General features: G+C 39.6%; 1 protein-coding gene and 1 long non-coding RNA gene across 7 annotated transcripts in view; one reads left to right on the top strand and one right to left on the bottom strand.

Annotated features, from left to right (window-relative positions):
* Positions 1-2,914, top strand: part of LOC109203094 (uncharacterized) — a 4,031-nt gene extending 1,117 nt beyond the window's left edge. The window contains exons 2-4 of the long non-coding RNA XR_002063028.2: positions 973-1,089; positions 1,206-1,309; positions 1,406-2,914. This is a non-coding gene — a long non-coding RNA (uncharacterized LOC109203094). The remainder of the gene's footprint in view (positions 1-972; positions 1,090-1,205; positions 1,310-1,405) is intronic.
* Positions 2,915-16,410: 13,496 nt separating this feature from the next.
* LOC100704400 (sodium channel protein type 4 subunit alpha B) lies at positions 16,411-57,215 on the bottom strand. Of its 6 annotated transcripts, none has more exons than XM_025909833.1 (29): positions 56,968-57,208; positions 53,729-53,906; positions 53,493-53,630; positions 48,896-49,014; positions 48,674-48,745; positions 47,936-48,064; positions 46,558-46,643; positions 46,145-46,345; positions 45,522-45,585; positions 45,304-45,445; positions 45,015-45,215; positions 43,892-43,988; positions 43,479-43,708; positions 42,759-42,830; positions 42,572-42,673; positions 42,157-42,504; positions 41,902-42,067; positions 33,301-33,473; positions 32,635-32,698; positions 31,668-31,822; positions 29,829-30,002; positions 25,980-26,081; positions 24,775-25,059; positions 24,555-24,608; positions 24,272-24,409; positions 24,010-24,114; positions 19,503-19,773; positions 16,892-17,507; positions 16,411-16,762 (listed from the first exon to the last, which is right to left on the bottom strand). In XM_025909833.1, exons 1-29 carry the CDS (start codon positions 57,054-57,056, stop codon positions 16,540-16,542), a joined length of 4,794 nt encoding a protein of 1,597 aa, XP_025765618.1. In that variant the 5' UTR covers positions 57,057-57,208; the 3' UTR covers positions 16,411-16,539. The 6 variants fall into 6 exon arrangements, with proteins under 6 accessions (XP_025765618.1, XP_025765619.1, XP_025765617.1 ...); XM_025909834.1 differs by having other exon boundaries at positions 16,412-16,762; positions 24,010-24,107; positions 24,268-24,409; positions 43,892-43,991; XM_025909832.1 differs by having other exon boundaries at positions 16,412-16,762; positions 43,892-43,991; positions 56,968-57,207.
* Between the last annotated feature and the right edge of the window lie 14,874 nt (positions 57,216-72,089).

A 72,089-nucleotide genomic window follows, 5' to 3' on the forward strand; every position in this document is an offset into this window, starting at 1 on the left:
GAGGGTGGACCAGAGGATTGCCCACACAGCAAATAAATGTTCAACAGCTTCTTCATTGTTTCTGAATAAACAACAATGACTAAAGGTTGCTTTTTAAAAAAAAAAAAAAAAAGAACAAGAAAAAAAAGAAAAAGAAAAACCTAATTACAGCAATAATGACAGTTAAGCCAGTTTATCTGTGCCTCTATTTTGAAATAATATTTACAAAAATGTTATTGATTTCAGTTTATTATAATCTTTAAACTTTTTCAAAAGTATATGATTATATTTTTGGACAAATCTTTCGATGAAACATACATTTTTATGAGCTTTTATCATGTTTCAGCCAGTGCATTTATCAGGGTGGGTCTGGGATGATAAATGCACTGGCTGATAACTGCACATTTCTGGCCAGAAATGTTTCAGCAGTGTTACATATGTACTACATATGTTTCACTTGCTTTTTGTTACCAGCTGATACCCTACATTTGTATAGACATTGGATGGTGTGAGGCTGGGGAGTTGAGTGGAGTGAGTAGGCGGGAGTTGAATGTGGGGGGGTACGGTGGGAGGTTGTTAGGTTTCTTTTCTTTCTTTTTTTTTTGTTAAGAGAGACACAGTCCTCCTGTGTCTTCTCCAAGCTTCACATGTAAAATCCAACAGTGTGAAGCACATAGCAGCCAGAAACTGTAATGCCACAGATCAGAGAGGCTTCATCATCACCATCTTCATCGCCGTACGATCAGAGCGTGAGACTTCACATCTGGAGCACAGGAGAGATTCTGTGATAAGTCCTCCTTCTAGCTTGTCCCACTAGCAGTCGGTGAGATTTACTCACAACAAAAAGGGTTAATGACATTATTTTCATGGAAACATGTATTAATTCTTTGTAAAGTGTTTAAATTGTGTTTTCACTTGACCTTATGAGTGCTATTTTGAGTGTATTTTAATATCTGTACTTAGGTGTTTCCCTCTGTGATCCATCCCCTTCAGAGCTGAGACACTCAGGACTGAACAGACTGCACAGCTTCTGTGACTGAGCCTCCAAAACACCTTCTTTGAAACCACACATGATAGAAGGGCTTTACGTTTGCAGCAGCACTACTAAAGGTATTCAGTTTATTACAGGATGTGTTTGTTTCTTAGGACCAGCTCTAAGTGCACACTACCTAACATATACACCTTTCTGTTTATTGCAAACCAACTACTCTGGATCATATGGCCAGTCGGCAGGAATGTTGCTGCAGGAAAACATCCCTGCAGATCACCATCATTGTCAGACTGACTGTGCCTCCTTTGTGCAGTGTCAAGATCCTCCCTAAATGAGTGTGTAAGTTCATTATTTTATTCCCTTTGACAAGACAAGTATCACTGATATTTACATTTACAACTACATATGTTCCTGTTTTCTGCTCTTCTTTTAAAGTCCTCAGCTATCCTGCTTCTGTGCTGCTTGCCACACATCAAACACTGGCCGGATGACAGGGAGGATCCACTCTGAAGTCACTGGACATGATGAGGATCATATGGGACTTTATAGTTTCACAGAAATGTTGTGCTCTTTGATTACAGGTTTTAAATGGACATAATGACTGCCTCTCTCTGATCAACAGGCTAAAGGATTGTTTTCATTGTTAGTGCTCTGTACAATGTATGCTTATTTAATATTTCATCACAGAGCAAACCTTTATTTATTTAACATATTTTTATTTTGTTTTAATGTTGAATTAACTGTGGGGATTTTTTTAAGTGGGCACTCAGGATGTCATATGACCAGAAATGTGGTAACTGGAATTCAACAGTATGTAAAGAAAGAATCTGCTAAGAACAAAACACACACAAAACCCCCCCAAGAGAACTCAAATTCATTCCATGTAATCCAGTCTAAAACATTTTAAACTGCTGAACAGCAACACAAACAGTGTTAAAGAAACAGTGTTAACAGAATAATTATGATGAGTTTGTACCAAAGTTTCAGGTCACATGGCACACCTAGTGTGTAGTGTGGGGTATCAGCTGGTAAGTATAGGTTTTTTCATATTTGTGTCCTTAGAGTTCAGATAGATTAAGCCTTGTGTATAATAATTAGTCATAACCACAACTCAAAGTCAGGGACTAACTAAATTTGTGACTTTGTGTCTGAGCCCAGGTTAAAACACTGTGTAAAAAAGCATTTAGTGGCATGGCTGAACAATGCTGTAAACTAATGATACTTATTTATCCACAAAAAGGACTAATGTGTTTATTTGATTATTTGTATGTGTTAAACTGTGTCACCACCTTAGGCTTTCGTTTGAGTTCACTCAAAAATCTCTATACAGTTCTCTTTTACCACTGTGTGGACACTGTTTACAATAAAACATAAAAAAGAATGAGTAATAAAACGATGTGTAGACAGATCAGTAGACCGATAGAAACAGCTGTTCAGCCATGTTCTAAGAAACCAACACAATTTAAAGGTTCAGGATTGTGGTTTTAAAAGTTGAATTTTCATGTATTTCATATGTTGCTTATTATTTTTATTTGGTTATTTAATTTAGTTATTTTTATTTATTCTCCTGTGAAGTGTTTAACAAAAAAAGCTACTTTAATTTCAATTTTATTTGTTTATTATTTGGTAATTTGTTCTTTAAGAATCGAGTCTGTGCCAAAAACTAAAGTTGAACAGACACATGACAGGATCAGATTATTAACACCTTAAAACATTGCAAACGTCTCTTTTTAAAATGATTTTTATTGTATTTCGAAAAAAACATTTGTTGAATTAATTTAAGTTCTTTTCAGAAAGAAGCTGTACAATATGACTTAAGATTTTTATGTTATTTTCTATGACATACAAAACAAATTGATGTATGTAATACCATTAAACATGATATACACATGTGTATATGTCTGAAAAACATTATCCTGGATATTAAAGCTTGTATTTTCTCCAGAATGTTTGTTCATCTTTTCAGTTCAATTCAACAAATTTGTTTTTACAATTATTTTTATTATTTTTTTATGAATTAGAGATTTATAATACATAATTCCACTCTTTAAGTGATTAGAAGAATATGAACTTTTGTTTTTCATTCAGAGGTTTTCTGACTAAATTTTCTTTTGTCATTACTCATCTTTTTCTAATTTATATTTTAAACATGTTCAGCTATTTTCCAACTTCTTCTGTGTGAAAATCAGCTTTCAAAAGTTCTGCACTTTTGTTTTCAGGTTACAAATTCTGTATTTTCCAGCTAATTCAGCATTTTTAGCTTAATATTCAGTATTTAATTCATTTCAGTGCATACATTCAGATTCAAGCATTCACACTGCAGTTTCTTCAGAAAATGCACTTTCTAGTTATTATTATTAGTGTGAATGCTTGTAAAAGCATTCACAGTATTGTTCTTCTAATCTTTATTATTATTATATATTCCGTACGTTTTTTGGCATCTAACTCCTTCAAAACCGTTCAACTTAGAAAAACCATTCAAACACCATTAGATTCCTCTTCTTTTGGACATGACTGCTTCTACTTTTCTCATTTATAACATTTATATTTTTAAAATTATTCAACTTTTTTCAACAAAAATTTCCCATGTATTTCAATGGGGAGACCCTTCAAATCCTCATTCAACTTACTCATTTTCAAACTGTATCTACTTCAACATACGTTGACATAGAGCCACCATTCAAACTTTAAAACGAAGACAAGACATTCAACTATTCAACTTGTATTTATCTTTTCAATATCTGTTATACTTTTTCTTCAGTTCCAGTTTAAGTTTCATGATGTTTTTTCAGCCGTTTCAGAGATTATAATGGGTGTGTATGGGACGGAATGTTGGGGCTAGAGTGAGACAGCTCAACTGCTAGAGTGAGAGGAGCAAAAAAATTAATCTTAAAATCTTTTTTAAAACTGCTGCTGTGTCCACAGCGTTTGCTCTACAGGTATGATTTTACCCTCAAAACGTAGCCATCGCTGTCCTCTTTCATCCAATGTGTTTACTATTGTCCTAGGTGTTATGGTTCTTTCATAAATGTCACCAAAGCACAGACTCCTCCCTCCAACTCCTCCATAGACTCTAATGTTAAAATGGCTCAGAAAGTTCCTTTGAAAATCAGAAGAGCAGGCTGTCTTTACACTGTCACCACGTCCATATAATAAACTCCACAGGCATGAAAACTGAGAATTAGGTAGACTAGACATTGCTGTCGCTCACGGTGAAAGAATTTTGTCAATACGACATGTACTTTTCATTTGGGAAGGATTTGTTTGGGGCTGACTTTTCTGTTCATTTTAAGCAGCAAAAGTGAGGTGCATGTCTGTGTGCGTGTGTATGGAGCCCCTGGCGCAGTCACTATAGCAACCAGGCTCACACCTGCCTGCCTAACGAGCTCTCTCTCACTCTGCCAAGATTCATCTTAAAGACTTCTCTTTCAACTGCTGCTGTGTCCACAGTGTTTGCTCTACAGCCATCATTTTACCCTCAAAACGAGGCCATCGTTCTTCTCTTTCCAACAGCGTGTCTTTCAAAGCTCAGAAATGTAAACCTTTAAAACTGTGTGGATCCAAGTGGAGGGATCATATTTTAGTCGTTCAGTGATTCAAAGAATATGAACTTTTAATATTCATTCAGATGTTTTCTGACTCTAAATAGTCTTTTCTCATTACTCAGGTTTTTCTAATTTACATTTAAAACATTTTCAGCTATTTTCCAACTTCTTCTCTGTGCTTGTCAGCTTTTAGCAGTTCAGCACTTTTGTTTTCAGGTGCAAATTTCTGTATTTTTCATCTCATTCAACATTTTTAACTAAAAATTCAGCAATTAATACATTTCAGTGCATACATTGAGATTCAAGCATTCACACTGCAGTTTCTTCAGAAAATGCACTTTCTAGTTATTATTATATTTTATTATATATTCCGTACGTTTTTTGTAGTCCTACTCCTTCAAAACCGTTCAACTTAGAAAAACCATTCAAACACCGTTAGATTCCTCTTCTTTTGGACACGACCGCTTCTATTTTTCTCATTTTTAACATTTATATTTTTAAAATTATTCAACTTTTTTCAACAAAAATTTCCCATGTATTTCAATGGGTAGACCCTTCAAATTCTCATTCAACTTACTCATTTTTAAACTCCTACTACTTCCACATACGTTGACATAGAGCCACCATTCAAACTTTAAAACGAAGACAAGACATTCAACTATTCAACTTGTATTTATCTTTTCAATATCTATTATACTTTTTCTTCACTTCCAGTTTAAGTTTCATGATGTTTTTTCAGCCGTTTCAGAGTTTATAATGGGTGTGTATGGGGCGGAATGTTGGGGCTAGAGTGAGACAGCTCAACTGCTAGAGTGAGAGGAGCAAAAAAATTAATCTTAAAATCTTTTTTAAAACTGCTGCTGTGTCCGCAGCGTTTGCTCTACAGGTATGATTTTACCCTCAAAACGTAGCCATCGCTGTCCTCTTTCATCCAATGTGTTTACTATTGTACTAGGTGTTATGGTTCTTTCATAAATGTCACCAATGCACAGCCTCCTCCCTCCAACTCTTCCATAGACTAATGTTAAAATGGCTTAGAAGGTTCGTTTGAAAATCAGAAGAGAATGGTGTCTTTCCACTGTCACCACGTCCATATAATAAACTCCACCGGCATGAAAACTGAGAATTCAGTAGACTAGACATTGCTGCCGCTCACGTTGAAAGAATTTTGTCAATACGACTTGTACTTTTGATTTGGGAATGATTTGTTTCGGCCTGACTTTTCTGTTCATTTTAAGCAGCAAAAGTGAGGTGCATGTCTGTGTGCGTGTGTATGGAGCCACTGGGTGCAGTCACTATAGCAACCAAGCTCACACCTGCCTGCTTAACGAGCTCTCTCACACTCTGCCAAGATTCATCTTAAACACTTCTCTTTCAACTGGTGCTGTGTCCACAGTGTCTACTCTACAGCCATCATTTTACCCTCAAAACGTCGCCATGGTTCTTCTCTTTCCAACACCATGTCTTTCAAAGCTCAGAGATTTAAATCTTTACAACTGTGTGGATCCAAGTGGAGGGATCACATTTTAGTCATTCAGTGATTCAAAGAATATGATCTTTTAATATTTATTCAGATGTTTTCTGACTCTTAAATTGTCTTTTCTCATTTCTTATGTTTTTCTAATTTACAATTAAAACATTTTCAGCTATTTTCCAACTTCTTCTCAGTGGATGTCAGCTATCAGCAGTTCAGCACTTTTGTTTTCAGGTGAAAATTTCTGTATTTTTCATCTCATTCAACATTTTTAACTTAAAATTCAGCAATTAATTTATTTCTGTGCATACATTCAGATTCAAGCATTCACACTGCAGTTTCTTCAGAAAATGCATTTTCTAGTTAGTGTGAATGCTTGTAAAAGCATTCACAGTATTGTTCTTCTATTCTTTATTGTGTGGATGCCCTAAAAGGGCTTCCACACTATTGAGTTCCTGTTTCTCTTTATTGTGTGGATGCCCTAAAAGGGCTTCCACACTATTGAGTTCCTGTTTCTCTTTATTGTGTGGATGCCCTCAAAGGGCTTCCACACTATTGAGTTCCTGTTTCTCTTTATTCTTTATTGTGTGGATGCCCTCAAAGGGCTTCCACACTATTGAGTTCCTGTTTCTCTTTATTCTTTATCTTTATACTTTATTCTTCTAGTTGCTCCGTATTTCGCCGTTTAACTACTGCTTCAGTTTTCAGCCGATTTTCACCGTTCAAACTCTAAACTGTTCTGCTCTTTCTGCTAATGACTGCTATGACTTTTGGTGTTTATTACTATTATACTTTTTAAAATATTACACTTTTTTCCTTTAATTTGTCCCATTGAAATGAATGGAAAACTTCCACAATTCTGCTAAAACTTGCTTGTTTTTGAAACTTGACTACTTCCTCATACTTTCACCTAGAAACTCCATTCAAACTTTAAAATGTTCTCAAATTATTGGGCTATTCCTGTCTGATTCAGCTTTTTCAGATCTTCTACCGTTTTAATCTTATCTCTCTTTAAATTTTGAGTTGCAAAATTGTGATTTTTCAGAAAATACATGCATTGTTATGGTTGCTATGCAATTAACTCAGAGTGTACACTCGTCCATTCTGAATTTTCTCTTCATGTCCGAACAACTTCTTGCTACTCGCTCAATTTCCACTTAACTCCCACAAATTATACATCAAAATGTAGGTATTTTTGCTGGCTTTCAGAAAATGTCACTATCATTGTTGTGGGATTTATAGAATTTTGGCAAATCTCCTCAGACCAACAGAAAGTCTCAAAACTCTCCATAGAAAGTCAATGGAGAGCTTGTTCAAAATCACCGCTGGAATTCTCTAATGAGAGGCATTTTCAAATCGTCATATCTCCTTAACAAAACAGAGTTGAGACATGAGGCTTGTGCCAATATATCTTCAGACAGTCCTGATGCTCACAATTCAAGAATTTTTTTCTCACCTATTACCGTTTGGCCATGAATTGCATATGTTTGAGAGTAGGAAATTTGTCCCTCGCTCAGATCTCTTCAGATTTCAAACTCTGGAAATGAGACACTTTTTTCTCTCGTCATATCTTTTTGATGGATTGCAACAGAGCCCTGAAAATTTCCATGACTGTTCACCAAAGCCTGCTGTTTCTTACGGTGAAAGAATGATTTTGATGCTCCATATAGATTTAGAGTTACAAAACATTGTTTGAGGCTAAGTCAAGGCAGTTTTGCTTCGCCTCTACTCAGTTACAGTGTGTTACAAGTCATATATCTTCAATAATCTATATTTTATCTTTGAATTATGAAGACCTGCAGATTCCCCCATCTCTTCTGAACAAAACAGTGTCAGAATGACTGTTCTAGCCCCTATGGTTAGAAAATTATGGCCATATGTGTCAAGGGGAATCCTGAATGTCAGAAATACACTGAAGAAAACTCATACCTCTCTCTGTGTCTGCGTGTGTAAGTGCTGATTACAGCAGGTGCAGCTAATTTAACTGACCTAGATATACCAGGCCCAGACTCTTAACAGCCCCTGTTCACTTTAGCCTCTGTGTATGTGTGTGTGTATCAATATTTCTCTTATGTTAAAGTATTGCTTCTCAATCATAGTACTTCAAAGTACTTCTACTACATCTTAGTACTTCTGCTCAATCATACTATTTGTGCCAAATCATGGTATTTGTGCCAACTCATGGCTTTTGTGCCAAATCAGAATATTTCTGTTATGTTATAGTATTACTACTAGGTGGAGGAATTTCTGTTATGTTATAGTATATCTGCCAAATAATAGTATTCATCCCAAATCAAAGTATTTATGCCAAATTACAGTATTTCTGCTAAAAAGCAGAAATAGTACCTTTTAGCAGAAATTTCTGCCAAACAATAGTATTTATTTTAAAACATAGTATTCCTGCTAAATCATAGTATTTGTACTGATTTGTACACTCTGTGTATATGTGTATCAATATTTCTCCTATGTTAAAGTATTACTCCTCAATTATAGTATTTCTGCTAAATCAAAGTACTTCTATTACATCTTAGTACTTCTGCTCAATCATAGTATTCCTGCCCAATCATAGCATTTGTACTAAATCATAGTATTTGTGTCAAAGCTTCGTATCTGTATGGAGTCATAGTATTTCTTCTAAATAATAGTATTTCAATCAAATCTCACAAGTTGTGGTAAAACGCAGTATTTCTCACAAATCATAGTATGTGTACCCAATCATAGTATTTCTGCCATATCATCGTATTTGTACCAAATCATGGGTTTTGCCAAATCATGGTATTTGTGCCAAATCATAGTATTTGTGCTAAAACATAGTATTTCTGCCATATTGTGGTATTTGTGCAAAAACAAAGAAATCATAGTATATCTGTTGTTATAGTATTACTACTAAGGCATAGTATTTCTGCCAAATCATAGTATTCCTTCAAAATCATAGTATTACTGCAATTTCATAGTATTTGAGCAAAATCGTACTATATTTGCAACAACGTACTATGTCTGCAAAATCACAGTATTTCTGTAATGTTTTAGTATTACTACTAAGGCACAGTATTTCTGCCAATTCGTAGTATTTGTACTAAATCACATTACTTGTGCCAAATCATAGTATTTGTTGCAAATCATAGTATTCAAACCAAAACAGTATTTGTACCAAAGCATCGTATTTGTACGAAGTCATAGTATTTCTTCTAAATCATAGTATTTCAATCAAATCTCAGTTTTTCTGCCAAATCATAGTATTTGTACCCAATCATAGTATTTCTGCCATATCATTGTATTTGTGCCAAACCATGGTATTTGTGACAAAACATGGTATTTGTTTCAAATTATAGTAGTGCCCAATTAATATTTCTGTTATGTTATAGCATAACTACTAAGTCGTAGACGTTCCGTTCTGTTATATTATATCTGCTGAATGTAGTATATGTGCCAAATCATAGTATTTATAGCAAATCATAGTATTTGTGCCAAACCATTGTATTTCTGCCATATCATCGTATTTGTGCCAAATCATGGTATTTTTGCCAAATCATGGTATTTGTGACAAAACATGGTATTTGTTCCAAATTATAGTATTTGTGCCCAGTTAACATTTCTGTTATGTTATAGCATAACTACTAAGTCGTAGACGTTCTGTTCTTTTATAGTATATCTGCTGAATATAGTATTTGTGCCAAATCATAGTATTTATAGCAAATCATAGTATTTGTGCCAAACCATTGTATTTGTATGGAGTCATAGTATTTCTTTTAAATCATTTGTTAAAGTATATGTGCTGAATATAGTATATGTGTATCAATATTTCTCCTATGTTAAAGTATTACTCCTCAATCACAGTATTTCTGCTAAATCAAAGTACTTCTACTACATCTTAGTAATTCTGCTAAATCATAGTATTTTTGCGAAATAATGGCATTTGTGCCAAATCATGGTTTTGGGGCCAAATCATAATTTTTCTGTTATGTTACAGTATTAAAACTAAGTGGAGGAATGTCTGTTATGTTATAGTATATATGCTGAATATAGTATATCTGACAAATCATAGTATTTACCCCAAATCATAGTATTTATGCCAAATTACAGTATTTTTGCCAAAAGGCAGAAATAGTACCCAAAAAATAGTACTTATGTGAAAACACAGTATTTCTGCTAAATCATAGTATTCCTGTCATTTGTACTGAAACATAGTATTTCTGCCCAATCATAGTATTTGTACTCAATCATAGTATTTCTGCCCAATCATAGTATTTTTACCCAATCATAGTATTTCTGCTATATCATAGTATTTGTTCCAAATCATGGGATTTTCCCAAAACATGGTATTTGTGCCAAATTATAGTATTTGTGCCCAATTAATATTTCTGTTATGTTATAGTATTACTAGTAAGTCGTAGAATTTCTGTTATGTTATAATACATCTGCTGAATATAGTATATGTGCCAAATCACAGTATTTATCCCAAATCATAGTATTTATGCCAAATTACAGTATTTCTGCTAAAAAGCAGAAATAGTACCTTTTATCAAAATTTTTTGCCAAAAGATAGAATTTATGAAGAAACATAGTATTTAAATCAGTACAAATCAGTACTATGTTTCAGTACAAATCAGCGTATTTGTACTGAAACATATGCCTGCTATGACTTTTGGTGACTTTTGGTGCTCATAACTTCTATACTTTTTGAGATATTGAATTTTTTTTGCAATATTTTTTGCCCATTTCTGCCATATCATCAGTGGCGTCACTGATTTTCCTTGCCGGGATGACCTGTGTTTTAGCTCAGTGAGATGAGCATCCGTTCTCAGACTGGGAGGCCTGTGTTCAAATCCCTCTTATGGCAACATTTCTTTCAGTTAACAGTTAAACTTCTTTAACTCAATTTCAGCTTTTTCACCCCTTTTCAGTAAAATATTTCAGTTTTTTCACCACTTTTCAGCACAAATCCCAGCTTTTTCTGCTGTTTTCAGCAAAAACCTCTTTTCAGCAGAATTCTGAAAAGAGTTCTGCAGAAAATCAGATTTCCACCCCTCAAACAAACGTAATTCATTGCTCAACGGTAAGATAATTGTAAAAACTGCTTCCACTGTGAGTGTCAGCAGTGTCTGAAGATATATTGGCACAAGCCTCATGTCCTAACTTTGCTTTGTTAAAGAGATATGGCGATTTGAAAATGCCTCCCGTTTCAGAATTTCAGCTCTGAATTTCAAAACCGCCCCATAGACTTTGAATGGGGAATATTGAGACCTTGTGTCACTCCGAGGCAAATTGCAAAAAAACGGTAAATCTCACAATAAAGATAGTGACATTGTCTGAAAGCCAGCAAAAATACCTACGTTTTGATGTATAATTTGTGGGGGTTGAGTGGAAATTGAGTGAGCAGCAAGAAGTAGTTTAGACATGAAGAGAAAATTCAGAACGGACCAGCACTCACTCTGACTTAATTGCATAGCAACCATAGCAACGCATGTATTTTCTGAAAAATCACGATTTTGCAACTGAAAACTTAAAGAGAGATAAGATTTAAACGGTAGAAGATCTGAAAAAGCTGAATCAGACAGGAATAGCCCAATAATCTGAGAACATTTTAAAGTTTGAATGGAGTTTCTAGGTGAAAGCATGAAGACATAGTTGAGTTTCAAAGACAAGCAAGTTTTAGCAGAATTGTGGAAGTTTCCCATTCATTTCAATGGGACAAATTAAAGGAAAAAAGTGTAATATTTTAAAAAGTATAATAGTAATAAACACCAAAAGTCATAGCTGGAATTAGCAGAAAGGGCAGAACAGTTTAGAGTTTGAACTGAGAAAATCAGCTGAAAACTGGAGGAGTAGTTAAGTGCCGAAAAACGTACGGAAGCAACAGGAATAATAAAGAATAAAGAGAAACAGGAAAACAATAGTGTGGAAGCCCTTTAGGGCATCCACACAATTCTCATTCAACTCACTCCTCTTTAAACTGTATCCACTTCCACATACATTGACATAGAGCCACCATTCAAACTTTAAAACGAAGACAAGACATTCAACTATTCAACTTGTATTTATCTTTTCAATATCTATTATACTTTTTCTTCAGTTCCAGTTTAAGTTTCATGATGTTTTTTCACCCGTTTCAGAGTTTATAATGGGTGTGTATGGGACGGAATGTTGGGGCTAGAGTGAGACAGCTCAACTGCTAGAGTGAGAGGAGCAAAAAAATTAATCTTAAAATCTTTTTTAAAACTGCTGCTGTGTCCGCGGCGTTTGCCCTACAGGTATGATTTTACCCTCAAAACGTAGCCATCGCTGTCCTCTTTCATCCAATGTGTTTACTATTGTACTAGGTGTTATGGTTCTCCCATGAATGTCACCAATGCACAGCCTCCTCCCTCCAACTCTTCCATAGACTCTAATGTTAAAATGGCTCAGAAGGTTCGTTTGAAAATCAGAAGAGCATGGTGTCTTTCCACTGTCACCACGTCCATATAATAAACTCCACAGGCATGAAAACTGAGAATTCAGTAGACTAGACATTGCTGCCGCTCACGGTGAAAGAATTTTGTCAATACGATGTGTACTTTTCATTTGGGAACGATTTGTTTCGGGCTGACTTTTCTGTTCATTTTAAGCAGCAAAAGTGAGGTGCATGTCTGTTTGCGTGTGTATGGAGCCATTGGGTGCAGTCACTATAGCAACCAGGCTCACACCTGCCTGCTTAACGAGCTCTCTCTCACTGTGCCAAGATTCATCTTAAACACTTCTCTTTCAACTGCTGCTGTGTCCACAGTGTTTGCTCTAAAGCCATCATTTTACGCTCAAAACGAAGCCATCGTTGTTCTCTTTCCAACAGCGTGTCTTTCAAAGCTCAGAGATGTAAACCTTTAAAAATGTGTGGATCCAAGTGGAAGGATCACATTTTAGGTATTCATTGATTCAAAGAATATGAACTTTTAATATTCATTCAGATGTTTTCTGACTCTAAATTTTCTTTTCTCATTTCTTCTGTCTTTCTAATTTACAATTAAAACATTTTCAGCTATTTTCCAACTTCTTCTCTGTGGTTGTCAGCTTTTAGCAGTTCAGCACTTCTGTTTTCAGGTGCAAATTTCTATATTTTTCATCTCATTCAACATTTTTAACTTAAAATTCAGCAATTAATTCATTTCAGTGCATACATTCAGATTCAAGCATTCACACTGCAGTTTCTTCAGAAAATGCACTTTCTAGTTTATCAATAGATTTCTAACACAAAGACAACGGAAGTATGATTCCTGTTTCATCCTTAGTTGAGGGTAAGAAGGCCTTTAAAGGTTTCTTTAGTAAAGGAAAACCAGAGACCAAAAATCTTCTTCATTCAGTGAAGAATAGAAATATGTTCTGGCTTTACGGAGGGCTTTCTTATAAAGCAGCGGCCGCTGGTCCGAGTGTCAGGTGAACTGAACTTCAGGTAAGAAGTTATGACCTGCAGTCTATCTGGGTCAGATATAAACCAAGTTTAGGTGGAGTTTATTTTCGTTGTGCTGACTTTTTACAGTCACTTACAATAACTTGTACTGCGTACTAGCTAGCATGATGCAGTTTCTATACAGCTGGGAGGTGCTATGATGTTACTTATAGTGAACTTTAATTTTATTCATAAGGTTAGTTAGTAGAGTTGCCAAAATTGAATCGTCTCGTATTCAGAGAAAATATTACGTGTTTCGTATTGAGGTGAAAAGGAACAGTTGGTCCCGTACTTCAGCTAGAATGAAAAAAAGACACAAAGCTGGAGTTATTCTGTGTTTACGCTGCACAGCTGCCTCTTCTTCTCTCATTCTCTCCCCTCCCTCTCCTGTTGCTACTTCAATCATGAAACTGATCAATGATCAGCTGATTGGCTTTTCTCTCTTGTTTGTTTATCGCCCACTTTGCGCCAGAAAGAGGAAACCAGCGGATGTCACGTTAAACAACAGCAGCACGTTTAAGCTTGATCAGCTGTTGTTAGAATTTATTTAATATTACTTTCTAGTATCAGCTGATGTTTGCTGGAGCCACAGCTGTAAAAGCTGCTGGCCATGATATCGGTTTGGATATGTGGTGAGAGGGAAACATGAAGATGAAACCAGGAGATGTCCTTACTGAATCATCAGAGCTGAACAATGATGGAGAAACAGGTTTACCTTTTAGGTGACATGGATGAGTTGAAGGGAAGTTATGAACTGTTTCTGAGAGACAAATAACACCAGGATCCTTTTCTATGTAGCTGACAGCTGGTAACTGTGCAGGGGCGGGTCTAGGAAAGTTTTGCCAGGGGGCCAGGTAGGGCATTAACAGAGAAAAGGGGGCACAAAGAAATACTTTTCTTTCTTATTCTCATTTAAAATGTCTCGCTTTTAACAAATAATTATCCAAATCTTACAACCAAAGTTTTTATCTGATGTAAAATGTATAGAAATCATACATATACCAACAAGACAGTGTACATCACTGTCACAACAGCGTTTGTTTTCATTGTTGTGAGGAGACCATAAATAGCATTTGCATTTTCTGTTGTACAGTTCATTTCCTGTTATGGATAAAAAGTGTGTTTTTTTTGTTTCAAAATAGCTGATAACTATTCGCTGCTAGCTGCCAACATCTGCGAACAAATATAATTCTGTACAGTTGTTCTATATAGTGTGTAACTGTTCATATAGAGCGTTATTAAATTTATTGCTAATGCATTCATATGGCACATTGACTTCTGAGGAAATTTTAGACGGCATTCATCATCAAAAAGGTTGCCGACCCCTGATTTAGACAGTTTGTAACTCTCAGTGATGCCGCAGTGTTCGTTTGACTTTGGGACCTGAAGCGGAGTTTGGACCCAGACATGGCTAATGGTGTCAGACTTAAAGACCGGATTATACCACAGAGTCAAGTACTTCTGATTTGAGGCCTTAGTTTTCACAGGAGCTACAGTATCCAGAGTCGTACGTAGTGAGGAGGTAAAGTTATTAACAAGATAATCGACCTCTGTTGGAGTAGCGTTCAGATAGCTGCTCTGCTCTGTGTTGGTACAGGGCATTGAAGATGATAACAGTGGGTGGATTATATTCTTAAACTTAGTTACAGCACTTTCAGAAAGACATCTACTGTGATAAAGTCTACTCTCCACTGCTGTGTAATCAATTATTGTAAATGTGAATGTTATCAGGAAATGATCAGACAGCAGAGGGTTTTCAGGAAACACTGTTAAATGTTCAGTTTCTATGCCATATGTTCAGTGTTGGGGAGTGACGGAATACATGTACCGCCGTTACGTATTTAGAATACAAAATATGAGTAACTGTATTCCGTTACAGTTACCGTTTTAAAAGGTGGTATTCAGAATACAGTTACTTTGTTGAAATAAATGGATTACACGGCGGTACTTTCCTGTTTCATATTATCGCGGGTCAGGACTGTTTGGGTTTGTTTGACAGCTATGTTCTGTTGTTCCAGGCGGCAGCGTTATGGTTGCCATGGTTATACGATGACGCTCTCTCTCTGCGTGTTTCCCGGGTGAGAGAGCGCTTTTTTGTTGTTGTTGTTGTGCTAAGCTAATAGGCAGAATGCTACATGTATAGCCCTAAAGAATGTAGCATGATGGGCAGTGTAGTCCGTGCTGCAGCGAGAATGGACTACCGTACCCGTTATGTGTCTGTGAGCGAGGGAGGGAGAAAAAGGAAAAGTCCGAGTTGTCACGGAGCAGAAACGGGAGCTGGAAGCATGTAAATATAATAATAACCACTGCAGCCAAGAAGAGTGCCTGACGAGCCCAGTTGTAAGTAAGCTATTAAGACTCGACTGTACGCGGTGTTCGTGTTTTCCTCCGGAAAAAAATAAGTTCCGTTGGAGCAGCCTTTCAACGCCTCTCTCTGTCTCTCAGAAGCAAAGTGACCCAGACAACAAAGTAAAGCTATTTTTCGGCTACCAGCCCGACACGGAACCCACCGTATTAGCCAGAGGTCCCTTTACTACGGTTCGGAGCCGCGGACCTTCAGTAACAGTAATAAATCAAAGCAATAGTACATTCAGGTAGTAGTTGTAAACAGCATGATAATATATTAAGTAATCTAAAGTATTCAGAATACGTTACTCTCATTGAGTAACATAACGGAATACGTTACAGAATACATTTTGGGGCATGTATTCGGTATTCTGTAGTGGAATACATTTTAAAAGTAACCTTCCCAACACTGCATATGTTAAAACAAGATCTAGAGTGTGATTAAAGTGGTGGGTGGGTTCTTTTACATTTTGAGAGAAGCCAATTGAGTCTAATAACAGATTAAATGCCATGTTGAGGCTGTCATTTTTAGCATCTACATGGATGTTAAAATCACCCACAATAATTATTTTATCTGAGCTGAGCACTAAATCAGATAAAAAGTCTGAGAAATCAGAGAGAAACTCTGTGTAAGGCCCAGGTGGATGATAGATGATCACAAATAACACTGGTTTCTGAGTTTTACAGCTGGGGTGGACGAGGCTGTATGGGTCTTTGGTTGATTAACAAGATGAAAATAAAGGGGAAACCTAAAATTCTTCAGTAAACATTTAAGGAGAAGACTTTAGAGTGGCTTTAGTTTAAGGAAACAGAGTTTAAGAAACATGTCAAAGTGTTTGCAGCCCGTCTCAGGTGACCTTACCTGTGTAGTAATTGTGCGCAGAACATCCAAACAGCTGATCTGGTCTCCAGGAAACAGAGGCAGATTCAAGTGGGTCAGTTTTATGGTGTTTGGTTTGGGAATCCTCAAAGGATCCTGGAGACCATCACAGAAGTCTGCCAGCTCACTGAGGAACACATTAGAGACTATTAAAGTCCATTAGAGACTATTAAGCTATTACAGTGGAGTCCATTATAGTGCAGAAACATTTTTGATTAGTGTTAAGGTTAGAAACCTTCACCGAGCTCAGTCTCACCTGTACAGTATGACCTGCGAGCCACTGGGGACAAATTTCCTCCAGGTTTCATAAAACATCTGGAGGTGATCATCACTCAGCATCTCAGCGTCCTCGGGGCTCGCTGTGTTGAAGAGCTCCAGGATGACAACGATGAACAGTTGAATCACCAGCAGGCAGAAGAGGAGGATGTAGGAGCTGAAGAAAACAATCCCGACCGTCGGGTTGGCGCAATTACCAGGGTCAGGTAATCGCAGGTCGCAGTCTGGAGATATGTTCATTATGGGACTCAATAGGCCGGCCCACCCCGAGGACGTGGTGATCATAGTCATGCTGATGATGCTGTTTCCAAATGTCTTGAAGTTAAACATGTCATCGATCATCATCTCATTCTTCACGTAGGCAAAGTTAAACATCCCGATGATGGAGAATGTGTACACAATGAGGAAGAAGAGCAGGCCGATGTTGAAAAGGGCAGGAAGTGACATCACAAAGCCCATAATCAGCATCCAGATCCTTCTGGCAAACCGAATGTGATGGAATGCTCCACATAAGGCAAACAAACGACCCAATCGCATAACAGAAAAGAGAGAGGGACTGCAGAAATATTTTTCCAAGATATCAGCTAAGAAGAGACCTGCAACAAGCAACAACAACAACAACAACTATTTGTATAGCACATTTAAGACCGAAGGTATACCAAAGTGCTTCACAAAAAGGTTAAAACATAACAGATACAAGACCATAATAGAGTACAAATAAGCTAACAATTGAGAAACTCTGGTTAAACAAAAAATACAGATAAAATAAGAAATAAAACATCAGAGCGTAATTTAGAAGATAAAATCACTGCGTATTCATAAATATAAGGTGGGGGTATATATACAGTGGTAAATCAATAGAAGATAAATAACATCTGGATAAAATATAGGGAATGTGCACTAACTAACCGAAAACGCTCGGTCAAACAGGTAAGTTTTTAACTGTGATTTAAATGAATGGATGGAATCAGAGGCATGAATAGCAGCAGGAAGATTGTTCCAGAGGCTAGGGCCTGCCAGGGCAAAAACACGGTCACCTCTGGTCTTTAGCCGGGATCTAGGCTGCACTAAAGAGTAATTGTCCTGATGATCTTAGGGCTCTCCTGGGGATATACGGATTAAGGAGTTCAGTGAGGTAGCACGGCGCAGTATTGTTTATGATTTTAAAGGTGAGCAACAGAATTTTGAACTCAATGTGGTATTTGACAGGGAGCCAATGCAGGTCAGCAAGGACTGGGGTAACAGAGGCAAACCTTCTGGTTCCAGTCAAAAGGGGTGGCGCAGCATTCTGGACAAGCTGCAATCTATGAAGAAGGGCGGAGCGGAGACCAAAGTAAAGGGAATTACAGTAGTCTAATCTAGAGGTCACAAATGCATGGATAAGTTTCTCAAGGTCCTATGTAGTGCTTGGCCTTGAAGATTTGATGTAGATGGTAAAAACTAGATTTAACTACCGAGGACACTTGTTTGTCAAACTTAAAGGAGCTGTCAAAGAGGACAACTAAGTTGTTTACAGTGCCAGAAAGAAAGGTGCCAAGGGGTACAAGAGTATCAGCAAATTGGCCCCATGAAATATGGTTGTCGAACAGCACGATTTCTGTTTTCTTCTTGTTCAATATAAGAGAGTTATCAGAGAGCCAATCTTTGGCCTCTCTCAAACACTCGAGCAGACAGTTGTACTGATGACGAAATGTCATCAGAGAGCCGAAAGTAAATTTGAATATCATCAGCATGAAAGTGATAGGAGATATTATACTTCTCTAAGACAGAGCCTAGAGGCAGCATGTACAATGAAAACAACATAGGGCCCAACACAGATCCCTGGGGCACACCACAGTAGAGGGGAGCAACAGAGGAAGAGCAGCCACCCATGGCGATGGAGTAAGACCTGTCCGACAGATACAATCTAAACCAGTTAAGGGCATTACCCCTTATACCTAATGTATGCTCAAGCCTCGATAGGAGGATATTATGGTCCACCATATCAAAGGCAGAAGTCAAGACCAATAAAACTAAGAATGTAGAGCACTCTGAGTCGGCAAATAAAAGAAGGCCATTAAGGACTCTCGGCAGCGCTGTTTTGGTGCTATGGCGTGGTTTAAACCAGACTGGAATTTATCACTGATATTATTTGCATCCAAGGAGGCCTGCATCTGCGAGAGGACTATCTTCTCCAATGCTTTAGACAAGAATGGAAGTTTGGAAATAACACAGACACGTCACACTCTTTCTTCTGCTTTTGATGCCATAAGTGGAGGTTTTCCACACAGGCTAGGTTTGGATTTGTAGGGTTTTCCCCTTAATAATAAACACATTCATTTAGAAACTCCAGTTTGCGTTTACATGTGTTATCTTTGTCAAATATTTTCATTTGTTTGATCTGAAACATGTAAGTGTGACAAACATCGGGAAATCAGGAAGAGGGCAAAGACTTAAAGTACATTTTAAACTGCAGAAACGATGACACGGACTGACTTTAGAGTAAAAACAGGGAACATTGTACTTCCTGTTACAGCCCTCAGACGTTTGCAGTAACTAACCAAACTGAGATCAGACAAGAAAAGAATATTGTTTCTGTGTGTAGGACTCACCTATAATGGACAAAGTGAGAACCACAAAGTCCACAATGTGCAAGCCATTTCTGAAGTAATGCTGTCTGAGTGCAATGATCTTCAGGATAAACTCAACAAGGAAGATGGCCACAAGGATGAGATAGATCCAGTACAGGACATGTGACTTCTCCACACTCTGATCATCAGTCTCCACCATCAGAACCACCATGTTGAAGAAGATCACCACCACCATGAAGATCTCAAAGTACAGACCAGTGACTAGGTCAAACAGCCAAGCCAGACAGCAATTCTGGAGACAAAGACGTAAGCTTTAAACACTCAGGCAGTCAGTCGGTTTGCTAACACTGCAAATAGTTTTCAGTAAAAACCCTCTTACAGGAGAAAGTTTGTGATTCAATGTTATCTTAATCACTGCTGAAACAGAATTTGTTTCTTCACCTCCACAGTAGGAGGCAACAGGCTAATATCTGAAGGCTGGTGTAAGAGTCTGATTGACAACTGATGACTCTCTCTAATGCACAAAATGAGACTTGTCCTTACAGTCATTAATCTGACAGCTCTAACATCCATTACCTTTATTACTGCAACGCCTCCATACGTGCCTTCATGTGGTACATATGAACATACATCAATAAGTATTTGGACTCTGATGCGTATTTTAGTGTCTGCACACCGTGAGTTTTAAATCAAACAGCTCAGGGTTTGTAAAAATATTGCATTAACTGTTGTTTCATGCAGTCCCCCGTTTTCAGAGGCTCAAAAGTGAAACAGTAAAGCCCATTCCCTCATTATTCAATGAAAATTTAATTCAATTCAATTCAATTCAGTTTCATTTATATAGCGTCAAATCACAACAACAGTCGCCTCAAGGCGCTTTATATTGTATAGTAGATTGTACAATAATAGATACAGAGAAAAACCCAACAATCATATGACCACCTATGAGCAAGCATTTTGGCAACAGTGGGAAGGAAAAACTCCCTTTTAACAGGAAGAAACCTCCGGCAGAACCAGGCTCAGGGAGGGGCGGGGCCATCTGCTGCGACCGGTTGGGGTGAGAAATTTAGGCAGGGTAAATTTAGTAAATTTAAGAAGTTACAAAACCTGGAACTGATTCAAGGTGTTGTATTTGGGATCAGAGCATCTAACTGAGTCAAGGGGATTCTTGAGGAGGTTGGTGAAACCCTTTGAAAGTCTACGATCAATACAGAGAGTTTACAACAAGGTGCAAACTACTGGTTACACTCAAGAAGTGCTAGAATAGATTTTACCACAAAACATCTAAAGGAGCGTGCACAGGTCTGAAAAACATCTCTGGGCCGATGGAAGCGAGATGAACTTGTACCTGAATGACGGGAAGATTTCATTTCATTCTTTTAGCACAAGTTCACTATGACGGTCTCCTCAGGGTAAGACCTACAATATGACTCCAACAATCAGGTGTATCCTGATGACCAAGCAATTAAAAAAATGGGAAGAAAAAACTCCAGCTGGTGACCTGAAGTATGCCACACTTAGACCTACTGAATCACTTCACATGTGGACAGAGGTTTAGAAATAGGGGGGTCAGAGGGACATTAGAGCCCCTGGTCCAGGTCGTGTTTGACTGAGGAAGAATAAAGTAGTCAAGGTAAGCCAATCACACGACCACTTCAAGATGCCAAAGCAACAAGGTGCTATATACCAGTTTTTAAATTGTGTTGATAGACCACGTAAAACCAGAGTCACGATAAATAATATGTAACCTGGTCTCAAATATCTATTTAAGACCCTACAGGTTAAAAGGATATAAATGTTGTTGTGTAAAGACTTTATTGTAAATATTTCATATGTGTTTAAAAGACAAAAAAAGAGTTCAAATGGTTAAAAACGTGTTTAAAATCACAATAAATAGAAGTCAATCATAATTTAAGTGTTCATGGAGTTATAAGTTACAAGAAAACCAAAGGGTTGTTATCTAATGTGAAACAAGGAAAACTTTGTATTTGCTGCAATTTCTTTTACAAGTTCATTTTGGGTTGTCAATCTTGTATTTTCTTTTATCCCATTGGTTGATGTAAACCTATTGTCCAATCAGACGTAAGGAAGGCGGGATCTAAGCGAGGTGGAAGGAAAAAACACTAACTAAGCTAGTGAGAGTCGGCAGCAGCACGCTACCGGAGGAGGTTGTGTACCAGAGCTAACAGGAGAAAAGTAAAATAATAGCCGTGGATGCAGAGTCTACGTGCCTGTTATGGACTGTTTTACCCTGTGATGAGTGAGTACTGAATATGGAGTTAGCATTGAGCTTAAACGGAAAGTATAAGTACTTAAAATGTATGATGCTAATCGCGAGTTAGCATGTTAGCATTTTAGCGCCTGTAATAGCTATGTATGCCGAGTATGTAAGCTACAGATTACTCTATGGAACTAAATAGTAATTTCTAATGCACAGTGGACCGAGAGGAATTCTCTGGACCCTTCTGCTGTGGATAGGATTTCCGTGTGTTTGTCCCAGTGTACTCAGCAGCCCGGGTATACCGCTAATTCCGAACACGTTGCCGAGTGGAGGCCGCATGGTCACCAACCGAGCCTGCCCCTCAGCTTGCCCTTGCACTTAGCCCAAAGGATTCGTGAGTAGACCTGAGCACGTGCGTTTTGTTTTCTGCTTGTTTATCAAGTGAAGCGGCCATTTGTGTGTTTTCTGGTCCAACGAGCCCGAGCAACGATCAGGCCTGCAACGGTTTCAGTGAATGAGTTCACAAAGGTTACAAAATTGAACTGAACTTAAAGGGGAATATTTTGGATAAATGTGTTGTTTCTGAGACATTGACTGTGAATTGTGAAGAGGGAAAAAAAACCTTCAATTGAATTGTAAGGAAACACTTCAATACTTGGAATATTGTATTTTTTTATTTATTTTATTCATATTTTATTTTGACTAAATCTTACAATTTGAATTTAAAATTTTGTGTGTGTCATAATTATTATTTACAGAGTTTATAAGTGATAAGGGTTACTAAAAGGTAAAAAAGAGGTTTAACATGTTAGATAAATTCATTATTCTTGGTGAAGATTAAACAGAACTCATTATTTTCACTAAGTGGAGGCACCGCCAACATTAAGATTTCTAAGTAAAAAGGTTAAAACTGGTTAGTTATTGTTTCTCCTGTTTACCAATAAGATTAAGTAACGTACCCAGGGCCCCGCTCATAGTACTATCACCACCTTAACCGAGGGTTAATTCTGAGCTACTTGAGTTGGGTGCTACAAATATATACGCGTTTTTCCTCAATAGTTTCATCACGTTTACTGTCTAAGGACAGCGCTAGCAAGCACTCTCTGCTTATGACCAAAAAATTAAAAACAAAAACAAAAAACAGCCCTTTCGTGTTGGTGGTAAAATGTACCATGTCGAACAATCAAAAATGATATGGCAACATGACATTTGGTTGTTTAGGAAGAGGGGGGAAGTTTTAGGAGTGATGGAGAGAGAGAGAGAGAGAGACAGCAGAAAAGAGAGAGAGCGAGTTTTGAGATGTGAGAAATTTGTGACGTTTAGCGTGTTTGGAGTGTGTAGTTAATGTGTTGTCTTGTGTAGTTAGGGTGTAGTGTTATGGATAGTTTTGTGTTGTGTGTCAGAACAATGAGGCGACTGCTGTCTCCAGGTAAAGAAGAGAGGAGTGATACACCTGCTGCTGTCAGACCTGCAGGTATCAGGCTGTGATGTTCTCCTTTATAGTGGACAGAAATTATTTTTTGCAGTGGCACAAATAATTTGTGTGGCATCTTATTTAATGCAGAACACCTGATTGTTATATAAATAATTTGAAATGGTTGTAAAAAAAAAAAACAAGGGCGTATATATTGTTTAACATGACTCTGGTTTTACGTGGCCTATCAACACATTTAAAAACTGTTTCCGTGCAGACCTCTCCACGTTTTCAGAAGCCCATTAGCTTATGTGACAGTGTGTGTGAGAGCCCTTGGACAACCAGCCAATCCTCTGCCACCTCTCCTGGACCATACTGCCTCTCCGACTGTGTTATTTCTGCATTCTTAATCTGCAAATGAACCTGAGACACATTTTCTCTGTGTCTCATCAGTGGGTCCATAGCTGGTCCTTAATACCAGATGTCTCTCTCTCGTCCTGCATCAGGTCTTTGCTCAATTTTTTCCTGTTTCTTGAGGACATTACTTTCACACACTGTTCTTCTGTTGTAGATTTGTTTTGTTAGGCCTCGCACAACTTCTTCTGTCCAGTTTCCTGTCAAAGTTACCAGATGCCCGTCACAAAAACACATAATTTGTTCCCATTTCTTTGGCATTTTTCACAAATTCAACAAAAGAGCTTAAAGATACATCTTCAAACTGGTTATTTGCTGAGTTGTGCAACATGAGTTCATCCCTTGAGTTAGGAACCTCTTTTATGCCTGAATGGGTCAGAGTTGGGTAATCTTCTGAAAGTGGTCGGGTGCAAGGACTGGGCTGAAAATGAAAATCAGCCAGCAGTTGACAAAGACTGAAGAACTATGTCTGAACTGACCTGAGGTCGTGGAACGGTGTTGTTGAGTTTTTCAGAGAATCGTTTCTTTATGGTCCTCAAATATTTCTGCTGCTGGTCCGTCACGAAAACATGTTTCCCTCCGAAGTAAAGACGAGAGACAAGAGCAAAGTTAACTGACAGAAACCAGAAGAACGAATTCAGCCAACACTGTGGAGCTTCTACAGACTGATACCACAGTACCCAACTGTGTGTGTGTGTGTGTGTGTGTGTGTGTGTGTGTGTGTGTGTGTGTGATACCTATCTTGTGTCTCTGCTGGTGGATCGTATCAATGATGACTCTAATGAAGAGGTTCAATGTAAAGAAGCAGCCGATGATAATGAAACAGATGAAGTACAGGTACATGTACATATTGATCTCATAGCGTGGCTGGTCTTCCACCTACACACACACACACACACACACACACACACACACACACACACACACACACACACACACACACACACACACACTCACTCACTCACTAGTAATATACCAGTAATAACAGAAATAGTAATAGTACTGATCCAGCGTGTATGCTGACTTGTCTGGAGTCCACAGCTGCATACATGATGTCCATCCAGCCGGAAGATGTCCCCTGGCCCACAATCAACACAGAACTTCATTAGAAAAACACTGAATTCAAGCTGTATTACTAAATGATGATGATTTTAGTTAGCTTGGTTATGTTTTTTTCCACACAGTATTTTTGATGGTTTTATGCGTTCTAACTAACGAGTTAGACTTTGAGTGTTCACACTAACCATGATCAACAGTGACAGGAAACTCATCCCCACATTGTCAAAATTAAATGTCCACGTCTTCCAGTTGACCTCAGAGAAATTCAGATCCATCAGTGAAAAGCATTCACTCTTGTTTTTCACCACGTAAAAGGAGAAAAGCTCCTCTGACGTATCGTTGTAACAGTAAGAAAACTTTCCTGCAAACAGATTCACTCCTATCATGCTGAAGAAAAGCCAGATGACCAGAATCACCAGCAGCACGCTGAACATGGAGGGCAGCATCACGGCAAGCACCTTCAGCACCACCTGCACACAGACAGAGAGACAAACAGGTCTCTGCTGTGAATCAGCTCACATCCAGTTAATAAGCTGCCTACACGTTGGCTCTCCATCCAATAGGACTTTAGTTCTGCCAGGGAAGTTCACGATTAGCTACTGAAAGACCTGAAAACCTGTAAACAAAAACTAAGCAAATGATATACAATGTAAACAATCATACAGCTTGGGGTGTAAATTGTGTGACATGCAACTCGTTTTATACTAGGGTTACAAGGCATTCATAAGTCCTGGTAAGACCAGTTGCCTCTCACACCTCTGTCATTAGGACAGCTACACCCTGGTAAACCCAGTCTTGTGATTGGCTGAGCAAACGGAGCACAGCCGTCAGTCAGTCTGTGGAGTAACCTCCTTAAGTATGGAAAAACTTTCCTATGAACATCAAAGGACAGTGTGTTCTTTTTGTGCAATCATACACATTTGGAAGGCTGAATAATGGGTTGGCGATTAAAACTCACAAATGCAGACCTGAGCACATTACTGAGACAAAAGTGATAAAGTCCTTCTGCTTACACCAGTGATTAAAATACCTGGGCCATGTCTGCAGCATGGACAACCGAGACATAAGAAAACAAAGATTGTTTGATGAACGCTCCCCGAGTTGGGTGAGATTGAAGAAACTGTTAGGGATAGATGTCCTGCAAATAAGGAGAATGATGATGGATAGGACAAACTTTCAGTGTCTATGGGAAATAACAGACACACCCTAAGGAGTCAAATCTCAAAAAAAGGGAACACAATGATGGATAGAACACCAGAAAATCACACAAACCCTCCAAATCATTTAACAAGTAAAGAATTTTATAAATATTTGATCTTCTTTCTGTAGCAGAAGAGTACACCTACATCCTGCTCGGCAATGTCTGTATCGTTATGAGTGCCTGCCTCACCCTCATGCCCTTGAAGCGAGACGGGACCCTCAGAGTCCTCAGAGCTCTCAGAGGCTGGCTGGTGTATCCAAGCATGTTGCCCATCAGGGAGAACAGAGTCACCTGGAAGACAGCACACCGGTGAAAACGTGATCCACTTGTCTCTAATAGTCGGCTACAAGCCACAGGCCTTCGAGATGGCAGTTGTTAAACATTACTTAAAACCAATCCCTTGACCCAGCTGTCTTAGCTAATTATAGGCCAATCCCCAGCCTTCATGTTATCGCAAAGATTCTTGAAAGAGTAGTTGTCAAACAGCTAACAGATCATCTGCAGAGGAATGGCTTATTGGAAGAGTTTCAGTCAGGTTTCAACAGTAGAAAATCAGGTCTTTACTATATCTTTTGTATAATGAATCTGTAATGATCTTTTAATGGTTTCTGATCCAGGGGACTGTTCTGTAATCATTCTGTTTGGTGTTAGTGCAGCCTTTCATACCATTTACCATAACATTCTGCCTTATAGGCTTCAGGTTTAGGCTGGTGTATGTGGCTCTACCTTAGACTGGTTTTCTTCTTACTTATCTGATAGGACCGTCTCTGTTAGAACAAACCATTGCCTCTGTTGGAGTGATTCTGATAAAAGTTGTCATTGTTGTGTTTAAAACTGTAAACCCTTGACTTGAACTGCATGTTCAGATATTTTTCCTCCCCTACATCTAGCATGGTGGGGGATGCTATTAGCTATAGTGTTTAACTGCAGGCACACTTGCATGTAAGATTCTGGTTTCCTTATTTAGTAATGAATGTTTACTTACTGCAATTTATGGGCTCACTTGTGCTTGTATATGGTGGACCGTTGAAGGAGTTGAGCCATATCGGATTCTTCTCTGGCTTCGATTTGCATGTAAAACCTTCATCATATTGCTGTTCATTTCATTTAAGTAACATTTCTAAGTTAATTTTAGACTATTGTAATAACCTGTTTACCAGCTTGGACAAATCATCTATTTCATGCCTCCCAGCTGTAAAAATGCTGCAGCAAGACTATGGACACGTTCTAGAAAGTAAGCTCACATTCCTCCTGTTTTATATTCTTTACACTGGCTTCCTGCAGATTTTAGCATTCATTTCAAAATTCTTCTTTTAACATACGAAGCACTAAAAGGCCAGGCACCGGATTATTTATCTCAGCTTCTTACCAAAATACACTCCTGTTGGCTGTCTTCATTCATAGACTCTGGATTTTGTGGCTGTTCCCCGTAAATGACTAAAGACGAGGGGGCACAGAGGCTTTCAGTCTGTGGCACCAAGGCTGTGGAACAGTCTACCACCACAACTACACTTAGGGGCTCTTTTAAAACGCAGTTAAAATCTTTGTTTAAAAAAGCTTCAGAATTTTTATTGAATGATTATATGTTAATTTATTTATTTATTTTAAAACTACCTGTTTATTTTATTTTGTTTTATCAAATCTTTTTATTGACTATTTTAGCACTTAATGTTCAGATTTATTTTACCCTTTTGTGTACAGCGACTCTGTGAAAAGTGCTTAATAAATAAATAAACTTTGCTTACTACTCATAGAGTTCACAGCACAGACACAGCCTTAGTGAAGGTTACAAATGATCTTCTTATGGCCTCTGACAGTGGACTCATCTCTGTGCTTGTCCTGCTAGACCTCAGTGCAGTGTTCGATACTGTTGACCATAATATTCTATTAGCACGATTAGAACATGCTGTAGGTATTACAGGTACTGCGCTGCAGTGGTTTGTATCATATCTATCTAATAGACTCCAATTTGTTTATGTAAATGGAGAGTCTTGTTCACATGCTGAGGTTAATTATGGAGTTCCACAGGGTTCAGTGCTAGGACCAATTCTGTTTACATTATACATGCTTCCCTTAGGCAGTATCATTAGAAGACATAGCATAAATTTTCACTGCTATGCAGATGACACCCAGCTCTATCTATCCATGAAGCCAGATAACACACACCAATTAGTTAAACTGCAGGAATGTCTTAAAGACATAAAGACCTGGATGGCCGCTAACTTTCTGCTTCTTAATTCAGATCAAACTGAGGTTATTGTACTCGGCCCTGAAAATCTTAGAAATATGGTATCTAACCAGATTCTTACTCTGGATGGCATTACCTTGGCCTCCAGTAACACTGTGAGGAACCTTGGAGTTATTTTTGACCAGGATATGCACATATTAAATATGTAGGACTGCTTTCTTCCATTTCCGCAACATCTCTAAAATTAGAAATATCCTGTCTCAGAGTGACGCTGAAAAACTAGTTCATGCATTTATTACTTCCAGGCTGGACTACTGTAATTCATTATTATCAGGATGTCCTAAAAACTCCCTGAAAAGCCTTCAGTTAATCCAAAATTCTGCAGCAAGAGTCCTGACAGGGACTAGAAAGAGAGAGCAGATTTCTCCTGTATTGGCTTCCCTTCATTGGCTCCCTGTTAAATCCAGAATTCAAAATCCTGCTCCTCACATACAAGGTCTTAAATCATCAGACCCCGCCTCAGATGGCCCCGCCCCTCCCTGAGCCTGGTTCTGCTTGAGGTTTCTTCCTGTTAAAAGAGAGTTTTTCCTTCCCACTGTTGCCAAAGTGCTTGCTCATAGGGGGTCATATTATTGTTGGTTTTTCTCTGTTTTCTTAACATTACTGTAGGGTCTTGACCTTACAGTGTAAAGCAGCTTGAGGCAACTGTTGTTGTGATTTGCTGCTATATAAATAACATTGAATTGACTGTGAAGGTTCTCAGTCATCCAGGTCATCGTAGTCTAAGGAGCTTGAGTCATGTCCCGTGGAGTTGGCTCTTCTATGTGTCCTTCACAAGCGCATGGCACAACATAGAAGAGCCACCTCCACGGGACAAGACTCAGCAGTTCATCTGCATCTAAAGGACAAAGGTCACTCTTTCGAGGGTGCCAACGTTCACATTTTGGACAGAGAGGACAGATGGTTTGAAAGAGGAGTGAAAGAAGCCATTTACGTCCACTGTGAGCGACCATATTTGAACAGAGGTGGTGGTTTACGACACCAACTGTCTGCCATCTATAATCCAGTTTTGAGATCCCTTCCCAGATGCCTTAACGCCCACTCACATCCTGGGCCATCTGACCTCAGGAAATCACATGATAGGGTGGGGCCAGGCTTCACTATGAGCTCACCCGAAACCCGGGCTGATTGGGACCCACACCCACTTTCACACCTTGGCTCATGTGATTAGGTAGATGATCATCAGGGGGTCCTTTGTCCCTCTTTGGGGGGAAACTCCCACTGGGTTCAAATCTGGGACTCTCCACCATTGACCCTTAGAACTGAAGAAGCTTCTCGGATGAGAGGTGAAACGTCTTCAAGCAACTCAAAGAAGTCCAGACGCTTTTCTTTCCAAGCTCCTTAGACAACATTTAATTGAATTTGATTGAATTGAACTGACCTCATTGTACAGGAGAGCAGTGAAGCAGCAGCAGGTTCATCTTACCCAGCTTGACTGTGTGCTTTTAGTTTATCTGTTCAAACTGAAACAACCCCATTTCTTTGCTACAACATCAAATACTGACATCCTGTCAAAGCCGCCCACATCTCAGACATGAACAGCCTGTCCTTTAGCTTCAGTGCCATCACCAATGCTGAGGTGGGTCTATGATCCCCAGCTTCACACATGGTCAAATGCACCACATCATTTTTCATTCATTCCATGATTTTGTCAGGATGCTCTTACTGATGCAACCCTCCCCATTTACCCAGGCTTGGGACCAGCACTAGAAGAACACTGGCTTGTGGTCCCTCCGTGACTGGCTTTGTAAAATACTACCAATAATCGGTGCTGCCGATTGTGCTCTTACATTTAGGATGAGGAAGTCGAGCCAGCACCAGAAGCTTGTGAAGTATTTCTTGAATCCAAAAGCGACCCACTTCAGTAGCATCTCCACCAGAAACACGAAGGTGAACACCAGGTCTGCCATCTTCAAAACTCTCTGCAAGACTGGACGATGCTCCAGGTAGATGTCCTCAAAAACCTGTTCATAAACACATGCCTGTTTACTCACAACAAGCAGCATATGAGACGATCTGAGGACAACCACTGTCATTCTAGCAGTGTGACCTTCTCGTTTAACAGACGACCTGCTGTCCTGTTTGTTCTTCATGAGCTCTCTATGCTTCTTTTCTCTCTGCTCTTTGCCCCCACCCTCCGACACATCCAGGAGATGGCTGCTCCTCCCCGATTCTGGTTCAGATGGAGGTCTCTTCCTGTTAAAAAAGGAATTCTTCCTTCCCACTGTCACCAAGGGCTGCTCTTGTCATCTGATTGTTGTGATCCTCTCTCTAATATTGTAGACTGTGATCATTTGCAACTCTGGTGCTTTAGTGAGGGGATGTTTTATTTGCTTCCTGTTTTGTGTCTTTTAGAGCAGCACCTCTGCAATAATAAGACATAACTTTTCTACCCGTAAACAGGAAACCACCCCAACAATGTCTCTTTAAACCACGGATCCAAAACCCCAAAAGGTTGATTCAGTTCATCTGAACGTTTTCAGTGGGAGAAACGGTTCATCATCATCAGGTGACTTCTTCAGTCTCAGCTGACTGCAGGTTTCCAACCTTATAAACAGTACTTTGCACAAGCAGATGACCCAACACAGAAAAGCCACCTCGTCAGGCCAGGACTCTGCAGTCTATTTACACCTACAGGCCAGTGGACACTCTTTCAATAATGAGGATGTACACATCCTGGACAGGGAGAAATGCTGGTTTGAGCGCGGAGTCAAAGAGGCCATTTACGTGAAAAGGAAAGACCATCTCTGAATCGAGGAGGGGGCTTAAGGGTACATCTGTCACCATCTTACAATGCTGTGATTGCAGCCATTCCCCAACTCTCTGTGAATGGGACTCATGGTTACTGATCAATCGTCTTTGATCAATGGTCATAAGAATTTGCATATTAACGATCAAGGAACTGACCTCCCAGCCCATTGTTCATTCAGTGGTGCTAGTTTCAGTCAGTGTGCAAATGTATTGGAGATTATGTATCGGAATTTCAGGAGCGGGACCACGCCTCCAAACACGCTCCATCCGGTTGTCATCTATATAGGTTCCCCCAGTTCTGCAAGCTGTTCATTCTCGTTTACATGCCCCACCCTCCCTCCTTGTTCTCAATTCTTTAACTTCTTCACTCCTATTTAGTACATGAGGATCTGCCAGGCCTGGGAGCCGTCGCCAGTCCCCTTCGAGGTCTTCCCCAAACCGCAGCTCAATTCATGTCCAATCATTCACCTTTACCTACTAAAACACTGTCAAACCTAAAATGAGGACGTGGGCCCAGCTAGTGTACTGTTTATAAGGTTGGAGACCTGCAGTCAGCTGAGACTGAAGAAGTCCCCTGATGATGAAAGTTTCTTCTGAAAACGCTACGACCAGGTGTACAGATTCAACCTTTGGGATTTACTTACCTGGATGATTGAGCATGCATCAAGACACTGATTCAAAAGTGATTTCAAAAACCAAATCAACTGTCTGTGGGTTCATGCAGATCGCTATCAGTGCCACATGTTTAGCTCAGTGGTTTCAGTGTGGAGTTAAGCCAGGAAGATAAAACATGTTCATGTCCGAGTGAGTTCGGGGTTTGAATGGGACATGAATGGATGATGTATATTGTCAAATATGTATTGACAATGTCTGTTTACCAGAGCTGCACAGCTCAGCAGGATGATGAAGACGATGAAGCCCTCAAAGAATTTGTGTTGCACGATGCAGAGGCAGGCTCTCCTGAAGTTAGACCAGACCCTGCCGGTACCCTGGGATGTGTCTATTTCCAGGAACGGACAGCAGACGTGACACCCTGAAACACATCAGAGGCGTTGCTGACTGATTGGCTTCTGTTCTCTTGATGTAACGGAAACTCTGTTACAGCTGCAGTGCAGGAATTTTGATATCATCTCTGTATGTCACAGTTTGTTGAACTTTTAAATTGGGTCTACATCATCCATCAACCTGAGGCACTGAAAACTAAATCATACACAGAAGAATCAAACGCTGCAGTTCCTCTAGCAGAGGCTCCAGCAGTGAGTCAGTCCCCATAGACTCCTATGTTAAAACTTTACAGCACAAATAGACATGTTTACAGTCTGAGATAAAATCCATATCCATAATTTCCCCCTTTCATGACAACTGTAAGAAAGTGAGAGAAGGTTTGTATTGAGCCTTAAAGTTGGCATTATTAGGGGCGTGGCCTCTTTGACTAACAGGTGGATGGTGACACAGGCGGGTGTAGCTGCTAGCTGCCTGCCAATTGGAGTCCCTGAACTGGACCGCTGCACCGTGTTTGTGCTGTTGGCACCATTTTTATTACAATCATCTGACCAATAATATGGCTGCTGTGAGGTTAACTGGACTAACAGACATCCAAGAAGTCTGAGGTCCAGTTTCAGGGGCTGAAATTTGAGGATTTTATTTGGATGTTACTGAACACTACTTAGCAGGTATCCAAGTCTGTGTGGTCCAAATATGTTGAAACATGAACACGTTTGCCAGAGATCAGCATTTACTTAATTACTCTCACTGCCAGAAGAGGGAGACAAAAGTTTGTCACTGCAGGTTTAAACTATTTTACATATAATAATTTGATATAACATTGTGTGTGTGTGCTCATACTGTTGCAGCAGCAGTCCTCAGGTTCTAGATGAGTTTCATCTTTAAGTTTCTGTATGACGTCACACTGCAGACATAGAAGTTCACAAACATAAAGACACTTTAATGTCCTAGTTACTTTAAAATACTGTCACCGGACTAAGTGTTCACACTCTGAAACCTCACATGGTTTATGTCTCGGGTCTTTACGGTGTCTGTGAATTCAGGATGGCTGATTTCAGTCCTGTTAAAGTCTGATGATCACCTGCAGCTTCTTTAAACTGTTGCAGTGATGTTAACATTAGCAGCTGCTGATGAATTTGAAACTAAAACCTGAACTTTACACGGTCCAGTCGTCTGGTTTAAACCTGTGTGCTGTGGATGTGTGTGTGAAAGCAGTCTGATGTCTCATCGCTGTGTTTCACTCAGTTCATCATAAAGACACCTGCAGTTATGCTGAAGCTCTGATGATCTCCAAAGTGAGTATTTTACTGCTGCAGTCGCATCGAGTGTGGAGAGATGTTCTTCATGCACAATGATCACAGTGAGGGAAACAGTCATGTTCTATAATAAATACACAAACATGTTTATCTGCTGTTTGTACTGGAGGCTGAAGCTGCGTCATACATCAGTATTTACTTTTAACATGAAATTCTGCTCTAGGATCAAAAACAGTAGAATCTGCTTTACATGCTGAGTCTCCTTTTCTTGTGCATTTTCAGGCGTCCTAAACTCGATCTCAGCCATAGCGACGGGGGCCTCCCAGGCGGCCATGTTTGTATGGTTATCATCGAGGGTCAGCTGGTCTGAGCTCACAGAGCTTAAGGCCAGATACTCCTCCTTGTTGTCTTTCTTAGTGTCACCTGCAAATGAGGAAAACATGAAAATATTTTCAAATTAAAAGCTCTAAATCTAACACCTAAAAAAAACACAGAAATCCAAATACGATCCACAGAAAACAATAAACCACTAACAACTGTAGAATTACAGGAATTATTTTACGGTTACTGTTCATAACCATCATCTTTATCATTGCATTAATTATCATTTCATCAAAGCATTTATTGAAGTTGTTGGCATTATGTTATAATTTGTATTACAGGGGTTATCATAATCACATATTAACATGTTTATTACAGGTGCAGTTAGAACCACTTTAAATCGTTGAGTTAAATCTATAATCTTAAAAGCTTATATGCTGATTATATGGTTACAGTAAAAATAATAGTGGAGCAAAGGCCTGAATGTATTCAGCAACATGTGGCACTAGAGTTTACTTGACAACAGGTGACGGAAGGAGGACAAGTCCATTGGGACCTCATCACCATATTTGGAAAAGGATGCCAGAAAGGGGAACTCCTGTGTCTGCATTTATCTCTTAGAATTGATCATTGTCTGTAAAAGAGGCAAACAATGTTCTTAAGATGCAAATTATGTGCTTGTAAACGCAAGAGGGGGCGTTATAATACCCTGATGTTATAAAAGCAATCTGAAGTGTATTTTTGGGCGGGGATTTACAACTGATGTTTTCCAGTGTACATCTCCCCACGCTGCGTGTATTCATTAAAATCAATTGTTTGACCAAGCTCTTCTGGACCATCATTGTTTTACTCTCGTCCTCAATTTCGGACCCTTAACATTTGGTGCATTGGCCGGTGGTTGAGGGGGGAGAGAGTTGGAGATTGAGACCGAGAGGGTCCGAGGTGCTCGAACGGGCAGACACGAGTCAGTGGTCGAAGTGAGTGGACACAAGCCGGCTTATTCAAAGGTAAGGCACTACCTGTTGAATTATTCCAAATTGTGCCAAATTGGACACTGGAAATTTAAGTCTACTCACTGAAATTACTGGTAAATGTCTGTTTTGATTTTGGTGAAGTTCTCATGAGAATTGAAGTTGAAGTAATGATAATGAAACGTTGAAAGTGACAGTACCGAGTAAAGAGAAAGCAGTTGGACTGCTAAGAGAATTTAATGCAGTTGGACTGCTGAGTGAATTTAGTGTAATAGGTAAATGGTGAAGTGTTTGTGACAGTAAAGTTTCAATTGAATATAAAGCCGGGCTTGGACATCAATATAATTGCTTGTGTGATTTTATGGGGTGTCTTCAAAAATTACTTAAAGTTTGGTAGAACGGAACTTTGGAAGTTCTAAGAAGCGCATTGTCCAGAGGTAACGCTTGCCAACGGTTCGGACGCGCGCCGTTGTCCTCTACGAGGGATAGTCAGTTGGTCACTGTGGAGCTTGGGGCACTCCAGAATAGCTAGTGGTTGGACCACTTTACCGTTTGGAACGGTGGTTTGCCTTTTTTGGGCAGCAAAGGTTGGACCTTGGGTGTTGGACACTTTTAAATTGAGTTAGGGATCTTAGAAATCGGGGCAGAAACTGTTGGACAGATACTGCTTAATTGATTACAAAAAAGTTGGACTTTATCGGTTGGACCGTTAACTTAAATTTGTCGAAATTATTTAGGTGTTAAAATGTCAGGCCTAAAATCTGTGCAGTTGTAATATAAGACGTCTTTGTAATATAAAATAAGAGATCTCTGTGTGAAAGGAGTCTGAGGCAGTGCTGGAGCTATTTTTAGACTGTGAGACTGTGTGTGTGTGAATGTAAATGAGGAGCTGTGACGTGCAGAGAGATTGGTTTCGGTTTAGAGTATTATTGAGCTTTATAACTGTTGTTTGCAAATATTGCTAAATGCCTGTAAGTAAGATGCTGGTTTTGCTCACTAAAATAGTATAAATAAAGTTTTGAGTGATTATAGTGAACATATGATCTGTGACTGAGTTTGGAAATAGAATAAAGAAACTGTTCATACTTTAGACCAGCGTTTTGGTCAGAGGATCTAGAGTGATTTAGAAGGTTTTAAATGATAAATAAAGGTGTGAGATATATTTCTTTTGTGATGCAAAGTAGGATTAAAGTTTGAAAGTTTGAAAGTGCTTTTAATTCAAGAAATGAATGAGTGATGTTATGAGAGGTTGAGTTTTTTTTTTTCCTTTCAGTTCAAAAACACATTAGTATATACACTTGGTACACCCGCTTACTCTTTGAGTTTATTATAACAGACAGTGTATTTCAGTTTGAAATTCAGTAATTGTATGTTGATATGGTAATTTAGTTTTATGTTAGGTGAAGGAGACATTCATTTCTGCGTCTTGCAGGGTTGAAATGGAGCACGTTGAAGACGGTGATGTGATTGCTGACAAATGCAATGAATTTAGTAGATTTAAAAAGTGTATGTGTGAAATGAAGGTGTATTGTTTTTAGATCAAGGTTTAGTAGAATTAAAGAGGGTTTGTAGACTATAAACACAAAACGAAAGAGTTCGATTAGTCTGCAGAAACAGGAAATAGTGAACAGGAACTACATGCCCATAAAGGGGAACTCTCTGTGACAAGTGTGCACCCAGGGAAGAGAGAGAGACGAGTTAAACTCTAGGGACATGAAGCAAATGGAGCTTTTAAGAAAAGAAATGAAAATGATATTAATTGTATGCTTTAGTGTGTCAATACAGGTGGACTTCTCTCAACATGGGAACTTGAGTACAGCGGAAAAACTATAGATTTACAGTATTGGGAGGAAGACAGGCCCGTCTTTGGCTCGAAATTCTATAGCTTGACCTCTCACTTTGTCCCCATCCTGAGAAGAACCTAAAAGGACAGTTAATCTCCTGATGAAGACCGATAGAACATCGTGGACTTGAATACAGCAGGCAAATGACCGTGCCACTGAATCATAACACTGATGACGACTGACGAGACCAGCAGAAGCATGTAAGAAAAGCAAGTGATGCAACATGTATGAGTGAATTACAGGCTGGACAGTTGAACAGTGGGATAAAGAACTGTGGGAAAGCACTGGACATTGATTTTAATATTTGCCATGCTTGGAAGAGAAGACTGAAAAGATGAATGGAGAAGTAAAAACAGAGAAGAAACAGACTGTGTTTGCTGGAGATTTGAAGGCCACACAGGACACTGTGAAGGAAAAAGGACCAGTGAGAGGTGAAGCAGGACAAGTTTGACTGCGAGAATACAGGGTATAATTGGGTTGAAATTGAAGCCGGAACTCATGATTGTTTGGGGATGTCCACCATATCACGATTAAAGAGGTGAACACAAATAGAAGACACACATACACAAATTGTTACTTGTGAAATTATTTTTTAGAAAGGATCAGAAGTGAGATAGGTTGAATCCAGAACTCAGTGGAAAAGATGCATGAATTAAACCTGATTATAATGGGAGATGCAATGAAGATGCAGCTTACACTTGATTAACATGATAACAGGACATGCAACACAGAAAGCAGCTTACACTCAATTAACATAAAATGCAAGGAAGAACATGCTTACATACATAACATAATTGGTATTTTTGACAGGACAGAGAGGGAAGTGGGTCGTTTAAGCACTCGTGATAATAATGAAAATGTCTTAGTTTTGTTATTTTCAGGCACAAAGCAGACCTGGATCAATTTTCCACATCCAGCGGTCGGAAGGAAATTATAGGTTAACATCAATGGATATGGTAAGGCAAGTTTCTGGTTGAATTGTTCACAGCATGATGTGTCCATGAACCGGAAAAGCAAGCCCTAACACCTGGCTGAAGACCAGGAGTGCTGTTATTTAAGGTGGGAAATCAAAGTTTGGGCTAGTAATCCAGGGGAAGGAGAAAAACCGACTGTTTAGGTGGAAAATTGTGAAGGAGTCTGAAATACTGCGAAGCAACATATGCAAAAATAACACACACAAACAGAGAATGCATTAACCTTACAAAGACAAGCTCATGAAGATTAATGCATAGACATTGATTAAACCTGGCTAAGAACACGAGCATACGCAATGAAGATTAGCTTGCTACTTGTATGAGTGATAGAATGGTGTGAATGTTTAATAAAATAGACTTAAAGCTTGAAGTTGAAGTTGACTCAAAGGGGTTATATGACAGGGGAGTGAGTTATGGAAAAAACAAAAGACAAGTGATTAAAGTAGTTTTTATAAGAGTGACTTAGGAGTGCTCTTGTACTGATTGATCAAAGCAAGTGATTAGTATAGAAAGAAAATGAAAATAATTCAATAATGTGATAAGGTTTAAACATGTATTTCTCTTGTCAAGTTAACTTGTTGAGATGTGACTCAGTATGCAAATTAGCTGGAGTGAGCGGTGACAGAGGAGCTTCCTGAGTGTGTGATTGAGGCCTTGAGGAAAGGAAGCAATGTAGACAGTTCAGAGGTGCAGATTTGGACAAGAAATTTATAATTTAGTGTTGACACATTGTTATAACGTGTTTATATTTTAGGCTGAATCTAAGTATGGTGAAGTGTCTAAGGGGACATGGTTGTGTGTAAAACGGTGCAGCTTTGACGAGGTTTTCAGTGCGTTGAATGGGTGACATTTAAGATTGTTTAAGATTTTTGAGGTTGTTGTTTTTATTTTAATAGAGGGAGTTTTAATAAACATGGACATGTCTAAGGGGGCCCATTGGTTTTGTAACAGTGCACTTAGAGAAAACCTGTTAGGTGATTTTGTTTTGTACTTTGATGAGCTAATAATCAGCTCTCTTTTTCTCATTTCTGTTCTGAAGCAGGCTTTGAAGAGAGTGAACTAACAGCGCTGACAAAATTCTTGGGAGAACAATCATAAGGTGGGCTTTTCCAGATTATAATTGGCTGAGGAGGAGTCTACCTGTGGGGACCTGATTGGTTGTGAGTCTCTGTCTAAAAGGATTGTACCGATTCAATCCAGTCAAAAGCATAAAGAACTATTTTCCTAAAAAGAAAAAACAAAATAAAACAAATGAATGAGCTCATGTTGCTGATGTGGAGAATCTGATTATTCGTGCGGGAGTCTCCACTATTGGCAATACCTGGTGTGAATGCATGTGAGTGAATTTGTGTGACTGGACCAAAGTTGGGATGAATAAATGTGGACAAACAATTTGCCATGTCAGCAAGAGAAAGAGGATGCTGATTTTGGGTTGCTGATGTTTGCTGTGAGAAAGTTTCTGTTTTGTTTTTTTGTTTTTGTTTTTTACTGGGGTTAGATTATGGTATTACATTATATTGTTGGGTGAATGCTTGATGCTAAAGGGGAAACATGTTTTGATATAACTCATGTTACCATTAACTGAAGAAACACATGATTGATAATTGTTCTGTTTAAGTTTTATTTTTTGTTATGACACAGATTGGATCATAAGGGGGAGAGTTAAGTATGAAATGTAAAGTACAGGTTTTGTTTCCAGGAAATTCCAAGGATCCAGACTTTGAAGGGAGCAGGACTTCGAGGAGATGTGACATGATGATTAAATTGATTTTATTCCTTAAACACAGGTTTTCAGGGCCGGAGCAGAGAGGAGGATTGCTGAGCTGTTCTGAGAAATGATATGACTAACCTTGTTGTTTTAATTTCCCAAGCTTGGGTGAAGCATTTTGAGTTTTTTGCCACATGAGATGTGTCAAAAAGAGAGGGATTTGAGGTTTAATTTGTTTAATTTGAAATGGGTTCTAGGATCATTTTATGACTTTTGGAGTTTTGGATGATTTAGATATGGTAAACTAAGGTAGGAAGTGTTATTTTCATGTGTAAGTTAAAGGATTGAAATGAATTGAATCCTGTTTAGAAGATAAAATGCCGTGTTCATAAGAAGCTGTATATAAAACTTAAAGGGAAACTGTGGGAATAAAAGATATGCTTAGATAATTTGGGGAAAACTAGTGAAGATTTTAGGAGTAGAAAATGTTTGATTTCTTTTTTATTTTTAGGATAAGTGGTTATAATGTAGGCTTTAAAACAGATATTACACAAATTTATTTCTAGGGTAGAGGAGAGAGTTTTTCTTAAGAGAGTGTTAAAAGTGTCGCTGACTCAAATGAATAACATTGGAGATTATATATGTAGAAATGATTTTTTCTTACACATTGCGATCGTGCTCATTAACAGAGTTGATGTTCGGTCCATTTAAGGTCATAAGCTTCGATGAGCGCGATGTCTCAGTCGATATATTGCGGGGGACTTGGAGCAATAGAAGGATAAACAGCATTCACGCTTACAAACACACATGATTTAAACATAGGCGAGGCCAAAGGCCTGGACTTGATGTAGCTTTTAACTATATAGCTCCTAACTTGCAGGGATGGCGTGGAGTGTAATGAATGAATGCAAAACATGCTTACAGACACAAACATGACAGAGATTTATTTTATAGGGCAAAGGTGGAACACATGTTGCTTTGTTTCTGCTTAGCAACTACTGAGGCGGGTGAAACAAAATGTTGTAGATAATGGAAACTTGTCTAACTGGCATTAACAGTAACTTTTGCATGTTATGTATATGCTTGAAGCAAAAAGAGGCGTAAATCCTGACAGAAAATTTTGAAGTGTGCTTTCTAATGGAGATTTAGGCTGACATGGGGATGGTGTATATTTTACCCTGGGTGTGTTTAATAGAACTAAAAGCGTTGCTCACACACATAAAGAGCATTTAGATTAAGTAAATTAAGATCAAGAAAAAGTTAATATAAAGGATAGAGCCCAGAACATGATATTGTGAACCAACTTTGAATAATTAAAGGAACATTAGATGAACACAGTAGATTAGTGAGGTGTAGCAGAGAGAGGCTGTTTGTTTTCTATCCCTTACAGGAGAAGATTTCCACTAGAGAGGGACCCAGAAAAGGAGCAGGGACCACTTAAGCATGAAGTGTTTTCAAGTGGGAGCTGGCGTTTTATTACTGGACCACCTAGATGACATGAGGTTATTGTCTGATTTGCTGAGTCAGGGGACGGGTAGAGAGGGTCAGAGCGAAGGCAGTGGACCTGGGAATGGTGGTTTCGGTGCCCATGATGCCATTAATGGATCTAGAGGTGACAGAGTGGGTCGAGGAGTGACACAAGAAAACGGTGTGGTGACGTCTCTGGAAGAGACGTCAAGAGAGGGAATTGTAGAATTACAGGAATTATTTTACGGTTACTGTTCATAACCATCATCTTTATCATTGCATTAATTATCATTTCATCAAAGCATTTATTGAAGTTGTTGGCATTATGTTATAATTTGTATTACAGGGGTTATCATAATCACATATTAACATGTTTATTACAGGTGCAGTTAGAACCACTTTAAATCGTTGAGTTAAATCTATAATCTTAAAAGCTTATATGCTGATTATATGGTTACAGTAAAAATAATAGTGGAGCAAAGGCCTGAATGTATTCAGCAACATGTGGCACTAGAGTTTACTTGACAACAGGTGACGGAAGGAGGACAAGTCCATTGGGACCTCATCACCATATTTGGAAAAGGATGCCAGAAAGGGGAACTCCTGTGTCTGCATTTATCTCTTAGAATTGATCATTGTCTGTAAAAGAGGCAAACAATGTTCTTAAGATGTAAATTATGTGCTTGTAAACGCAAGAGGGGGCGTTATAATACCCTGATGTTATAAAAGCAATCTGAAGTGTATTTTTGGGTGGGGATTTACAACTGATGTTTTCCAGTGTACATCTCCCCACGCTGCGTGTATTCATTAAAATCAATTGTTTGACCAAGCTCTTCTGGACCATCATTGTTTTACTCTCGTCCTCAATTTCGGACCCTTAACACAACAGACTGTGTGTGAGGATGATCTGAAATATGAAGGCAACACTGCCTCAAACCTGCAGTCTCTCTAATGTCCAGCAGGTGGCGACTCCTCTGGTTGTAAAAGAAACCTGAACATTTGGAAGTATATGAGAAAATGAGCCTCGTGCTCACCTCATCTCTCAACTCACTAATGAATTTATGGTCTCAGTCACTAGTTTGAAGTCTTGTTGAGGAGAAGGAAGCACGGGAGGATTTAAGTCGGGACTACAATCCACTTTATATTTTACTATCAATGAGTAGTGAGCAGAGTCCCTCACTGTCGCAGTCAGATCCAGTTTGTAAACATCCAGTTTCAGGCTTCAAGACAGGACTTCACAAACTAAGTCTTAGTCTTAAGTGTATATTTATTTTCCTACTCCTTTTATATCTATTTATTAGGGGTTTTTTGCACTGATGTAACTGGAGCCTCGTCGTCTCATCTCTATATGATGCACTGGATATAGCGAGATGACAATAAAGTTTAGTTTGACTTTGACTAATGTGTTACCTCACTGTGGCTGTGCCAGTGTTATATATACGTTCCATGTTAATAATGCAGACCCCAAAAACAACCATAAAGTACTGGCACAAAACAAGCTGCTTGGATTACTGTGACCTGGATAACTGAGAACCTACAAAGACAAAATATACAAACAAAAACCACCTTTGTGGTCTTGGTCAGCGTAGTTCTTCCCCCACAAAGTCCAGATACTCTTGGGGATCCATGTTCTGGTCTGTTTCATGGTACTCTGCAGGGTGTTTGTTGTTTTGTCTTCTGAATCCACCAGCTGATCATTGATGAACAATAAATTCAGGAACAGATGTAGGATCTGCAAACAGACCAGGAACTCATTAAGAAACTCCTGATGGACTAAGGAGGGCTGGGTTATTCTAGGTTGGTGAGTGCAAAGAGGCTCACCAGCAGCTTTCCAACAATCAGGACAATTATGAAGAAGGTCACACACACGCCATCATTCGAGACCTTCATGCAGTCCCATAAAGACTCTAAACACTGCCCACAAAAGACCCTGAAGACAAGGATGAAGGAGTGGAAAAAGTCTTCCATGTGCCAACGAGGAAGCTGGCAGTCATAAGAAGGGCGACAGACGTTAGCTTTGTAGTCTGACTGGAACAGCTGCATGCCCGCCACAGAGAACATGAAGACCGTGATGAAGAGAACCAGAGTCAGGTTCCCCACTGAGGCCCAGACAATCTTCAAAAACATGTGGAGCATCGGCCACCAACGGGCCAACCTAAACACTCGGAACTGGACAAACAGAAAGATACGTGAGGACAGATGATGATGGTGACGGTAATGGTGATGTTATACTAACCGGAAGAAAAATGCGCAGCAAAGATAGACTCTCAACGTCAGCCAGTCCCAGCTGCAACAGAGAAATGATGACGAGGATAAAGTCGAAGATATGCCAGCGCACCTGTAACCACGACAACAAACAATCACAAATGTTTCTTTGAAAATGGCAGATTGCTGAACTGTTGAGAAGAAACTACAAATTTGACCTGGAAGTATCCATGCAGGCCCATTGCAACAAGTTTGATGATCATCTCAGCAGCAAAGATCCCATGGAAGACCTGCACAGTTCAAAGGGGTCAGAGGTCACAGGTAGAAGCATGTTTTGCATCCAGTTCATCCAACCATCGGCAGACAGGCAGATGAAAAACCTCGAACACACCGAGCCCCGTGCAGAAGTAGAAGTTCCAACAAAACAATAATTTTCCTGTGAAATGTCACACATGTAAAGGTAGATCACTCTGACCAGGCATCACTGTTACTGCAAAAAGACTCACGGTGTTTGAATAAACCTCTGCAAAGCTCCCTCTGAATCCCAGCTTATCTTTACTTTTCTCGAGACTTGCCAGAGGTTTATACTTTACCCCCGTTACATTTTTACCTCACTGTGCTGCTTTTCCTCTCAGTTATGCAGGTCGTTTACAGGTTTGTACCGTTGGTTCGTTACCATTTGTGATGTACTAGTTCTGAGTGGACATTTTAAACCACTCTTGCTAGGTGGCTGAAGAACCCGCTAAAAGCATTCATCACTAAATTGGTCATGGAGGCACATCGAAGCAGAACATATGGTCCTTCCAACTGATCAAGTCTAACACCAAACTAAGGGAGCAGAATGGAAAAGTCCTGATTTTAGGCTACAGTGAACAAGCTGCCATTAAATTAACCAAGTAGGAGATAACAGGATCTGCAGACACCTCTTCAACACTCACCAGATGAGCGATGACCAGGGTCTCTGAGAACTCCTCCATCATAGGGTAATGTTCCATGGCTGTGAAGATGGTGCTAACAATGATGCAGATGATGATGACCAGGTCAAAGAAAGGGTTCATGATAAAGGTGTGAGACTGCTGTTTGAGCCATCGCCAGCAGCCACAACAGTCCCCCTTCAGGAAGGCGTCAGTGCAGGTGCAGCACAAAGGCCGGTGGTGCTCCTCTGCCTCTGCAACACAAAGCTACTCTGTGAGGCCACAAACTGTGTCAGCATTAAGTTGTCTGTAGAGCCTCGGCCCTTGGTGTTTCTGTACCTGTGAGTGCTCTCAGTGACAGAGCGTGTTGTCCTGTCATGTCCCAATGAAAGAGGGTGGAGGTTAAAGAGTCCATTATAACAGAAATATCTGTTTACCTTTAACGTGTTCTTGCTTGGTAGCTCGTATACCAGCAACTGATTTCTTCTTCTGCAGTGAGTCCTGTTGCTCTGGAGTCTCTGCCCTGCTGGAAGCCTGCTGTCCATAACAAAACACCCAAACTCAGTTATGCAAAGACTAAATGACGATTTCAGCAGAGCCATCCCACAGTACTCTGAACAGTTTCCAAACAGGGTTATTTTGTCTCAGAAAGGTCATGGCTGACACAATCAGTTGAGAAGAAGCTGGTGAAAGGTTTTTGGAACAGCTGGATTTTAAATGCACACTGGCATCAGCTGCCAACAGGTCTGCAGGATCGGTCACATGCTAGACACAGAAGGAAGGATATTTTGATGAAGAATAGGACTTGTTTGATATATGAACAGAACTAAAGCCCGATAATAGACCTACTTGTGTTATTCCAGTACATTTTGTACAGGTGCGGAATGTTTTAGCAACACCTGGGCCTAGTGTGCCTGTGCTCTACGAAAGCTGTCAGAGCTCAGCTGTTGGTGTGGCTCTCCTCCTAGAGATACCTTCTTTGGGTATCTTTGGGTTTTGGTTTGGTGTCTTGCGCTAAACAACATTGTACATCCTACTTCTTCACTTATGCACCATCTCAAACCACTGACTGTACTGACTACACACCCCATGGTTAGCTTATATTGTTTCTTTCTTTCAAAGTAAAACATTTTTAATTGGCATTGGTGCCTCTCCCTTTTGTCGTGGCCATGGAGCCTGACAGCCTGAGGTAGAAGAAGAAAGGGCTGTAAGTTAGGTAGACGTAAAAAAGTTGCACCTGTAACATGTGACACAAGGTTCAGTAAATAAGAAGCGACTTTATTCCCGTGTGTGGACCATTGATTCCTGCTTTTGTGTTTTTGAAGGTGCAGCACCCAGTCCAGGGGAGAATGTGGTATTGTGTGAGCACACACCTGAATGCTCCACAGCAAACTGTCAAAATCTGCTGTTAAAGAGGTGCACACACTTACTGATGACCAACCAATGAACTGAATCTGATTAGATTTGATTAGTATTTGGCTGCTCATTGCCCTCCTAATTCCTGTGGAAGCAGTGAGAGTGGACTTGTTGTTCTAATGACTACAGAGAGTCCTTACTGACCTCTTCCTCTCTCCTCTTCAGCACCTCCACAATTCGTCCGAACTCCTCTTCTCTTTGTATGGCCTCGGCACCTTGAGCCTCTTCTTGCTCCGCTCGTGTCATGACAACCACCGCCAAAATGAGACTGAGCAGGAAGAAACAACCCGGGAAGAAGACGAGCAGAAAGACGATCAGATAGGATTTTCCTGCAGCTCGCAACGTCTGCAAAGGGACAGACAGGTGAGAGAAACAGATGAGACAACTGGAGTACTGGGAGGAGCCTGCGTGTGGTCATCAGTGAGTTACTGACCAACTGCATCAGGCCTTCCCAGAAGTCATGCATCATGAGTCTGAAAAGTGACATCAGAGACCAGAAAAACGAGTCGTAGCTGGTGTATCCGAAGTTTGGGTTACTTCCCGCTTTCACACAGTTGAAACCGTCTGGACAGCGCCTGAACACATCATCACAGTTTGTTTTTATTGCTGTTGTTGTCAGTGAATGAAAGAGATGCACTCATGTTTACTTACTCAGTGTCTGACTGGTTTCCACACACCAGAGGATCAGGATGTCCAGGAATGTAGTAATAGTTTTCTAGAAGCCAGACAGACAGACATTCAAACCGTACAAACAGATCATGTTTCACCTTTCTAATTTAAGGGCAGGGGTGGCAACGATGAAAGGTGCTGAAGTCTGCACTACAAAGCCAGCTGAACATACTCAGGATATCTTTCTAATACCAGGATCAATCCATGCAGAGCCCCAGGTCCTGATAACATCCCTGGACGAGCACTGAGGGACTGTGCTGCAGAACTGTCTTCACGGACATGTTTAATAAATCACTGAGCCAGGAAACACTCTTAATAACAGATTAAAGGTCACATTTAGGCTGTAATTTTAAGCATCTACATTATTGTGGGTGATTTTAAAATATGATAACAACAAATAAAACTGTTTTTTGACTTTTTGTTTTTGGACCTGAAGACTTTTCCTCAGAGGTTCACCTGATCTCACATGAGATCTTGAGGGCACATCTCTTTGTACTGCTTTCATTGTAATGTTGGAAGAAGACCTGAGAGTCAGCCATCTAACTGTCTTAAAAACTGTCTTAAAAGGCTAACCTGCCAATCAGGATGTGGTACGGCCATCATACCTGGAGAGGTGGTGTGGTTGTGGAAATCGAATTCTGTCGTGTTTGTGTTCATCGACCAGATGACACATTTGTTTTTCAGGATTCCCATGAAGAACTGTAAACCAATGATAGCCAAGATGCTCAGGCAGAACACCGTCAGGATGATGACACAATCAAGCCTCTTCACCGGTTGGACAAGAGCTTCGACCGTCTTCTTCAGACCTGTAAAGACAGCCCCACGCTGTGAATACAAGTTGCTTGCACACACACACACACACACACACACACAGACTCACGCACGCACACACACACACACACACACACACAGACTCACGCACACACACACACACAGACACAGACTCACGCACGCACACACACAGAGACTCACAGACACACACACACACACAGACACACACACACGCGCACACACACACCTTGGCTGCATGTGAAGATCTTCAGCAGCAGAGAAATCGTCATCAGCACAGCAAACTTCCCCAAATCTACGAACTGTGACACCAATCTGAGACACAGAGTCATCATCATCACCACCTTCACCATCATCATCATGAAACAGTGATTAAAGCAGCTGTAAAACATAAAGAGACATTTACAGCCGAGCAGGAAAAAGCAAAAGTGTGTCAAGCAGAATGTACAGAAGCAAAAGCGGTGATAAGGACGTGACAGTTAGAGTGTCCTAACATAAATCTAAAAACTTTATCAGTGACAAAGGTAGAGGAGACATACACAGAAAAGAAGAGCAGCACAGCGAGCGTTCAGCTACAGGAGGTTAGCTTCTTACCAAGCCTTATGAAACATCAAGAGTCTCTGTGTGGTCAGTTTAATGGGACAGTGTTTGATGTCAGCCTGGATTCAAACACTGAAAGAGTCCCAAACCTAAACAAGGAGTTTCAGTGCCTGAACCAAGGAACAACTAAACCCGAAATATAAGGGTAATAACAAAGGAATGGCCCCGGGGCAGACCCAGGACATGCTAGAGAGATCTCGGCTTCTCTGCTTAGGCTGCTACCCCTGCAACCCAGCTTCAGATAAGCAGAAGAAAACTGGATGGATGGATGTGGTGGTGAAAGCAGCAAAAAGATCATTTTCACCTTTGCAACCCACCTTACTTGCATGGACATGGATCTATAGATATGAGACCACACTGACAAAAACTGTGTTGGTCTAACTGTAAAGGTCACGTCCAGCATTGAGTGGATTCAATCGGTGGATCACATTTCTTGAGTATTTTCTCAGCTGCAGTGAGTCTTGTTATTCAGGACTGAGAGGCTCTTATTGTGAAGGCTTGTTTATAGTGTTTCCTGTTTTTTGGATCATGTTAATCTGTAACCAACATTAAAGAAGTGAACAAAGATGAGCTCTTCCGTTTACAAACTCACAGTATAAGTAGTCCTAATTGTACCTCATCAGTGAGTAGCTTGGAGAGATACTTTCAGCAGCGACAACTTGAAGTGATCATTTTCTGTATGACTAATCAGTCTGGCTCGATTAGCAGCACCTGGCTGCTGCTTACCCTCTTAATTCCCATGAAGGGAGTAAGGCTGGACTTAGTTTTTCTCAGGATCGTCCTGTGAAAACTTTCTTTTCCAATGACTGTACATGTCGGAGAATCACGGCAGAGAAATAAGTCTCACCAACTTCATGTCAGCCGTTTTCCAATAAATCTAAAACAGATTACACTGAATTTTGTTTTTGCAACCTGAAGTTGCCCCCTGCTGGTCATTAGAAAGAATGCAGATTTAAGGCTTTACATAGAGTCTGTGTGAGAGTGTGAGGTGTGTTATTGAGCCTTACAGGGTGCTGATGATGATGATGTCCAGCCAGTTCCAGGGATCTCTGAGGAAGGTGAAGCGTCCCACACAGAAGCCTCTCGCCACGACTTTCACCAGAGCCTCAAACATGAAGAGGGCCATGTACACGTACCTGTTCACATACATGTGAGACAGAGAGCTTTCACACCAGCTCAGGATTCTTGCCCAAGGATACTTTGGCATGCAGACTGGAGTAGGCAGGGACTGAACCGCCAAACTTTCAGTTAGTTAGTTTGAGTTGGGTCTACCTCCCGAGCTACAGCGAGCCCAAGACAGTAAAAGTATTTCCATTATATTGAAGAGGAGGCAAACACTCCCACAGCAGATCTCTCCAAAATGGACAAACATCACAAGAGGCCCTTTAAGCCGTCTCTTAATTGTCTGAATGACAAATCTGTTCACATATCAGAACACTCTGAGCATTTCCTGTCTCGACAACAGCGAGCAAAGTCAGTTTGACCTTTACAGACCTCTGTGTGCTGCTGCTGTCAGACTGAGAACAGACTGAGGACAGACTCACTCTTTGTCTTTGAGCCTTAGCATGGATTTAGACTTTAAAACCATTCTCATGCTGTGACTCATCGATGCTGCCATTAACAGCCCACATCTGTTCATCACTTTGTCGTGTTTTTCTGCTCCTGATGAATGATCTGTGTGTGTGTGTGTGTGTGTGTGTGTGTGTGTGTGTGTGTGTGTGTGTGTGTGTGTGTGTGTAACTCACTTCACTACAGGAAAGTTGAACCGCAGAACACCGAAACTCAGGATCGCCAGTAGGATGAATGTACTGAAGAAAGTGTGAGAGTTCAGGGAAAACTCACCTCACCTGTCATCTCTAATCCACAATACAAACCAAATCTAATCCAGATTAACTTGGTCACATGGTCCAGAGAGCTAAAACCTGACCACACAGAGGCTCCTGACACTATGACATCATAAAGGATATGGATGAAGAAGGGTCTTGATGGCGAGGGTCCTCAACGGGTTGAATGGACTCAGCAGGTAACAAGACGAGTCAGCACTAAACCTGTTAATGATGTTTCCTTTACTGAGAACCACGAAGGTCTGCAGAGAGACAGGTGATGGACAGAGAAGCAGGTAAGATACAGACAGGTAGGGGACAGACAGGTGGGGGACAATCAAGTAAGGGACAGTAGGACATGTGAGGGACAGACAAATAAGGACAAACAGGTGAGGGACTGACAGTTGAAGGACTGACAGGTGAGAGACAGACAGGTCAAGGACAGAGAAGCAGGTGAGATACAGACAGGTAGGGCACAGACAGGTGAGGGACAGAGAAGCTGGAGACAGAGAGATGGGTGAGAGACAGACAGATGAGGGACTGACAGGTGAGGGACAGGTAGGTGAGGGACAGAAAAACAGGTGAGGGACAGATAGGTGAGGGACAAACAAGTAAGGGACAGTAGGACACGTGAGGGACAGACAAATAAGGGACAGACAGGTGAGGGACTGACAGGTGAGGGACAGAAAAACAGGTCAGTGACAGACAGGTGAGACACAGACAAGTAAGAGACAGACAGACAGGTGAGAGACAGAGAAATAAGAGACAGAAAGGAGGTGAGGGACAGACAGGTGAGAGACAGATGGGTCTAGACCAGGGGTCGGCAACCCGTGGCTCCGGAGCCGCATGCGGCTCTTTAGTCCTTATTTTGCGGCTCCGGGTGGTTTGGGAAAATAGAAGAAGTATTTCGCAGAAGTGCATTTTATTTGTGTTTAGTTCTTTTTTTAACTTGTAGTTCTAAATTGGAAGATTATTGTGATTTTGAAATACAAAAATAAAATTATATCTTATTATTTTTTTCATCACTCAAAATAAGCGTCACACTCGCTGAAGCCGGTGTACCCGCCGAAACGCCATGCATTTATCGAGACTTTCAACCCCAGGTAGGCCAATTATGGATCTTCGGATCCACACTATGTCAGCAGCTGTTCTCCACCGTGAACTATGTTAAAAACAAACACTGCTCCCGCCTCACAGATGACAGCTTACAGTCCTGCGTAAAGATGAAAGCCCCGATTTGCAGACGCTGTGCGCAGAGGTTCAGGACCAGAAGTCTCATTGTAAACACATCACGGCAGACCCGACAATGTTTCCATGAACATGCTTTTCAGCATCTCTTTATTGACCACTTTTCACACATGGTTGCTGTACGCATACAGCCGGCTGCAGCTTTTCAGCTCACAGCCCGACAACACAACAGCAGAGAGAGCACAGGCTTTAAGGCGGCGAGACGCGATTGCGGGTGCCGCTCAGGTGTGTCCGACTCCCATGCAGCGGCACTGCAGACCACGCCCCGCCACACACATTAACAAGGTAAAATAGATATTTAGGCAGAATTTTGCAAATATCTTTTTTTTTTTTTAGCGGCATAGTGCTTTTTTTCCAATTACTTTTTAAAAGTCAGGTCAAGGTTGGAGCCTTGACCTGAAAAGGGTGGCGGCTCACAACAGTTTTTGCTTGCTACATGGATCATTTTAGTTCAGCTGGGTGTCTTTCCTTTTGTTATATTTCTTTAAGAGTTCAAAATGTGTTAATTACATAAATAAAATGTAATTTTCTCTGTAGCACTTCATGGATTTCATAAGCAACACACCTTAGTTGCTCTGTGGATTCTTTTAAAAAGCAGTTAAAAACCTTTCTGTTCAAACAAGCCTTTTGTTGATCTACGTATTTTATATTCTTTACATTATTTACATTTGATCTTTTACATTGTGTATAATGTCTATTGATTGTATTGTTTATTTTAATATTTGTGTACAGCGCTTTGTGACTGCCTGTCTGTGAAAAGCGCTTAATAAATAAACTTTACTTACTTACTGTAGATGTTCGCACAAAGCACAAAGGTAAAAAACAATATATACAGTGTTATCTTCATTTTAGATGTCAAAAAGTATTTGCGGCTCCCAGTGTTTTCTTTTGCATGGAAACCAGGTCCAAGTGGCTCTTTGGGTGTTAAAGGTTGCAGACTCCTGGTCTAGACCTTGTATGTGAGGAGCAGGATTTTGAATTCTGGATTTAACAGGGAGCCAATAAAGAGAAGGCAGTGTACGAGAAATCTGCTCTCTCTTTCTAGTCCCTCTCAGTACTCTTGCTGCAGCATTATGGATTAACTGGAGGCTTTTCAGGGAGTTTTTAGGACATCCTGATAATAATTAAGTACAGTAATAATACTTTTTATTTATAGGCCCCTTTAAAGACCCTCAAGGTCACCTTAGATTAGCAAAACAAAATAAAAACATAAGGTAAATAAAAAATAAAAACAAGTATGAAAGTATAAAAGTCAAATCAAAGTAAAAATGCACTAAGATGGAGTCATAATGAAGGGTATGCAGTTCTGAATAGATAATCTTAAGAAAGGATTTAAAAGTGAAGAGACGGTTTGTGGTCTGGAGATCTGGTGGAAGTGCAGCCAAAGTCTCAGGACAGAACAATTAAAGGCTCTGAGTCCCATGGTAGTCAGACGAGCAGGTGGAACAGACAGAAAGGAAGCTGAAGAAGAGCAGAGTGTACGAGGGGGTGAGTATGTATGGAGAAGATCAGATAAATATGGAGCGAGGTTATGAAGGGCTTTGAAAGTCAGAAGCAGGATCTTGAAATTCGAATGGAGGTGAACCCGAAGCCAATGGAGCTGTTTAAAAACAGCTGTTATATGTTCAGTGGATCTATTTCTGGATACAATACGAACAGCTGTATTTTTGAACTAACTGCAATTTATGGAGAGATTTATGAGGTAGACCACAGAGAAGAGAATTAAAGTAATCTAAAAGAAATGTGAAAAGAGCATTGACAAGTATGGCGGTACTGTTTGGAGTGAGTGAAGGACGAAGGCGGTTAATATTACAGAGATGAAAATATTAATTATATGTGCTGTGAAGGAAAGAGTGCTGTCGAGGATGAAACCAAGACTCTTAACCTGAGGGGAGGGTGTGACAACAGAGTTATTAATGGATAATAAAAGACTTCTGTTTGGAACTTTAGTCAGTTTTGATTCGGTGCCTATTAGAATTAATTCTGTTTTATTGCCATTAATTTTAAGAAGGTTGTGAGTAAACCAGACCTTGATTTCACTTAAACAGTCAGAAATTGATTTGGGTGGGAGAGTAGCTGTGGGTTTGGAGGATAGGTAGAGCTGGGTGTCATTTGCATAGCAGTGAAACTGGATGTTATATTTCCTGAAAATATTACCTAGGGGTAGGAGATAGATAATAAAAAGGACCCAGGACAGAGCCTTGGGGTATACCGGAGTTAAGTGGAGTAGATCGTGATCTGTGAGTAACTGAACAAACTGTGAGTAGCCAGAGAGATACAAGGTCAACTAGGCGAGTGCTGTACCACTGATCCTAACAGATGTTAATCTATAAAGAAGGATGCGGTGGGAAACAGTATCAAAAGCTACTGTGAGGTCAAGGAGAATGAAGATGGAGATGAGTCCAGACTCAGCTGCAAGCAGAAGATCAGTAGTGATTTCTACTAGAGCTGTTCCTGTACTATGAAAAGAACGGAAGCTGGACTGAAACCGTTCGTACAAGTTATTTCCAGTGAGGTGTCTATGAACCTGTGCAGCCACTATCATTTCAAGAACTTTGGCTAGAAAGGCAAATTTGAAATTTGAAATTGAAGTTATTTAAATGGGAAGGGTCTGAAGCATTCTTTTTCTTTTTACACTAGTCCAACCTAGAAGTAATAAATGCAGGAACTAGTTTTTCGTGACAGGATGTTTCTAAATTTAGAGACATAGCAAAAATGCAAGAAAGCAGTCCTACATAGTTGTTTAATATGTGCACTGAAGGACATATCCTGGTGAAAATTTGATTTGTATCATCTGGCTTCATGAATAAATAAAGGTGCGTATCATCTGCATAGCAATGAAAATGGATGCAGTTTTTTACTAAGATTGTCTAAAGGAAGCATTTATAATGTAAATAAAATTGGTTCCAGCACAGAATCCAGTGGAAGTCCACGAAAAACTTCTATGTGTGAAGAAGGCTCCAAGTTTACATGAACAAGCTATTCTTTGACACAGATATGTTTCAAACCACTCCAGTGCAGTACCTTTAATGTGTTCTAATCTCTGTAGTAAAATATTCTGCTCAGCAGTATTGAATGGTGCAATGAGATCTGACAGGACAAGCACAGAGATGAGTCCACTGTCAGAGGCCAAAAGAAGATCATTTGTAACCTTCACTATTCTTTTTCTGTACTGTGATGCACTCCAGATCCTGATTGAAACTCTTGTAATAAATCATTACTCTGAATGGGTCTACTAGGCACATTGATGGTTAAGAGCTAAAAATCATGAAGATCACACAAATCTCACACAAAGTTGAGAAATCAGAAACCCAGAGTAAGGCCCAGGAGGATAACAGACAACAATAAAATAAGTTTTTGAGCTTTCCAGCTAGGGTGGACATGACTGGTGGACTGGTCATAGAGAGAAGGTCAGAGGGAGACGGGTCCAAGAAAGACAGAGAAAGACAGGTCAGATGGACAGACACATCAGAGAGACCAGGGGATCAGAGACCTTCTGTGATTGGTAGAAGGGATCCAGATCCTCCAATGGGGTGTTGAGAAGCTGAGGGGGCGGGACACCATAGATGAAAGGGAGGGACTTCCCAGTCTCCAGGTGAGCAGCAGGTTTGCGCAGGTTTTTCTCACTTGCCTGGGTTACACAGAAGAATTTCCCCTCATGCAACTTATCAGCAGTATTAATTTTACTGATTGATTATCTTCCACTGATTCCTGAAAGTTGATCGGTACCTTTTGGTGCTTCCACGCCTTTCGCTCCTTTACCTCAGCTTCGTGTCGTTGTTGGACCACCTCCTTTGAGACAGCCGTGAAGCATCTGAAAACCTCCATACCTACAGGTGGCAGCAGAGATACCATCCTCTCATCCTGGAGAAGTGGCCGAACCTCGCTGTTGCCTAGCAACAGGTTTCTGTAGGGAAGAGAGGTTTTGGTTTGGTTTCCTTTTGGTTTCCTTGAACCCACTTACAGAGGTTTGCAGTTGTCTGTAGGGGTGTTATTAATCATTATCAGTTTTCTCAGTTTTATTCAGTTCAATTTTATTTAAATAACACCAATTCTATACAACACTCACCTAAAGGTGCTTTATATTGTAACCTAAAGACCCTCCAATATTAGAGAGAAAACCCAAAAATCACACAACACAGTATGAGCAAGCACTTGAAACTAACTTTTAGTTTCTTTCTGCTAACTTTTAGCAGAAACTTCCTTTTCTTGATGTCAGTGGCTTCTATCTCCTCCTTTGGCCAGCTTGTTATCCCAGGAAGTTATCTGATCACCGGCAGGGTGTAGGTATTGATTTCCCATTTGGTTGACTCCTCAGGACTTGCCTCATCTCTGCAGGTACTTGGTGGTTGCAGCTTTCCCAGCTGCCTCTTCATGGTTCCCATTTGCCTGTGGGATCCCCAGGTACTTGTAGCTGTCCTCAATGTCTGCAATGTTGCCTTCCAGTAGTTCAATCCCCTCAGTTCTGACTACCTTCCCTCTCTTTGTTATCATCTGACTACATTTCTCCAATCCGGCTTTCTCCATACAGCTTAATGTCATCCATGTAGACAGTGTTGGGGAGTAACGGAATACATGTACCGCCGTTACGTATTTAGAATACAAAATATGAGTAACTGTATTCCGTTACAGTTACCGTTTAAAAAGGTGGTATTCAGAATACAGTTACTTTGTTGAAATAAATGGATTACACGGCGGTACTTTCCTGTTTCATATTGTCGCGGGTCAGGATTGTTTGGGTTTTTTTGACAGGATGTTCTGTTGTTCCAGGTGGCAGCGTTACGGTTGCCATGGTTACAGGCTGACGCTCTCTCTCTGCGTGTTTCCTGGGTGAGAGAGCGCTTTTTTGTTGTTGTTGTTGCACTAAGCTAAAAGGCAGAAATGCTACAGGCATGGCCCTAAAGAATGTAGCCTCATGGGCAGTGTAGTCCGTGCTGCAGGGAGAATGGACTACCATGAGGAGAGAAAGGAAAAGTCCGAGCTGTCACGGAGCAAAAACGGGAGCTGGAAGCATGTAAATATAATAATAACCACTGCAGCCAAGAAGAGTGCCTGACGAGCCCATTTGTAAGTAAGCTATTAAGACCCAACTGTACACTGTGTTCGTGTTTTCCTCCGGAAAAAATAAGTTCCGTTGGAGCAGCCTTTCAACGCCTCTCTCTGTCTCTGGCAAGCAAAGTTGACCCAGACAACAAAGTAAAGCTTTTTTTGGCTACCAGCCCGACACGGAACCCACCGTATTAGCCACAGGTCCCTTTACTACGGTTCGGAGTCGCGGACCTTCAGTAACAGTAATAAATCACAGCAATAGTACATTCACGTAGTTGTAAATAGCATGATAATATATTAAGTAATCCAAAGTATTCAGAATACGTTACTCTCATTGAGTAACATAACGGAATACGTTACAGAATACATTTTCGGGCATGTATTCAGTATTCTGTAATGGAATACATTTTAAAAGTAACCTTCCCAACACTGCATGTAGAGGAGGTGGCTGACGACTGCGTCATTCCGTAGTCGGTATCCGTAGCCAGTCTTGTCAATGGTCTCACTGAGGGGGTTCAGGCCTAAGGAGAACAGCAGTAGGGACAGAGCATCTCCTTGGTAGATCCCACACTTGATGGTGACTTGTGCCAAGGGTTGAAGTTGGCCTCTAGTGTTGTCCGTCACATCTCCACTTCCTGATGAAGGCTCTTAGGGTCCTGTTGGTCTTGTGAAGTTCTAGGCATTAAGGTTGGTAAGTCTGGTCTTGCAGTCTCGAGCAACTGTAGCTGATGTTTCGCGCTTCTGTTGTTTCTGCCAATTCCTCTTTTTGCTCCTCTCATGTATTGAGCTATTTGCCTGGTCATCTTAGCTGCTCTGACGCCTGACAGAAGCTTCCAAGTGGTACTAAGCCAGGTTATTGGCTCACAGTTGGATGGACCAGTCCGTCCTGGGGATCCTCGGGATCAAGACTATCCAGCTTCAGTTAGCCATTCCAGGTGTGTCTAATCCATTTGCAGTTAGCTTCCTTAACCAGCTGGTGTGAATCCTGTCAGGACCTGGTGGTGTCCAACTCTTCATGCTAGAGACTCTACTGGATCTGGTTAGAGGATCCTGTTCAGGGAGTTTGCTGTGGTCTTCTCTTACTTCCACTAGCCACTGAGCATTATTATTATTGGTTGTGTCCTTCTCCCACATGCTCTTCCAGCATTGCTTCAACTGCAGCCTTGATGGGGCTGTTCTCTTAGGCACCCCTTTCTTCATCACACCTTTCTGTAGCTCCAGTAGTTGACTAACTTCCCTCCATGCTGCCTTGATCTTTGCCTCTAGTCTCATTCTCCACCTTGTTCATTTTGTAAATATTGCATTTCTTGTGGCAGTCAAAAGAGCATTACAGCAACAGAGTAAAATAAATGAAATAAATAAAAACTCAAGTGGTGTAATAGCAATACAAAATCCAGGTTCCACTTCCTCTTAACATAATCCCTTTCACCCTTTATTCAGTTAAGACAGAATAAAATAAACAGGTAGTTAAAAACAGTTCCAAAGCTTGATACCACAGACTAAAAGGCTCTGTCTTTCTGACTCCTCAATCGGGTGCAAGGAAAAACTAATAAATACTAAGTCTGCGATTGAAGAAAGCAAGCAGCTTTATAATAGCAGTAATGTGAGCTTGCTTACTAAAGCCTGGCTGTAGTACTTTGTATAGCTTGGAGGTATGAGAGAGAAGAGCCAGTAAACAGGATAAAAGATCAAATCACAGTGATACCGTATGATCAGCGATAATCAGACCTGCACCTGCCGGCCCCACACAAAGGACAGCTACTCCTCTCTTTCTGTTTTATTTTGTTCAGACTTTTCTGCAGAAATCTGAGCAGTCTGTGCTCGAACATATGAGTGTCCTTCTGCTGCTGCAGGTTTGTGAACCAAAGTGTGTCACTGTCCCACACGTTTCATTGAAAACCAGTTTAAATCAGACTTACAGCTGTGAAGGATTCAGCCTCAGCTGATTGGCTCTCCTCAGCAGCGCGGCTCTCTCCTTCGTTCTGCTCCAGAAATCAAAAAAAGACATTTTTCAGTCTTCAACGTCCCACCTCTCTCTGATACAGCTCTGTCTGTCTCTCTGTCTGAATCTGTCTGATTTCAGTGATCAGCTCTCTGCTCCAGCTGTTTGTTAATGGCTCCTCCCACATTAGTTACAAGACACACACAAAGAAACAGATATAGGAACTATGTTTTCCCAAAGAGACTCCCACATCCTGATTTCCTGGAAACAGTCTCTCTATCACACACACACACACACACACACACACACACACACACAAAGTCTTCTGATTTTTGTTTGTTTGTGAATAAAAACAGTAATCGCGGGCATAGGCAAAAAAAAAGTTGCTCGCACCCATGCTGCCCCAACATCATGCCAGTGCTTTTGGGGAATTGCATTACGAGGTGCACCTGCTGCTTGCTGCACAGGGAGCAGAGGGGCGGGGCGGCATCTAATAACCAGCTTGCAAATAAAACAAAATAAAAACAAACCAACAAACACAATAACACCAGACATCATGCTATAGACTTATAATTTGCACTGATGTGTTTTCTAAATTCTATCACACACATATACACGAAAAGTGAGCGTGAGGGCCCTCGGTGCGCCTGCGTGCGGCTGTGTCTTGCACACAACCTGTCGAAAAGGGAGGGGTTGGGCTGCTTCCAAATAAAGCATGTTTCATTCATAATATTGTCAATCCAAGCCCATTATGTATTGATTATTTTTTCCAGGGTTGTGTGAAATCCTGGAGAAAATACAAACCGAATCTGTCTGTTAGGTTATGTTGTGGTGATTCTCGGGTTGGGATGGGTGAGGAGGGATATTAAACCCCTTATGTCAAACGAGTGATTTATGACCTAGGAAGTAATAAAGGGAGTAATAAAATGCTTTAAGGCATCCACACTATGAGTTCCTGTTTCTCTTATTCTTTATCCTTCTTTATTGTGTGGATGCCCTCAAAGGCATCCACACTATTGAGATCCTGTTTCTCTTTATTGTGTGGATGCCCTAAAAGGGCTTCCACACTATTGTGTTCCTGTTTCTCTTTATTCTTTATCTTTATTCTTCTAGTTGCTCCATTTTTTGGCACTTAACTACTCCCTCAGTTTTCAGCCGATTTTCTCCGTTCAAACTCTAAACTGTTCTGCTCTTTCTGCTAATTCCAGCTATGACTTTGGTGTTTATTACTATTATACTTTGGCTTTTAAAATATTACACTTTTTTCCTTTAATTTGTCCCATTGAAATGAATGGAAAACTTCCACAATTCTGCTAAAACTTGCTTGATTTTGAAACTTAACTGCTTCCTCATACTTTCACCTAGAAACTCCATTCAAACTTTAAAACGTTCTCAAAGTATTGGAATATTCCTGTCTGATTCAGCTTTTTCAGACCTTCTACCATTTTAATCTTATCTCTGTTTAAGTTTTCAGTTGCAAAATTGTGATTTTTCAGAGAATACATGCGTTGCTATGGTTGCTATGCAATTAACTCAGAGTGTGCGCTGGTCTGTTCTGAATTTTCTCTTCATGTCCGAACAACTGCTTGCTACTCGCTCAATTTCCACTCAACCCCCACAAATTATACATCAAAACGTAGGTATTTTTGCTGGCTTTCAGACAATGTTACTATCTTTATTGTGGGATTTATAGAATTTTGGCAATTATTCGCAATGTGCCTCGAAGTGACACATGGTCTGGTTACTCCCCATTCAAAGTCTATGGGGAGGTTTTGAAATTCAGAGCTGAAATTCTGTAACAGGAGGCATTTTCAAATCGCCATATCTCTTGAACAAAGCAAAGTTAGGACATGAGGCTTGTGCCAATATATCTTCAGACACTGCTGACACTCACAGTGGAAGCAGTTTTTACAATTATCTTACCGTTGAGCAATGAATTACGTTGTTTGAGGGGTGGAAATCTGTCCTCCTCTCAGTCTTCAAACTCTGGAAATGAAGCCGTTTCTTCTCTCGTCATTTCTCCGCGACGGAGGTACAAAGAGCTATAAAAATCGCAGTCAAAATACACCAAAGTCCGCTGATTCACCCAGTACAAGAATTATGCTGCTAGCCCTCCGAGTTTTTGAGTTACATGACGTTTTGTAACTCCAAAAAACGGCGTTTTTTTGCCTCTCACCGCGATCTAATTCTGACTCCTCAAGTCTCTGTGTTTTAGACACCCGCCCCCTTTGTGACCAGACCTCATTTGGCTCAGAGGGTTGAGCAGCTGCTGTGAGACCTGGTGGCAGAGGTTTGAGTCCCACCTGTGACAATTGTTACACATCTTCCCCGCTTGCATGCACTCTCCTTTCTTGACACTCTTCAGTGTACCCTTACACATAAAGCCATCTCCATCAAGCGTGTCTACACCTCTTTTTTAGCAGATAATTCTGCTTTTTCAGTTGTTTTCAGCAACTGCTGGTCAAGTCTCTGTCTTTCAGCCACCCGCCCCCTTTCCAGGTGGCGCAATCAGTAATGACACGGCTCTGCAGCTCAAAGGTCGTGGGTTCAATCCCACCTTGTTCAACATTTTTTTTTCACTACAAATTTATACACTATCACAGACCTGTAATTTATTTTGCTAATTTATTACAATTCTGCAAAGTTTTATGATTTTAGCAGCTTTTCTATTATGGACCTAAGATTCTTGTTAACATGGCAGAAATACATACAAGTACAAGGCCTGATGAAGCAGACAGAGGCAGTACCTCTGATTGGTGAATTTGAGCAGAGACAGGTTGTTTTGCCTCTTTTCAGCAGAAATTCTGCTGATTCACCTCTATTCAGAGCAACGTTCTGCTTCTTTGCCTCTTTTCTGCAGAAATTCTGCTGATTCACCTCTTTTCTGCAAATTTTCAACCATTTCACCTCTTATCAGCGCAATTCTCAGCAGTTTCTACTCATTTCACCATAATTGTCAGTCTCTCCATCTCTTACCTTGTGAGAGTGAATTTGGCACAGTGAGATGAGTAGCCGCCTTGCGCCCAGGAGGTCCAGGTTCGAATCCTGCTCAGGGTGACGTTTTTTTTTTTTTTCACCACCATACAACTTTTTGCAACTTTTCATCTTTTCATCTTTTCAGCAAACAGCTTCAGCGTTAAGGCATCCACACAGCATTTTCGCAGGAAATGCAAATTTTTCTAGTTAGCGTGAATGCTTGTAAAAGCATTCAGAGTATTGTTCTTCTACATCTTTATTATTATCTTAACCACATTCCGTACGTTTTTTGGCATCTAACTCCTTCAAAACCGTTCAACTTAGAAAAACCATTCAAACACCGTTAGATTCCTCTTCTTTTGGACATGACTGCTTCTACTTTTCTCATTTTTAACATTTATATTTTAATTTTATTCAACTTTTTCAACAAAAATTCCCATGTATTTCAATGGGAGACCCTTCAAATTCTCCTTCAACTCACTCCTCTTTAAACTGTATCTACTTCCACATACGGTGACATAGAGCCACCATTCAAACTTTAAAACGAAGACAAGACATTCAACTATTCAACTTGTATTTATCTTTTCAATATCTATTATACTTTTTCTTCAGTTCCAGTTTAAGTTTCATGATGTTTTTTCAGCCGTTTCAGAGTTTATAATGGGTGTGTATGGGACGGAATGTTGGGGCTAGAGTGAGACAGCTCAACTGCTAGAGTGAGAGGAGCAAAAAATTATTCTTAAAATATTTTTAAAACAGCTGCTGTGTCCACGGTGTTGGTCTACAGGTATGATTTTACCCTTAAAACGTAGCCATCGCTGTCCTCTTTCATCCAATGTGTTTACTATTATACTAGGTGTTATGGTTCTTTCATAAATGTCACCAATGCACAGCCTCCTCCCTCCAACTCCTCCATAGACTCTAATGTTAAAATGGCTCAGAAGGTTCGTTTGAAACCAGAAGTACAGGCTGTCTTTACACTGTCACCACGTCCATATAATAAACTCCACAAGCATGAAAACTGAGAATTAGGTAGACTGGACATTGCTGTCGCTCACGGTGAAAGAATTTTGTCAATAGGACCTGTACTTTTCATTTGGGAGCGATTTGTTTCGACCTGACTTTTCTGTTCATTTTAAGCAGCAAAAGTGAGGTGCATGTCTGTGCGTGTGTGTATGGAGCCAGTGGGTGCAGTCACTATAGCAACCAGGCTCACACCTGCCTGCCTAATGAGCTCTCTCTCACTCTGCCAATATTCATCTTAAACACTTCTCTTTCAACTACTGCTGTGTCCACAGTGTTTGCTCTACAGCCATCATTTACCCTCAAAACGTCGCCATCGTTGTTCTCTTTCCAACACGTGTCTTTCAAAGTCAGACATTTAAAATTTTTAAACTGTGTGGATCCAAGTGGAGGGATCACATTTTAGTCATTCAGTGATTCAAAGAATATGAACTTTTAATATTCATTCAGATGTTTTCTGACTCTAAATTTTCTTTTCTCATTTCTAAGGTTTTTCTAATTTACATTTAAAACATTTTCAGCCATTTTCCAACTTCTTCTCTGTGCTTGTCAGCTTTTAGCAGTTCAGCACTTTTGTTTTCAGGTGCAAATTTCTGTATTTTCATCTCATTCAACATTTTTAACTTAAAATTCAGCAATTAATTCTTTCAGTGCATATATTCAGATTCAAGCATTCACACTGCAGTTTCTTCAGAAAATGCACTTTCTAGTTAGTGTGAATGCTTGTAAAAGCATTCACAGTATTGTTGTTGTAATCTTTATTAGTGTGAATGCTTGTAAAAGCATTCACAGTATTGTTCTTCTAATCTTTATTATTATATTTTATTATATATTCCGTACGTTTTTTGTACTGTATCTCCTTCAAAACCGTTCAACTTAGAAAAACCATTCAAACACCGTTAGATTCCTCTTCTTTTGGACATGACTGCTTCTACTTTTCTCATTTTTAACATTTATATTTTAATTTTATTCAACTTTTTTCAACAAAAATTTCCCATGTATTTCAATGGGGAGACCTTCAAATCCTCATTCAACTTACTCATTTCAAACTGTATCTACTTCAACATACGTTGACATAGAGCCACCATTCAAACTTTAAAACGAAGACAAGACATTCAACTATTCAACTTGTATTATCTTTTCAATATCTGTTATACTTTTTCTTCAGTTCCAGTTTAAGTTTCATGATGTTTTTCAGCCATTTCAGCGTTTATAATGGGTGTGTATGGGACGGAATGTTGGGGCTAGAGTGAGACAGCTCAACTGCTAGAGTGAGAGGAGCGAAAAAATTAATCTTAAAATCTTTTTAAAACTGCTGCTGTGTCCGCAGCGTTTGCTCTACAGGTATGATTTTACCCTCAAAACGTAGCCATCGCTGTCCTCTTTCATCCAATGTGTTTACTATTGTGCTAGGTGTTATGGTTCTTTCATAAATGTCACCAAAGCACAGCCTCCTCCCTCCAACTCCTCCATAGACTCCAATGTTAAAATGGCTCAGAAAGTTCCTTTGAAAATCAGAAGAGCAGGCTGTCTTTACACTGTCACCACGTCCATATAATAAACTCCACAGGCATGAAAACTGAGAATTAGGTAGACTAGACATTGCTGCCGCTCACGGTGAAAGAATTTTGTCAATACGACTTATACTTTTCATTTGGGAGCGATTTGTTTCGGCCTGACTTTTCTGTTCATTTTAAGCAGCAAAAGTGAGGTGCATGTCTGCGTGTGTATGGGCCATTGGGTGCAGTCACTATAGCAACCAGGCTCACACCTGCCTGCTTAACGAGCTCTCTCTCTCACTGTTCCAAGATTCATTTTAAACACTTCTCTTTCAACTGCTGCTGTGTCCACAGTGTTTGCCCTACAGCCATCATTTTACCCTCAAAACGTCGCCATCGATGTTCTCTTTCCAACAGCATGTCTTTCAAAGCTCAGAAATTAAACTTTTTAAACTGTGTGGATCCAAGTGGAGGGATCACATTTCAGTCATTCAGTGATTCAAAGAATATGAACTTTTAATATTCATTCAGATGTTTTCTGACTCTAAATTTTCTTTTCTCATTTCTTAGGTTTTTCTAATTTACATTTAAAACATTTTCAGCTCTTTTCCAACTTCTTCTCTGTGGTTGTCAGCTTTTAGCAGTTCAGCACTTTTGTTTTCAGGTGCAAATTTCTGTATTTTCATCTCAGTCAACATTTTTAACTTAAAATTCAGCAATTAATTCTTTTCAGTGCATATATTCAGATTCAAGCATTCACACTGCAGTTTCTTCAGAAAATGCACTTTCTAGTTAGTGTGAATGCTTGTAAAAGCATTCACAGTATAGTTGTTGTAATCTTTATTAGTGTGAATGCTTGTAAAAGCATTCACAGTATTGTTCTTCTAATCTTATTAGTGTGAATGCTTGTAAAAGCATTCACAGTATTGTTCTTCTAATCTTTATTATTATTATTATATTTTATTATATATTCCGTACGTTTTTGTACTGTATCTCCTTCAAAACCGTTCAACTTAGAAAAACCATTCAAACACCGTTAGATTCCTCTTCTTTGGACATGACTGCTTCTATTTTTCTCATTTTAACATTTATATTTTAATTTTATTCAACTTTTTTCAACAAAAATTTCCCATGTATTTCAATGGGGAGACCCTTCAAATCCTCATTCAACTTACTCATTTTCAAACTGTATCTACTTCAACATAGGTTGACATAGAGCCACCATTCAAACTTAAAACGAAGACAAGACATTCAACTATTCAACTTGTATTTATCTTTTCAATATCTGTTATACTTTTTCTTCAGTTCCAGTTTAAGTTCATGATGTTTTTTCAGCCATTTCAGCGTTTATAATGGGTGTGTATGGGACGGAATGTTGGGGCTAGAGTGAGACAGCTCAACTGCTAGAGTGAGAGGAGCGAAAAAATTAATCTTAAAATCTTTTTAAAACTGCTGCTGTGTCCGCAGCGTTTGCTCTACAGGTATGATTTTACCCTCAAAACGTAGCCATCGCTGTCCTCTTTCATCCAATGTGTTTACTATTGTGCTAGGTGTTATGGTTCTTTCATAAATGTCACCAAAGCACAGCCTCCTCCCTCCAACTCCTCCATAGACTCCAATGTTAAAATGGCTCAGAAAGTTCCTTTGAAAATCAGAAGAGCAGGCTGTCTTTACACTGTCACCACGTCCATATAATAAACTCCACAGGCATGAAAACTGAGAATTAGGTAGACTAGACATTGCTGCCGCTCACGGTGAAAGAATTTTGTCAATACGACTTATACTTTCATTTGGAGCGATTTGTTTCGGCCTGACTTTCTGTTCATTTTAAGCAGCAAAAGTGAGGTGCATGTCTGCGTGTGTATGGGGCCATTGGGTGCAGTCACTATAGCAACCAGGCTCACACCTGCCTGCTTAACGAGCTCTCTCTCTCACTGTTCCAAGATTCATTTTAAACACTTCTCTTTCAACTGCTGCTGTGTCCACAGTGTTTGCCCTACAGCCATCATTTTACCCTCAAAACGTCGCCATCGATGTTCTCTTTCCAACAGCATGTCTTTCAAAGCTCAGAAATATAAACTTTTAAACTGTGTGGATCCAAGTGGAGGGATCACATTTCAGTCATTCAGTGATTCAAAGAATATGAACTTTTAATATTCATTCAGATGTTTTCTGACTCTAAATTTTCTTTCTCATTTCTTAGGTTTTTCTAATTTACATTTAAAACATTTTCAGCTCTTTTCCAACTTCTTCTCTGTGGTTGTCAGCTTTTAGCAGTTCAGCACTTTTGTTTTCAGGTGCAAATTCTGTATTTTCATCTCAGTCAACATTTTAACTTAAAATTCAGCAATTAATTCTTTTCAGTGCATATATTCAGATTCAAGCATTCACACTGCAGTTTCTTCAGAAAATGCACTTTCTAGTTAGTGTGAATGCTTGTAAAAGCATTCACAGTATAGTTGTTGTAATCTTTATTAGTGTGAATGCTTATAAAAGCATTCACAGTATTGTTCTTCTAATCTTTATTAGTGTGAATGCTTGTAAAAGCATTCACAGTATTGTTCTTCTAATCTTTATTATTATTTATTATATTTTATTATATATTCCGTACGTTTTTTGTACTGTATCTCCTTCAAAACCGTTCAACTTAGAAAAACCATTCAAACACCGTTAGATTCCTCTTCTTTTGGACATGACTGCTTCTATTTTCTCATTTTAACATTTATATTTTAATTTATTCAACTTTTTCAACAAAAATTTCCCATGTATTTCAATGGGGAGACCCTTCAAATCCTCATTCAACTTACTCATTTTCAAACTGTATCTACTTCAACATAGTTGACATAGAGCCACCATTCAAACTTTAAAACGAAGACAAGACATTCAACTATTCAACTTGTATTTATCTTTTCAATATCTGTTATACTTTTCTTCAGTTCCAGTTTAAGTTTCATGATGTTTTTTCAGCCGTTTCAGAGTTATAATGGGTGTGTATGGGACGGAATGTTGGGGCTAGAGTGAGACAGCTCAACTGCTAGAGTGAGAGGAGCGAAAAAATTAATCTTAAAATCTTTTTAAAACTGCTGCTGTGTCCGCAGCGTTTGCTCTACAGGTATGATTTACCCTCAAAACGTAGCCATCGCTGTCCTCTTTCATCCAATGTGTTTACTATTGTGCTAGGTGTTATGGTTCTTTCATAAATGTCACCAAAGCACAGCCTCCTCCTCCAACTCCTCCATAGACTCCAATGTTAAAATGGCTCAGAAAGTTCCTTTGAAAATCAGAAGAGCAGGCTGTCTTTACACTGTCACCACGTCCATATAATAAACTCCACAGGCATGAAAACTGAGAATTAGGTAGACTAGACATTGCTGCCGCTCACGGTGAAAGAATTTTGTCAATACGACTTATACTTTTCATTTGGGAGCGATTTGTTTCGGCCTGACTTTCTGTTCATTTTAAGCAGCAAAAGTGAGGTGCATGTCTGGCGTGTGTATGGAGCCATTGGTGCAGTCACTATAGCAACCAGGCTCACACCTGCCTGCCTAACGAGCTCTCTCTCACTGTGCCAAGATTCATTTAAACACTTCTCTTTCAACTGCTGCTGTGTCCACAGTGTTTGCTCTACAGCCATCATTTTACCCTCAAAACGAGCCATCGTGTTCTCTTTCCAACAGCATGTCTTTCAAAGCTCAGAATTAAACTTTAAAACTGTGTGGATCCAAGTGGAGGGATCACATTTAGTCATTCAGTGATTCAAAGAATATGAACTTTTAATATTCATTCAGATGTTTTCTGACTCTAAATTTTCTTTTCTCATTTCTTAGGTTTTCTAATTTACATTTAAAACATTTTCAGCTCTTTTCCAACTTCTTCCTGTGGATGTCAGCTTTAGCAGTTCAGCACTTTGTTTTCAGGTGCAAATTTCTGTATTTTCATCTCATTCAACATTTTTAACTTAAAATTCAGCAATTAATTCATTTCAGTGCATACATTCAGATTCAAGCATTCACACTGCAGTTTCTTCAGAAAATGCACTTTCTAGTTAGTGTGAATGCTGTAAAAGCATTCACAGTATTGTTCTTCTAATCTTTTAGTTATTTAGTTCGTATTTTTTTTTTATTTTATTATTATCTATCCGTACGTTTTTTGTATCCTACTCCTTCAAAACCGTTCAACTTAGAAAACCATTCAAACACCGTTAGATCCTCTTCTTTTGGACATGACTGCTTCTATTTTCTCATTTTAACATTTATATTTTAATTTATTCAACTTTTTCAACAAAATTTCCCATGTATTCAATGGGGAGACCCTCAAATCCTCATTCAACTTACTCATTTTCAAACTGTATCTACTTCAAATACGTTGACATAGAGCCACCATTCAAACTTTAAAACGAAGACAAGACATTCAACTATTCAACTTGTATTTATCTTTTCAATATCTATTATACTTTTCTTCAGTTCCAGTTTAAGTTTCATGATGTTTTTCAGCCGTTTCAGAGTTTATAATGGGTGTGTATGGGACGGAATGTTGGGGCTAGAGTGAGACAGCTCAACTGCTAGAGTGAGAGGAGCGAAAAAATTAATCTAAAATTTTTTAAAACTGCTGCTGTGTCCGCAGCGTTTGCTCTACAGGTATGATTTTACCCTCAAAACGTAGCCATCGCTGTCCTCTTTCATCCAATGTGTTTACTATTGTCTAGGTGTTATGGTTCTTTCATAAATGTCACCAAAGCACAGCCTCCTCCCTCCAACTCCTCCATAGACTCCAATGTTAAAATGGCTCAGAAGTTCTTTGAAAATCAGAAGAGCAGGCTGTCTTTACACTGTCACCACGTCCATATAATAAACTCCACAGGCATGAAAACTGAGAATTAGGTAGACTAGACATTGCTGCCGCTCACGGTGAAAGAATTTGTCAATACGACTGTACTTTTCATTTGGGAAGGATTTGTTTGGGCTGACTTTTCTGTTCATTTTAAGCAGCAAAAGTGAGGTGCATGTCTGTGTGCGTGTGTATGGAGCCCTGGCTCAGTCACTATAGCAACCAGGCTCACACCTGCCTGCCTAACGAGCTCTCTCTCACTCTGCCAAGATTCATCTTAACACTTCTCTTCAACGCTGCTGTGTCCACAGTGTTTGCTCTACAGCCATCATTTTACCCTCAAAACGAAGCCATCGTTCTTCTCTTTCCAACAGCGTGTCTTTCAAAGCTCAGAGATGTAAACCTTTAAAACTGTGTGGATCCAATGGAGGGATCATATTTAGTCATTCAGTGATTCAAAGAATATGAACTTTTAATATTCATTCAGATGTTTTCTGACTCTAAATGTTTTTTCTCATTTCTTAGGTTTTCTAATTTACATTTAAAACATTTTCAGCTCTTTCCAACTTCTTCTGTGGATGTCAGCTTTAGCAGTTCAGCACTTTTGTTTCAGGTGAAATTCTGTATTTTCATCTCATTCAACATTTTTAACTTAAAATTCAGCAATTAATTCATTTCAGTGCATACATTCAGATTCAAGCATTCACACTGCAGTTTCTTCAGAAAATGCACTTTCTAGTTATTTATTGATTATATCTTTATTATATATTCCGTACGTTTTTTGTACTGTATCTCCTTCAAAACCGTTCAACTTAGAAAAACCATTCAAACACCGTTAGATTCCTCTTCTTTGGACATGACTGCTTCTATTTTTCTCATTTTAACATTTATATTTTAATTTTATTCAACTTTTTCAACAAAATTTCCCATGTATTCAATGGGAGACCCTTCAAATCCTCATTCAACTTACTCATTTTAACTTACTACTTCACATACGTTGACATAGAGCCACCATTCAAACTTTAAACGAAGACAAGACATTCAACTATTCAACTTGTATTATCTTTCATATCTTTATACTTTTCTTCAGTTCCAGTTTAAGTTTCATGATGTTTTTCAGCCGTTTCAGAGTTTATAATGGGTGTGTATGGACGGAATGTTGGGGCTAGAGTGAGAAGCTAACTGCTAGAGTGAGAGGAGCGAAAAATTAATCTAAAATTTTTAAAACTGCTGCTGTGTCCCACGTTTTGCTCTACAGTATGATTTTACCCTCAAAACGTAGCCATCGCTGTCCTCTTTCATCCAATGTGTTTACTATTGTACTAGGTGTATGGTTCTTTCATAAATGTCACCAAAGCACAGCTCCTCCCTCCAACTCCTCCATAGACTCTAATGTTAAATGGCTCAGAAGGTTCGTTTGAAAATCAGAAGAGCATGGTGTTTTCACTGTCACCACGTCCATATAATAAACTCCACAGGCATGAAAACTGAGAATTAGGTAGACTGGACATTGCTGCCGCTCACGTGAAAGAATTTCGTCAATAGGACTGTACTTTTCATTTGGGAAGGATTGTTTCGGCCTGACTTTCTGTTCATTTAAGCAGCAAAAGTGAGGTGCATGTCTGTGTGCTGTGTATGGAGCCCTGGTCAGTCACTATAGCAACCAGGCTCACACCTGCCTGCCTAACGAGCTCTTCTCACTGTGCCAAGATTCATCTTAACACTTCTCTTTCACAGCTGCTGTGTCCACAGTGTTGCCTACAGCCATCATTTACCCTCAAACGAAGCCATCGTTCTTCTCTTCCAACAGCGTCTTTCAAAGCTCAGAGATGTAAACTTTAAAACTGTGTGGATCCAAGTGGAGGATCAATTTTAGTCATTCAGTGATTCAAAGAATATGAACTTTAATATTCATTCAGATGTTTCTGACTCTAATTCTTCTCATTCTTAGGTTTCTAATTTACATTAAAACATTTTCAGCTATTTCCAACTTCTTCTGTGCTGTCAGCTTTAGCAGTTCAGCACTTTTGTTTCAGGTAAAATTCTGTATTTTCATCTCATTCAACATTTTAACTAAAATTCAGCAATTAATTCATTTCAGTGCATACATCAGATTCAAGCATTCACACTGCAGTTTCTTCAGAAAATGCACTTTCTAGTTATGTGATGCTGTAGCATTCACAGTTTTTTTTCTTTATTATATTATCATATTCCGTACGTTTTTGGCATCTACTCCTTCAAAACCGTTCAACTTAGAAAAAACCATTCAAACACCATTAGATTCCTCTTCTTTTGGACATGACTGCTTCTATTTTCTCATTTATAACATTATATTTTTAAATTATTCAACTTTTTCAACAAAATTTCCATGTATTTCAATGGGGAGACCCTTCAAATCCTCATTCAACTTACTCATTTTCAAACTGTATCTACTTCAACATACGTTGACATAGAGCACCATTCAACTTTAAAACGAAGACAAGACATTCAACTATTCAACTTGTATTTATCTTTTCAATATCTGTTATACTTTTCTTCAGTTCCAGTTAAGTTTCATGATGTTTTTCAGCCGTTCAGAGTTATAATGGGTGTGTATGGACGGAATGTTGGGGCTAGAGTGAGACAGCTCAACTGCAGAGTGAGAGGAGCGAAAAAATTAATCTTAAAATCTTTTTAAAACTGCTGCTGTGTCCGCAGCGTTTGCTCTACAGGTATGATTTTACCCTCAAAACGTAGCCATCGCTGTCCTCTTCATCCAATGTGTTTACTATTGTACTAGGTGTTATGGTTCTTTCATAAATGTCACCAAAGCACAGCCTCCTCCCTCCAACTCCTCCATAGACTCTAATGTTAAAATGGCTCAGAAGGTTCGTTTGAAAATCAGAAGAGCGTGTTTTACACTGTCACCACGTCCATATATAACTCCACAGGCATGAAAACTGAGAATTAGGTAGACTGGACATTGCTGCCGCTCACGGTGAAAGAATTTGTCAATAGGACTGTACTTTTCATTTGGGAGCGATTTGTTTCGGCCTGACTTTTCTGTTCATTTTAAGCAGCAAAAGTGAGGTGCATGTCTGTGTGCGTGTGTATGGAGCCATGGGTGCAGTCACTATAGCAACCAGGCTCACACCTGCCTGCCTAACGAGCTCTGTCTCTCACTCTGCCAAGATTCATCTAAACACTTCTCTTTCAACTGCTCTGTGTCCACAGTGTTTGCTCTACAGCCATCATTTTACCCTCAACAACGCCATCGTTGTTCTCTTTCCAACAGCGTGTCTTTCAAAGCTCAGATATGTAAAGCTTTAAACTGTGTGGATCCAAGTGGAGGGATCACTTTTAGTCATTCAGTGATTCAAAGAATATGAACTTTTAATATTCATTCAGATGTTTTCTGACTCTAAATTTTCTTCTCATTTCTTAGGTTTTCAATTTAATTTAAAACTTTTCAGCTATTTTCCAACTTCTCTGTGTGAACATCAGCTTTCAAGTCTGCACTTTTGTTTTCAGGTTAAAAATCTGATTTTCACTCATTCAACATTTTTAACTTAAATTCAGCAATTAATTCATTTCAGTGCATACATTCAGATTCAGCATTCACACTGCAGTTTCTTCAGAAAATGCACTTTCTAGTTATTGATGTTGTAAGCTTACATTTTGTTTTCTTTTTTTTTATTTTATTATTTCCGTACGTTTTTGTACTCTATTCCTTCAAACCGTCAACTAGAAAAACCATTCAAACACCGTTAGATTCCTCTTCTTTGGACATGACTGCTTCTATTTTCTCATTTTAACATTATATTTTTAAATTATTCAACTTTTTTCAACAAAATTCCCATGTATTTCAATGGGGAGACCCTTCAAATCCTCATTCAACTTACTCCTTTTAAACTGTATTACTTCAACATACGTTGACATAGAGCCACCATTCAACTTTAAACGAAGACAGACATTCAACTATTCAACTTGTATTATCTTTTCAATATCTGTTATACTTTTTCTTCAGTTCCAGTTTAAGTTTCATGATGTTTTTCAGCCGTTTCAGAGTTTATAATGGGTGTGTATGGGACGGAATGTTGGGGCTAGAGTGAGACGCTCAACTGCTAGAGTGAGAGGAGCGAAAAAATTAATCTTAAAATCTTTTTTAAAACTGCTGCTGTGTCCGCGCGTTTGCTCTACAGGTTGATTTTACCCTCAAAACGTAGCCATCGCTGTCCTCTTCATCCAATGTGTTTACTATTGTCTAGGTGTTATGGTTCTTTCATAAATGTCACCAAAGCACAGCCTCCTCCCTCCAACTCCTCCATAGACTCTAATGTTAAAATGGCTCAGAAGGTTCTTTGAAAATCAGAAGAGCAGGTGTCTTTACACTGTCACCACGTCCATATAATAAACTCCACAGGCATGAAAACTGAGAATTAGGTAGACTGACATTGCTGCCGCTCACGGTGAAAGAATTTGTCAATACGACTGTACTTTTCATTTGGGAGCGATTTGTTTCGGCCTGACTTTTCTGTTCATTTAAGCAGCAAAAGTGAGGTGCATGTCTTGGCGTGTGTATGGAGCCATTGGGTCAGTCACTATAGCAACCAGGCTCACACCTGCCTGCCTAACGAGCTCTGTCTCTCACTGTGCCAAGATCATTTAAACACTTCTCTTTCAACTGCTGCTGTGTCCACAGTGTTTGCTCTACAGCCATCATTTTACCCTCAAACGCGCCATCGTTGTTCTCTTTCCAACAGCATGTCTTTCAAAGCTCAGAGATTAAACTTTA

The sequence above is a fragment of the Oreochromis niloticus genome, linkage group LG8 (assembly GCF_001858045.2).
Source record: "Oreochromis niloticus isolate F11D_XX linkage group LG8, O_niloticus_UMD_NMBU, whole genome shotgun sequence".
Lineage (NCBI taxonomy): Eukaryota > Metazoa > Chordata > Actinopteri > Cichliformes > Cichlidae > Oreochromis > Oreochromis niloticus.

Bases quoted from the DNA above. Each gene is read 5' to 3' on its own strand.
- LOC100704400 (XM_025909832.1), bottom strand. From the start codon at position 57,056: ATGTCTTTTTTTGATTTCTGGAGCAGAACGAAGGAGAGAGCCGCGCTG. The intron at 45,446-45,521 runs GTAAGTAAACAT...TGATGTGTTCAG, and splicing joins GGAAACCAGTCAGACACTGA to GCGCTGTCCAGACGGTTTCA. The intron at 43,709-43,891 runs GTAAACAGATAT...TTTGTGTTGCAG, and splicing joins CAAGCAAGAACACGTTAAAG to AGGCAGAGGAGCACCACCGG.